Here is a 60948-nt window from a genome sequence, read left to right on the forward strand (position 1 = left end):
AAACTGGGCCAGTGGAGAACAAAACAATCCACCAGTATATTGTATACAGATAAACCGTGATGGTACAAACTAAATGTGAGCCTGTTGATGAAATGAGTTTGGTTTATACATTGCCTGAAGTCATGTGATCTTAGGTCTTTATAAGAACTGTGTTTGTTCTTTTTACATTAGAAAAGCAGAAAACATTTACTGCACAGACCTCTGATTTTATTTCTGTTCTTCTTCATTTTGATTCTTCTTTACGGGACGAGATTGAGCAGTGCATATACAGAACAGATGACAATCCAAAATTCCCTCTGCTGTTAAAAATGTCTTAAAGAAAATCACAGCAGTTCAATGTCAGAAATCCATACAGTCTCTCTGAGCCATTCATCGTTTTTTTTATTTTTTTTATTAAATTCTTCTCAATCTTTTGTTTTTATATACTGATGTTTCATTCTCTTGTATTTATTTATTTACCAGAAATTACCAACAAGGTAACAGCAGTGGCGTGTCTAGAAAATTTTTGTTGGGGGGGCCAGGTAGGGGCACAGATTTGGAGAAGGGTGGCAGATGTAATTGGCAGATGTTTAAAAAAAAATTCTACCAACCGTTAACCATAACTCAATAATCCTATAAACCTAATAACCAAATGCGCTTTTAACTCTTATTAGAATGAGATTTTAACCACTACGGTGCAAAGTTTTTAGATACTGCGTTGATAAAGTACAAGAGATACAATCAGTGTTTTGTCAGTGTTTACTCAGCATTCAAGGACAGCAATATTTGCATAGCATTTTTACTGACATGTAGTGCACATATGTTTTGGGCAAAAACATTTTTGAATATTAAAATACGAACATTTGTAACAAACAATTGACAAATTCCAATGTAAAACTTTATCTGCCTGTTAAAAAAAGAAGATAATCTTCTCACAAACTGGTGTTTGATTTTGAAACAGGAAAAAAGTGGAGAAACAACTGAAAAGACTAACATTTGAATAAAACCTGAAAGCAAGTAAATACTTTCTGTGCTGCCTTATGGTAAACTTTGGTAATATTGATAAAGAACAACACTGGCTGATGATGAAATACAGTCAGCTGGCATGGTGACACTGCCAGTATTAACCTGCAGGGCTGGACTGGGACAGAAAATCGGGCATTTTGACTACAGACCGACCCACCAGGTAGTAAAGCCATAAAGACTTTGAATGAAAACAAACGCTGTGGTGACAGTGATGTACAGTCTTGTTGGTATATGTATGATTTCTATACATTTTACGTCAGATAAAAACTTTGGTTGTAAGATTTAGATAATTATTTAATAAAAGCGAGACATTTTAAATGAGAATAAGAAAGAAAAGTATTTCTTTGTGCCCCCCTCTCCCTGTTAATGCCCTACCTGGCCCCCTGGCAACACTTTGCTAGACCCGCCCCTGCACAGTTACCAGCTGTCAGCTACATAAAAAAGGATCCTGGTGTTATTTGTCTCTCAGGAACAGTTCATAACTTCAACTCATTCATGTCACCTAAAAGGTAAACCTGTTTCTCCATCACCTGTTCAGCTCTGATGGTTCAGTAAGGACATCTCCTGGTTTCATCTTCATGTTTCCCTCTCACCACATAACCAAACCAACATCATGACCAGCAGCTTTACAGCTGTGGCTCCAGCAAACATCAGCTGATACTAGAAATTAATATTAAATAAATTCTAACAACAGCTGATCAAGCTTAAACGTGCTGCTGTTGTTTAGCGCAACATCTGCTGGTTTCCTCTTTCTGGTGCAAAGTGGGCGATAAACAAACAAGAGAGAAAAGCCGATCAGCTGATCACTGATCAGTTTCATGATTGAAGTAGCAACAGGAGAGGGAGGGGGGGAGAGAACGAGAGAAGAAGAGGCAGCTGTGCAACGTAAACACAGAATAACTCCAGCTTTGTGTATTTTTCCATTCTAACTAAAATCCGGGACAAACTGCGTCTCTTCTCAGCTCAATATGAAACGTGTAATTCCATTTTTTTAAGGAGCCGTTGGCAACTCTACTAACTAAACGTATGAATAAAATAAAGTTCACTATCAGTAACATCATAGCACCCACCCAGCTGTATAGAAACTCCATCAAGCTGGCTAGAACGCAGTACGAGTTATTGCAACTGAGGGTAAAAAGTCAGCACAAGGAAAATAAACTCCACCTAAACTTGGTTTATATCTGACCCAGAGAGACTGCAGGTCATAACTTCTTACCTGAAGTTCAGTTCACCTGACACTCGGACTGGCGGCTGCCTCGGGTCTCTCCTACTGCCTCCCCTTCCCTCATCCACCTGCTGGCCTCTGTGGAAGCCCCGCCATAGCCACCACCAAACAACTGAGTTATTTTTACACATCGACCTGCATCTGGCCAATCCACCACCTCTCATTGTCAAAGGAGCTTGCAAAGAAAAGCGTCTGGACTTCTTTAAGTTGCTTGAAGACATTTCACCTCTCATCCGAGAAGCTTCTTCAGTTCTAAGGTCAAATGGTGGAGAGTCCCAGATATAAACCTAGTGGGAGTTTCCCCCCACAGAGGGACAAAAGGACCCCTGATGATCCTCTAATCGCCTGAGCCAAGGTGTGAAACTGGTATTTTCTGGTTCCAGAAAATACCAGATTATCACGCATGCTACGAGCTTGTAGATCGATAACTGTTTCTTTTATTTTTTTATTTTCTCTATTGAGCTGGGTAACATTTTCTGTGAGACATTTCACCGACTCCCTTAGCGTGGCATTTTCAGCAGCGAGCGTTTCCACCTGCTGCTGGCTGAACTCCAGGGATTCTCGCAAGCATTTAAATTCCCAGTGAAGAATCTCCACCAAGGACAGCCTTGCATCGAAACTGGACAATCATTTGTCGATTGACTCCAGTATGTCGACAATATCTTTGCCGGCTGGCCGGGGGAATCTGCCGGGCGTTGTCTTTTCGACGACGGCGTCTCAGATTTGGCCGGGGAAGCTGCACTCTGGGCCTTCTTCATTACGAGATCCTGGCAGCACTGATCAATGTAATCTTGGAGAGCCTCTAAACTCTCCCCGTTGTTCTCCAGAGTGTTGGAGATGATTTAGACAAATGTTGTTGTTATAAGACAATTGATACTGAAGCTTAAATGAATTTGTTCAAATCTAAACTACCATTCGCTTTAATTTTCCGCCAAAATCTCCGGCGTCTGACGTCAGTTACAACATGAGTCACTTACCTTGTCCGTCACTTCCGTCACTTACCTGCCTGAGGAATGTAACTTCGATTGCTCTGTTGAGGGCGGGGCTCGATGGCGAACCTTTGGCTGCTCTGGTGGGGGGTTTATGGGGGACAAAAAGGGATTGGGCCAGGGGGTAGATGTGAGCCCAGCATAGACCAGCTCCATCATCTCATCAGTGAATTTCAATCAGTTTCACCCCTGACTTGTTAAAATTAAATCCATTTTCTTTAAACAGATGCCTGCGTTCCCAGTACACACCGCTGTGCACAGTGCATGCACACGCAAAGTCAGCTGATCTCATGGCACGAGTGGCGTACGATCAGCACCTCAGCTAACGATAACGGCACGCCGATTGCAGATGTCCTGTCACGTGCGGTGGGCGTGTGACCTTGGCCAAAGCCACTGCACTGCCACATTATGAAGTTGCCGAACAAACACACAGGGCCGGTCGCTGACATTTACTACTGTATGTTGTGATTCCTCATGGAGCCCAGCCTGTGCAGGATGGCTCTGCACAGGCTGGGCTCCATGAGGCTCCCTTTAAACAGCTCAGTTTAAACAGTGCTGCCATCTGTGCCTTCCCTGACAACAGCGGCCACAGCCATGACACGCCTCTGCTGTGGCCTGCAACAGATTGGCAGATTTTTTTTCATCAATTTAAAAAAAAAAAATCTTGTATCAAGCGAAAAATCTGCCAATGCAACAAGTGAAAATTCTCCAGATCCAAGATGCACTGTCTAAAAACAAGTTCCTATATCTCACTGAATTGTTACTTTGTAGCTGATTGTGTCTTATTTTAAGTGTAATGAGATATTTTGACTAGAAATTAGACAAATATCCTTGGTAAGATTTTGAGTTTTTGCAGTGTGTAGTTCCTGGAGATCAGCAACATAAAGACATTCAGTTCTGACTTTCTGCTGCTGCTATTTTTGTAGCCACATTTTGCATTTTGTGTAAAACTTGGTGTGTGTGTTGCTGGTGTGCGTCACATTTACAAACCGCTCATTGTTTCGAATAGCATCCAGCAACCCAGAGAAACTCGATTCCTGGAATTTCCAGTAGTGTTTCATGCAAATCAGGCACGAGGAAGCAAAGTTCCCTTACTGTGGCAACACAATCCTGGCACTGTCCACCTGCTGTGTGAAGAACAGCAGCAGGGCTAAGAGCTGTACAGTGACGTTAGGATGGTCTCTGTACTGTCCTACAAAGGCTGAAGAGGCCAAAAGTAAAATGAAAGACCGGCAACATTTAAAATTTTAAAACCTAAAGATAGTATTTTCTTCTCTTATTAAACTATCATATTTTGATGGGCAGCACGGTGGCACGGTGGTTAGCTCTGTTGCCGCCCAGCAAGAAGGTCCTGAGTTCAATTCCACCATCAGGCCGGGGTCTTTCTGTGTGGAGTTTGCATGTTCTCCCCGTGTTTGTGTGGGTTCCCTCCGGGTACTCCGGCTTCCTCCCACCGTCCAAAGACATGCAGCTTGTGGGGATAGGTTAATTGGATAATCCAAATTGCCACTAGGTGTGAATGTGAGTGTGAATGGTTGTCTGTCTCTGTGTGTTAGCCCTGCGACAGACTGGCGACCTGTCCAGGGTGTACCCCGCCTCTCGCCCCATGACAGCTGGTCGCCCCCCGCGACCCTGAAAAGGATAAGCAGAAGCGAATGGATGGATGGATGTTTATTTCAGCTTGATACTCGATTCCCATCCATTCATTTCTTAACTACTTTTCTAATTCAGGATAAAGGGCAGATCTGGTCACAGCTGTCCCCAACTGAGCTGAGCCGCGCACCTATAATCTTTGTCCCACACGCCATCAGACTGTTTAACTCCTCTCTGGAGGGGAGAGGGAGGGGAAACAGGAGGACAAAGGAGGGGGGAACAACTAAGCTGTAGTGCCTCTTCACCTCACTGTGCAATACCTTTTGTGCAATACTTTTGTAAATAGTCAACAGTGCAATAGACTCAATACTTGAAATGTGCAATTCACTTGTATTTTTATTTTTTATTCCTATTTATTCTATTTATACCCTTCGTATATTTTATTTATATTGTCTCTGTATTTATATATATGTGTGTGTGTGTGTGTGTGTGTATATATAATATTCTGTAACTCTGTAACTTCTGTCGGTGCTGTGCTTTTTTGGAAATCGAATTTCCCAGAGGAACCCACCCGAGGGATTAATAAAGTAAATGGTAAATGGCCTGTATTTATATAGCGCTTTTCTAGTCCCTAAGGACCCCAAAGCGCTTTACACAACCTGTCATCCACCCATTCACACACTGGTGATGGCAGCTACATTGTAGCCACAGCCACCCTGGGGCGCACTGACAGAGGCGAGGCTGCCGGACACTGGCGCCACCGGGCCCTCTGACCACCACCAGTAGGCAACGGGTGAAGTGTCTTGCCCAAGGACACAACGACCAAGACTGTCCAAACCAGGGCTCGAACCGGCAACCTTCCGATTACAAGGCGAACTCCCAACTCTTGAGCCACGATCGCCCCAGTTCTATCTATCTATCTATAAAGTAGGTTTGCTTCCTTGTTTGGTCTGTGGAGACATTCCCATTTTTCCATTGGCTACAGTTTTGCATACACAGTTTTATTCTGGACAGCAGCTGTTTGATCCTCCATCAGCTCTTCACTGTAATCCAGATCTCCTAACATGATGCTCTGCTCCGGACTCAGCAGCACACTGTGTGAGTACAACACACTGATCATCCTTTATTTATACATGAAATCAGCTGCACATGTTCAGTCTAATCCTTTTCTAGCTTTCCACTGTGCTGTACTGTGACATGCTTTTCTTTCTGCTTTATTGGATCAGTTCATCTAACATCCTAAATACATGTTTGCATCACCTCAGCAGGACAGTTAGGCTTCACAGAGTCCTGAGAGCAATTCATGGCTGATCATTTACTAAGAACATGTTTACCACAACGTACATAATTATCTTGTAAATGTTAATCTACGACCAAGAATTACAGTAGCATTTTCCATTACAGCTTGTTAATAAAGTGACAAAGTAACAAGGTAGGAACAAAAATGTTATAATGTGGTAACTTTTGAGTTGTAATTATTCAAATAACAAAGTAAGAGCCCCTCCCAGATGGCCAAGCTTCTGACCCTATCTCTAAGGGAGAGGCCCTCCACCCTACGGGAAAGCGAATTTCCGCTGCTTGTATGCGTGATCTTGTTCTTTTGGTCACCATTCAAACTAGAAACGTAGATCAACCAAGGAAATTTAAAGCTTTGCTAAGCAGGGACAGAGGTACCAAATGCAAGGTCACTGAGGAAGAAACACTCAGTGCATCATGGTATGATGCACCAGCAGCCTACATGTATTTCAGGATAACTAAGGGAGGATTCAAGGCCACCATATCCAGCCTTAGCTATATCATCAGTAGTTCTTCTTGTTCTTCTTCAATTCAATTTAATTCAATTTATACAGTGCAAAATCACAACAACAGTCACCTCAGTGCCCTTTATAGTGTAATGTAGACCACCACACAATAATACAACAAGGGAACCTCCAACAATCACATGACCGCAGCATATGAGCAAGCATTTTGGCGACACTGGAAAGGAAGAAGTCACCTATTAACAGGAAGAAACCTACAGCAGAACCAGGCTCAGGTAGGGGCGGTGGCTAAGTGCTTTGTGAAGGATGGTGGTGAGGGCATTCTACCACCTACTTTGAGGAGGAAGAGCAGGTCTTCTGGTAATTGGAACTTCAAGTTGCTCTCTGATGCATCAGTCTGTGAACATTTGTGAATGTTAGATAGAAAGCACTGACATAGGAAAAGCATAGAAAAATGTGCTTGTATGAATGGGTGAATGAGGTAAGTTGTATTAAAGTGCTTTGAGTGGTCAGTTAGAGTAGAATAGTACTACATAAGAACCAGTCCAGTCCACAGAGGATGGTAAATGGCTAATGATTTGCCTTGTAAGCAAATTGGCAGTGTTCAACAGAGGGTGGTAGGTATTCGTCACTGTGCTGACTGCCGATGCGAGGGCTATAGGTCTGTAAATGTTGATTGTGTCCGTAGGTGCTGTATACAATTATACTCAATTGTATATAGCATTTGTATTCTATTTTATTTGATTGTATATAGCATTTTATTCTGTTCTATTGTGTACAGTTGTGTACAGTATCTATTGATGTCTTATTCCAGTGTTTTTCTTTTTTTCTATTTTTCCATGTAATTTTGCACTGTCCACTGCTGTAACAAAACAAATTTCCCACATCTTATCTTATCTTTAGTCTTTGGTAACTATGGCTACCGTCAGCTCACAGGGTAGATCAAAGTCCATTGCCGTTTTCCTTGCTCAAGTCTTTGTTGGAGTCCTGGGTCCTTGTCCTTGGATCTGGTGTTGGTGGGGAAATGGATGGAAGCGAGGGTTAGCGTTGTTGTTTCCAAAGCTTGAAGCGATAGCCAGCTTTGAATCCCTGCTTTTGTTTCCCCTGAGTTACTTGTTGTTCCTGACAATAACAAATGGAGCACATGGTGGTCTGATAATCTCAGGTGATATATTATGGGTCTATTTCAAAGTAAAGTCTGGGTTTAGACTGAGGCCAGTGTTGATCAGTTCTTGATGACAGAAGGTTATCAGTGCATTGCAGGAAGACACAACGAGGCATAAAAATCACAAAAAGATGCACATTGGTAAGGAACATTGTGCGCTGTATATGTCGATTCAGTTGTTGTGCTTTTCTCTGTCTTATTCTGAGATCTTTACTTTATGATATAAAGTGTTATTTGGTACTCAAAGGAGCTTGCAAAGAAAAGCGTCTGGACTTCTTTAAGTTGCTTGAAGACGTTTCACCTCTCATCCGAGAAGCTTCTTCAGTTCTAAGGTCAAATGGTGGAGAGTCCCAGATATAAACCTAGTGGGAGTTTCCCCCCACAGAGGGACAAAAGGACCCCTGATGATCCTCTAATCGCCTGAGCCAAGGTGTGAAACTGGGCGTGGGTCACAATCAGCCAGAGTTTCGGGTGTGTTCATTGTGAAACCTGGTCCCACCTTATCATGCGAATTCCTGAGGTCAGATGGCCCAGGATGTGAGTGGGCGTTAAGGCGTCTGGGAAGGATCTCAAAACTGGATTATAGATGGCAGAGAGTTGGTGTCGTAAACCCCGCCTCTATTCAAAGATGGTCGCTCACAGTGGACATAGATGGCTTCTTTCACTCCTCTTTCAAACCATCTGTCCTCTCTGTCCAAAATGTGAACATTGGCATCCTCGAAAGAGTGACCTTTGACCTTAAGATGCAGATGGACTGCTGAGTCTTGTCCTGTGGAGGTGGCTCTTCTGTGTTGTGCCATGTGCTTGTGAAGTGGCTGTTTGGTCTCTCCAATGTAGAGGTCTGGGCATTCCTCGCTGCACTGTACAGCATACACCACATTGTTAAGTCTGTGTTTAGGAGTTTTGTCTTTCGGGTGAACCAGTTTCTGTCTGAGCGTGTTGCTGGGTCTGAAATACACCGGGATGTCATGCTTGGAGAAAACTCTCCTGAGTTTCTCTGATACACCGGCTACATAGGGGATGACAATGTTGTTGCGTCTGTCCTTCTTATCCTCCCTCGCTGGTGTCTGATCCTCTTTCCTGTGCCTCTTTGCTGACTTTAAGAACGCCCATTTAGGATAACACATGTTTTGAGTGCTTCCTTTACATGTGTGTGTTCCTTCTTATTTGGTACTATTCAAATGAAGCTGAAATTAAGTTGAATAAATCCTCTGTATTCAACACACAGTCCAATACTGATGTTTCTGTCTGTGTCTTTCAGTGCTGGGAGCAGCGTATTTACTCATGACTTCAGGTAAAAGTTGTAGTGTTTGCTCATAATTCACAGATACTTAATGTTATGGTCCTGGGTCGTTTCGACCCAGCGTTTTTAGTTCTCATGTTTTGTCTTGATGCATTGTCAATCATCCAGGTAAGTAAATCTCCAAAAGTTGATTCTGTTCATCTGGACGTAGCGTTTTGTGGGAGAAACGTTTCGTCATCATCCAGGTGACGTCTTCAGTCTCAGCTGACTGCATGTTTCAATCTTATAAACAGGACATTTGCATAATGACTGAAACCAGCCCACTGAAGGAACAATGGGCTGGGAGGTCAGTTCCTTCATCATTAATATGCAAATTCTCATGACCATTGATCAACAACCACTGACCAAAACCCACTGATCAAAGACCACTGATCTTGATCAATGGTCATGAGTCCCATTCACAGAGAGTTAGGGAATGGCTGCAATCACAGCATTGTAAGATGGTGACAGATGTACCCTTAGGGGTAAGAAACTAAGAAACTAAGAAAGAAACTAAACATGCACAGGAGGCAAACACACAGCATAAAGAGGATACGACACTGACACAGAGAAACACAGGGCTTAAATACACTGGGAAGTATTCTGGGAATGGGCAACAGGAGGGAGACACAGCTGGGAGAAATTAGACTAACGAGACAGGGTAGAAGCAAAACAGAAACACTGACATCAGACAGGAACATGAACCTTCAAAGTAAAACAGGAAACAAGACACACGTTACTAGGACAGACTCAACAGAGTGAGACAGACTAGACACTGAACTAAACCTGCAATAATAACAAAATACAACCAGAACATTAATCATAATACAGAAACATACCAGAATTGAAACACAGAGTCATCATAAAAATCAACAAAGCACCAGAGAAACATGAAAGACAATCCAGCTTTCAAAAATAAACCAAAACATAAGAAACTCAAAATGCTGGGTCAAAATGACCCAGAACTGTTACTTTTATCGAGGAACGGGACTGTGGCACAACTCCTACATACTACTTGGGCTGTTTACTCTATAAATCAGCTGATCGCCTTGATGCTGGCTCATCGCTCAGACCCACAGATGTACCAGCTGAAATCTGGAGGAAAACACATCGGAGATGCAGAGGTGGAGGACAGAAAAGGAGAAGGAAAGAAGCTGTGAGAGAGCGGTGGCTCGAATTGAGGAGAAGGTACTAACCGTGTCTGCCATCTATCATAATGGGCGCTACTCGTTCTTTATCAAATAAAAATTAGGAGCTGACAGTGCATGTAAGCAGTTAGAGGGAATACCGGGAGTGCATCATGGATGCACCAGGATATTCATGACTACAACGTATCTGTGGAAGGCTTCTGACTGTTCAGGCGGACACGGATAGCACTGGGAGCAGTATGCGGAAAAGAGGTGGGCTTGCTGTTTATGTTAACAACCGGTGGTGTTACCCTGCCCACTTAATAATCAAAGAAAAGATTTGCTGCCCGGAAATTAAACTGTGTGCTGTTGGACTCAGGCCGTATTGTTTGCCCAGGGAATTTACCCATGTGATCCTGGTGGCTGTCTATGTTTCTCCCTCTGCTAACCCCACCGCTGCATGTGACACTATCCACTCTGCCATAGTCCGGCTACAGACTCAGCACCCAAGTGCCTCCATGGTGATCTCTGGTGACTTCAACCATGTGTCATGTTTCGGCTGTGTGCAGGCTGGATGAGAACCCAATCGCAAACTCACGGAGGCAGGAATGAACTCAAACTTCACAGCTTTATTGCTGGAGAGGAAAACCATACAAACTAAACTGGGAAACTATAACGTAATAGACGGAGAAACACACGGCCATGAATGAGGGAGACGCAGACATAAATACACAGAGGGTTAACAAGGGAAAGGGAGAGCACACGGGGAACACAGGTGACACTGATAATCATAACAAGACAAGGCAGGAGTAAACGCAACACTGACGGGAGACTGTCAAAGTAAAACAGGAAGTACACAGAGGTTCAGACAGGAGGAGAGAGAGTCAAGTTATTTTTCCTTCCAATAGTGTTAACATGCTACACAGGTCACGAACAAGATTTTTTTAAATTTCCATTGTAAGTGGGCTAAAGCAGTTAATTAAAAGTAGTCGCTCAGTGGGAGACTGAGATTATTCTGTACAACTCCTCCATTTAATACCACGTAAACACTGCAATAGTTTTGCAGACACTCTTTCTTACTCTGTAATGTGGCAGTTAATTTGTTGACATTTATTAATAATCATATCTGTCAACCCTGAGTATTTATTACTTGGTGACTTGTATATATTGTGCTGTTCCTCATATCCTAACATATATTGATAGTCTAGTTTGTTTTTGTTAATGCTGCTGTACTGGAAAATATGTATAAAATTATATTTATGCATTCAGTTTTTATTACAGGGTTTACCAGAGCCCAGCTCTCTTTACCTTCCAATGTGATGGCCATATCCACAGGGAGAGTGATCACCTTTAACGTCCCCAGTGTCCTACAGCTGAGCTGTGGTAAGAAGGGTGTAGTTTGTATGTTAAAGCTGGATGTAAAGTCAGGTCCATAAGAATATGCCCAGTGACTTGTTTTTGCTCCCGTACATCACCACAGTGGATCTTAAATTGGACAGTCAGGATGTGACTGAAGTGCAGACTCTCAGCTTCAAATCATGAAGTTTAATAAAAGAATTATATTCAAACTTTCGCGTGATGTTTGGGTCAAATCTGACCAACACTGATAAATATTGTGCTTTGCATTTGATTGCCTCAAGGCCTTATGACATCCTCCACACTGTGCACTTGAACTTATAAAAGTGATGATTATTTGTTTCAATGAAATTTTAATGTTTTGTTACATCTGTGATGTTCCCGCTCAAAGGTGACCATCGCTGGAAATGAATCTTTTACACAGTCACCTATTTTGGTTGATTGATTGATAATACTTTCCAGCACCATCTTACACAAACATCACATGGGGAAGACGGGTCAGAGAGGGAGTTTGAGAGCAGAAAAAAACCTCAGCACATGAATCGCCACATCTGACATTATGGAAGACATGAGCTTCGAAGGTGTTTGGAGGGGGTGGGAGGGTGAGTGTAGGTTTGTTTCAGTGTTCATATGTGTGTGTGTGTGTGTGTGTGTGTGTGTGTGTGTGTGTGTGTGTGTGTGTTCCGTGTTCAGCCAAGAGAAAGTGTCCCTTCACCTGGTTAAGCAAAAGTCAACAATCTTCCACGCGGGTGGCCTTGAATGAGGAGGACAATTTTGTTATTCCCCTCAGTTGATCATCCAGCTGGCGCCAGGGGGGCTGCATGAGATGAAGATGGTAGTTGTTTTGGTCAATGCGAACAAACTGCTTCCAATTTTACAGCTGGTCTAATGGCCATCATTGGTCACCAGGTCTCTTCTCGTTGTTCTTCTTCAAGATGTTATCCATATTGCGTTAAAAAAAACACAGTCTGAGTACTCACAGCCCTGCCCATCGTCCATCATGTCGGCCAGCTTTGTGGGATTTTGAACAGCTGTAGCTGCTTCTTGTTCTTTGATAAGCCGAGCCGGCTCCAATCAGCCACAACTCTGTTACCGTGGTTCCAAATTGGTAGATGTCGTTCAGTGTCCTCCATCAAGAGTGTCACCAGACACACGACGCAACCGACCATCGAGTATCCGACAGCAAACGTCTCTGCAGGACAATCAGGCTCTCCCAAGCCCAGGAGGGTGGGATCAAATCCATAATTCTTCTTTATGTTTCAGAGAACAAGTCTTTGAGACTCTCTTAAGGTTAGAGAATATCCAAGACTATACAAAGGACATGAGAAGCCAAGCAGGAAAGATAAGGGAGAGGGAGAAAGTGTGACCGCCTCCATCAAGAGCCAAGAGCAGAAGCATTTTGGATCTGACTGACACTTCTGAGCCTGTAAAGTGAAGCCAAAGTGTCTTAAACCTGCGTTATTGATATTAACATTTCATTTTTCCTTTTGTCTCATTGTGTGTGTAACAGGCAGTGGAGTGATGATTGTGCAGTCAGTTTTGTACAGATGTGCAGATAAAGAAATCTGCTCTCGGCTTCACGATCTGGACTTCATCAAGAAAAGGTGAACACTGTCGGATAGTTTAACTGCTTTGATTACAATAAAAAGCACCAGCAGCTCAAATGAAAGCAGCAGATATTAGAAACCATGAACTGATCACTTCAACAAACCTAGAAATTTGTTTTTTGTGTCCCTGCAGCTGTGACTTGAAGGAAGTGTGTGAAATAAATACAAACATGGTCTGTACCTGTGATCCCGGCGTCTGCACCTACCTGGACATCACCTTCACCTGCGTCCCTGCAAGTCTGTTACATGTGTGATTATCAGCTAACAATCAGTCACATCTGTACATGAATCATTACAGTTTCTAATGTGATGCGTTTCTTTGTCAGTCCACAGTGTAACATGTCAAGGATCTCAGGCGAACCTTCAATGTGGTCAGATTTATTTTTCTCATTTATTGTAACTTTAGTGGATTCATTTGATAGAACTACAAACATGGTTACAGTTCATGAACTCTTCCTCAGGTGAAGGACAGGTTATAGTCGTCTCCTGGGCGAATTATGGTCGCCGTGACAACACCACATGCTCTCATGGACGTCCTGTCTCTCAGATCCAAAATGTTCACTGTTCGAGTCCCAGTAGTGCAGAATATGTAACTAACAGGTACAGATGCTGACTCTCTTTCCATCTTCTCTCAGATGACACGACGTACTTCAGTCCTCTGCTGACTCACCTTTGACCTGCATTCACAGGTGTAACTGGCAGAACAACTGTACTGTTGGAGCATCAAACACAGTGTTTGGAGACCCCTGTGGCGGCACCTACAAGTACCTGGAGGTGGTTTATGACTGTCAGGGTAAGAACTTTAAACTTCATGACTCTGTGAATTCAATTATACGTACAGATAATTATTAATCATTATTAAAGAATTCATATTTCTGTTATAAAGAAGTCACTGAAATTATCAGACATGAAAACGTTTTCAGTTCTTTTGCAGATCCTGAGTGAACGGATTGAAATCACAGCTTTCAGAAAGTTCTTGAGAATAAATCAGAATCAATTCCGTATTAATCAGATTTAATTGCTCATAAATTACACTTGAACTGCTGCTTGTGTCACACTAAATAATCACTGCTGCTGTAGTCAGTCAGTTAAAGAACCAGCAGCTAGAATGAGAGGACTGGATACTTCTCTTTGACGTGGACTCAGATGCTGATTCATTAGGAGCAAAGATAAAGCACGTCTATAAAACATTTTCCGTTCTCAACTTCATGTGTTTGTGTATTGTATGTACGGTCGGCAAGGTCAGTCTCTCAATTGCCCCTCGGGGATCAATAAAGTTTTCTGAATCTGAATGTTGGATTCTTACGCATTGTTTTTATGTTGAACAACATGTTAACATATAATTTCATGTACCTTTGCTCTACTAACTTTACAATCATGCTGCAGCTCCTTCCTGCCCTGCTGGTTGGACTTGGTTTGGAGGTCGCTGTTTCATCTTTAAAAGCAGCATGAAGACCTGGACTGATGCTGAGGTACATCAGGAAATAACAGCAGCTGTCGCTGCATCACTGATGATATAAAGACTTTCTGTCTTTGACTGATTTTAAATGCATTCTCACACTTTTCATCTTCTGTGCACCTCATCTTCCTCCTCAGAGTTCCTGTCAGACACTCGGTGGAAATCTGGCCTCATTCCACAGCACAGCTGAGTACACCTTCATCAGAGAGCTCACTCGCACAGCAGCAGGGTCGTATCCGACAGCTTGGGTTGGAGGCAACGACAGAGAGACTGTAAGTGTTTCACAGATAAAGAGGATGAGCTGCAGCTGTTTCTGATATTTCATATGTTTCTCTTCATATTCATCAGTTTGATTCAAAGGTCAACATGTGACAGACTGATTAATCAGGACTTTGTTCCTGGAGACAGATGTTGCTGTTGACTTGACTTTTCTTTTCATTTTTTACCTGCACAAACAAAATGAACCTTCGTTGTGTTCGAGTGGTGTAAGAGGTCTCATGTCTGCACTCTCAGCATAGATGCATCAAAGTACATCAGAACAAACTGAACTTTATTCTTCCAGGAAACTGTGTGGAAGTGGAGTGATGGTTCCCAGTTTGACTTCACAAACTGGGCCAGTGGAGAACCTGACAACTCTGGAGGAGGTCAAGATTGTATGGAGATAAACCGTGAAGGTACAAACTGAAAGTGGGCCTGTTGATGAAATGTGTTTGGTTTTTATATTGACTGAAGTCATGTGATCTTAGGTCTTTATAAGAACTGTGTTTGTTCTTTTTACATTAGAGAAGAAGAAAACATTTACAGCACAGACCTCTGATTTTATTTCTTTGTTTTGATTCTTTACAGGAGATTATGTCAACGACTCAGGATGTAACACACAGAGAGGGTTTGTTTGTGTCAGAGGTCCATAACTGCTCCTTCGTGTCCTGACACGTCTGACATGATGATGTCACAGCCTCACTGCTGATGTCACTTCCAGCAGGATGTCAAGCCTCGATGACATCACTGCTGGATTCTGTTGATAAATATGATTTCATATCACAATAAACAGGAAAATAAATTCAATAAAATTTAAAGGAACTGAAATGTTGACCTGAAAGTGAGTCATTCATGCTTCAAATCATCATCTGATCATTTTAATAAACCTCAAAATGCTTTCTGTCTCCCTGCAGCTGTGATGGAAAAACCTGTGTGACATAAATACACCATCAGTACTTCTGATCCTGGGATCTCATCACCTGATGCTGATAACGCAGTTATGTTTAAATCTGAAGAAAAGAATAAGCTTAATCGTATTTGTGTAAAATTATATATTTATCTTTTTTTTGCAACTTTACCAGCTTTACTTATAAAGCACTTTAACACAAAACCAGAGATCACAAAGTGCTGCACATATACAACAACAGATTAAATGAATGGACTGTCATACCTGTAACACTCGGCCTGTTGCCTTCACATTAAATGATTTTTTGAATAATAATTTTAAAAATATTTCTTCACGTCATTATGCAAATAGAGGTGACATGGGCCGCGAGATTGAGACACGTCATTAGAGCCTCTTCATGTGTGTTTGGTTTGGGTTTCCACCAGCTTGGAATTACCAGAAATAGAGAGAGCATAGCCGAACATATGAAACAGGAAAAGACTGCCATGTAATCCATTTATTTCAACAAAGTAGCTGTAATCTGAATACCACCTTTATAAACAGTAACTGCACTTAGTGGACCTTTGTTCCTCACTATCTGTTCTGACACTTTGCTGCGGATCTGAAAATGGTGACTGGCACCTGACGGTTTCACTACCAATCGGGGGCGATCGTGGCTCAAGAGTTGGGAGTTCGCCTTGTAATTGGAAGGTTGCCGGTTCGAGCCCCGGCTCGGACAGTCTCGGTCGTTGTGTCAGAGGGCCCGGTGGCGCCAGTGTCCGGCAGCCTCGCCTCTGTCAGTGTGCCCCAGGGTGGCTGTGGCTACAATGTAGCATCACCAGTGTGTGGATGTGTGATGGCTTTGGGTCATTAAGGACGAGTAAAATACAAACACAGGCCATTTACCATTACTGGGCACCCTATTCTAGTCTCAACAACAGCACTTCAGTAAGTTTCCACTACAAGATGGTTCCCTCTTATCTACTGCTCTACAGGCAAACATGGGCGAGAGTCTATTCAGCGCTGTGTCCATGGAACACTACGCCACATGATTATATGGCAGGTTTGAGTAATATGAGATTAATATAAGGCACAGTAATAAAGCACTTCAGCTAAGCTCATTCTAACAACATGGAAACAGGAGCAGTGCAAAGAGAAGAGAAGTGATCGCATATACAGTATAGTTGGGCTGCTGCCAGCTTCTTCACTCACTGTGTTTATACGCCTCTCTGCACTTAATTATTAGTTGTGATTATTCATCTCTGGCTCCACACGTGTCCTTGTCCTGTGTTCCTCCCCTCGGCATCAACAGGTCGTTATGTCTGCCCCTCCCTGAGCCTGGAGAGTTCTTCCTATTTAAAGGGAGTTCTTCCTTCCCACTGTCACCAAGTGCTTGTTCTTAGGGGGTCGTCTGATTGTTGGGGTTTCTCTGTATTATTGTAGGTTCTTTACTTCACAGTGTAAAGCACCTCGAGGTGCCTGCTTTTGTGTCATGGAGCGCTATAAATAAAACTGAACAGTTACATGGTTGGGGTCAAGACATTTGTCCCAGAAAGGCCGCTCTTTCAGAAATCCATTTACATCTCAGATGTTGAAAAACTGTTTATCAAATCTGTTTTCAGAAGACATATTAGAGTCCTTCATGGTGAGCTTGAACAACACTCAAACACAGGTGTGATGGCTTTTTCAGTTTCAGGTTTCCTGGATGATGATTTGGGTGTTTATGAAGGTCCTGTTCTGTCTGTGCTCCAAACCTTTTGCATGATGCTGTCGCTGCTGCACAATGACATGTTGTGTTTATCAGGAACTAATTCAGCAGTCAGTAGAAAGACTTCTTTCTAAATACTCTGGATGTTTTTGAAGCTCATTTTTAGTTTCTGGTGTTTTCCCATGAATCCACTTCCTCTGTGGTCTCTGAACAGAGAGACGTGTGGAGATGTTTCATGCAAAGCAGAATATTTTCCAGTCAAATGTGTTCTCAGCTGTGCTCCTGCCTGTCTGTTACATTCATATCATGGACCTGTGTGTTTTATAGTAACATCCAGTGAATCATTAAATAGCCGTCATAAATACCTGCTGTACCACCCCATTTAAACCACTGTAAACACTGGTGTGTTGAACACCCACAGCTGTTGCTGCATGTGTGTCTGTGTCGTCCACTTGGTCTCCGTCCTCTTTGTTCCCTCTTTAGGACGCTGTTGACGAACAGGGGAGTGTCACTTTCTCTCTGAGCTGATCAGGCTCTTTGAACTGTTCTGTGCTCTTCATTTAAATCCAGACGTGATCACATTTTCAAACTGTAGCTCCTAAACTTTGGAACAACATGTTTGCAATCATTTACATCATGTTAACACAATCATTTGTATTAAATGTTAAAATAAATGTAATCTACCATTAATCGTGTTTAAAATGATGATCCGAGCCCCTCCCAGCTGTCACTGGGTCAGCTGATCCAGGCTTATATAACTTTTAATGTAAAGTAGTTTTATTTCCTGCTGCAGCTGAGAAGGAACAGGTCCTGCTTTTCCATTGGCTGTGCTTTGCATGTACATCACAGGTGTTACTGAAACAGAGTGAATCCAGCAGCTCTGTGTTTGATCCTCCATCAGCTCTTCACTGTAATCCAGATCTCCTAACATGATGCTCTGCTCTGGACTCAGCAGCACACTGTGTGAGTACAACACACTGATCATCCTTTATTTATACATGAAATCAGCTGCACGTGTTCAGTCTAATCCTTTTCTAGCTTTCCACTGTGCTGTACTGTGACATGCTTTTCTTTCTGCTTTATTGGATCAGTTCATCTAACATCCTAAATACATGTTTGCATCACCTCAGCAGGACAGTTAGGCTTCACAGAGTCCTGAGAGCAATTCATGGCTGATCATTTACTTTGAAGAGTTGAAGTCAAACTGTCAACACAAATAAGTTTATTGACAAAAGTTGGAAAGATGAAGAGAATAAATGTGTCATTGAAATCTGCTGTTTAGAAAGAGTTTCCAAAGAATCCAGGTGTGAATGAAAGCAGCAGCTTTCTCCTGTTTGCTTTTCATTTCTGTTTCATGTTTTGAGGTGAATTCAACTTGATATCAAACACACAGTCTGACACTGAGCTTTCTTTCTGTCTCTTTCAGTGCTGGCAGCAACCTGTTCACTCATCACTTCAGGTAAATGCTGTTTTACTGCTTCTTATATTCTGGTCACAAAGAGCCTTTCTGTGAACTTTCTCATTATTAGAGCTCACCTCTTCTTCTTCTGTCTGTAACTACTAAATATTGTATTTGTGTGATCTAAAATCTAAACTCTATCCTTCACACACACCTTTTTAAAATCTTATTTCTGTTCCCAGTGAAAATGAAATGAACCCTGTCTGGTGGCTGCTGGGCGGGTGGGGGGTGGGGGGGTTCTGGATGTTGTGGGGCTCCTTGTTGACATGTGTGAGGAAATCAGGGATAGAGGCTTTGGATTGCAACCTGGGGGGGGGGGCTCCACTTCTTTAAGGAGCAGGTCTGGAGGGGGGGTTCCAACCTCAGAAGGAAACGCACCCCTCGTCCTCGTCCACACCCAGAAATACTTTGCTGTGACTTGGTAGAGATACTATGATTTACATGAAATACTTTGACTTAGCAGAAATACTATAATCTAGCAAAAATAGTCAAACGTAGCAGAAATTCTATCATTGAGCAGAATTACTATGATTTAGCAGAAATGTGTGAATGCCTGTGAGCGTTCTCACAAATATGAAATAAACACATGTAAGCTGAGACTCTCTAAAGAAACAGCATTGTTGTTGTTCGGCTTTTCATTTCGCCATTTGTTGATTCACTCGAAGAACAAGTAACGTAATATAGTACAGTTTTATTTATATAGCACATTTAAAAACCAAAGCAAAGTGCTTCACAGTAATATGGAGAGTCAGCATAAGTCAATAACAGGGTACAAATCAGACACTAACAGACCAGAAGAGCTAGATAAATACAAAATCCACTAAGAAGACAAAAACAGCAGGAACATTAATAATAAAAGCATAAATTTAATAAAATTTAATAAAAGATTTAAAAGTTAAAAATTTAAAAGATTTAAAAGGGTATTAACTGGTCAGGAAAGCCAAATCAAATAGATATGCTTTCAATCTGGATTTAAAGGATTGGATAGAGTCAAAATGGGTCAAGTGATCAGTTTGATATCAATCTTTTGTGATACACCGTCATATTTACATTATTTGTACAGTACCAATGATTTGCTTTGGTAGCTGCTCAAATTTCACTGCTTATATGTTTAAACTTAATTGATTAAAGTGGTTGTTTTCTTTTGGATCTTTTATTAGAATAGGCGCTTATAATGATTTTCTTGTGAAAGGTGACTTTAGATCAGAGTGGAGGAACTTGCAGCAGCGACAGTTTTGTGTACAGGATGTTGATGATCAGATAAGACGACAGGAAACGTATGCAGGGACGTGAAAGCAGCGCTTTAAGAGTTTTAAAATGATGAGTAACGTTGAAGAATTTATATAAATACAAGTCAATGAGTCAAGGACATAATTAGGATCATGTTTTTGATTAAAGAGTCCCAAACATGATGAGTTAGGGAGGTGCAGGAAAAGGTGTTTTGTTTCCTTTGCAGAAGATCTCGGCGACCACAGGGGGGTGAGGATGATGGAGGCCTGAGGCCTGATGGACCACAAGAGAGGGACCCAGAAAAACCTAATCTTACGCATGGAGTGTTCTCGAGTGGGAGCTGGCATTTTATTATTGGACCACTTAGATGACATGAGGTTGTTGTCTGATTTGCTGAGCCAGAGGATGGGTGTCAAAGAAATGGAACAAGTAAAGTGTAGTGACCCTCTTTTTAACAAAAGAGGGTCAAAAGGGGAAGTGTGGAGATCAGGGAAATTATTTTACTGCTATTGTTAATAATCATCATCATTACCATTGCACTAATAATATAATCTACAGTATTGATATTGCATTCAGAGGTTTAAACAGTGTGTGTCTTTCAGAAAGACTAAGTGGCAGGCTGACAGGAAGTTGCAGGTTTGCAGAGTGTGCCTTTTGCAGAACTGAAACCGAAGTGCAGGTTGACAGGAAACAGCTGCCATGAAGATAGAGACAATGTTCCTTTTTAAACTGTGTTAAAAGTCATTGTGGTTTTGAATTGACGTATGCATATATTGTATCTGATGACGCATGAGATACAAGCCCTGATGGTATGAAATATCTGTTTATGCTTTGATTAAGTCGGAGATCAGCCCTGTCTGCGAACGGAGCTGGTCTTCCCACGCGTGTATTTCATTAAAATCAATTGTCTGACCAAGCTCTTGTTGGACCATGGTTGTTTGTACTCTCCTTCCTCAATATTTGAACCTTAACAAGGGCAACCTGCACGTGGCGAATAAAGCCTTGATTGATTGATTGATTGATTGATTGATTGATTGATTGATTGATTGATTGATTGATTGATTGATTGATTGATTGATTGATTGATACCAAAATTAGGGGGAATTTACGACTGTGCGCTATGTGCTTCGAATATTGTGTGTGGTTTTTGTTTTATACAGTTGTCAGTCAGGCCTCTAACTATGAAACAAATTACACTCCAAAAGACCCCGGGCTTCTGAAAAGATGACCCGGGCTTAAACCTAGCATTTATTTTACATTATACATTTACATTATTACATTATTATACATTTATTTTTATTTCAGGCTTTATCAGAGCTCAAGTTTCCGTTCCTCCTCCTGTGACCCCCATATCCACAGGGAGAGTGGTCACCTCTAACGGCCTCAGTGTTCATCGCCTGAGCTGTGGTAAGATGGAAAATAGTGTCCAAGAATTCACTGCAGATCAAATTCAGACTCTCAGGCTAAATTCAACAAACTTAACAAGTATTGGATGAACTGTTTATAGTTTACAGCCTTTTTATGCACAGCTGCTTATTTTCAGTTTAAATTGTATTTTCCTGATCAACAAACCAACAGTGCATTTATTCTTTAAAAAAGCTCTGAGGATGTTGGACTGTGTATAAAAGTTCAGAAACATTTGATGTAGATTAGAAACAAAAACACTGACTTAAAGTTTCCTCCTTGATCAGAGTTAATGTAATATCCACTGTGGTGGTGTACAGAGGTACAATCCTCATTATTTATGGATCTGCAGCATCTGAGTCTGAAACTGAAGCCTGAAACCTGGATTATTGCATGTTGTGTTGAGTTGTTCCTTTTCTCTCATACTGTGTCTGTATAACAGTGGGTGGAATGATCATTGTGAGGTCAGCTGAGTACAGATGTGGAGGTGAAGTAATCTGCTCTCACGGTGACGCTGTGAACAACGTGAGGAACAGGTGAGCACTGTGGGATGGTAGAAGTGAGCCTTTGATTCAAAAGAAGAAACAAACTAAAACCTGTTGAACAGCTTTACTCAAACTAACAGGAAGTAAATGATTACCTGAAAGTAACTTGTTTCATATCTTTGAGCTGAAAACCAGCTGTTTCTGTCTCCCTGCAGCTGTGATGGAAAAACCGAGTGTGACATAAAGTCAAACATTACTTATGATCCTGGAGTCTGCAAATACCTGGAGACCACCTACGACTGCTTCCCACGTAACGACTCTGTTAAACCTGTGATTAGAAATGACTGATGAACCCAATCTGTACATGAATGATTACAGTTTCTATGGGATCTGTGTCTGTTTCAGGCCAAAGTGTAATATGTGAAAAATCTCATGCAAACCTTCAGTGTGGTGAGAACACAGCTTCTATGTCTTTCTACATTTAATGCAGTTAAAAATATCACCATGGTTACAGTTTGGTGCTGTTACAACAACAAAAAAAAAAGAAAAAAACCCCCATCGGCCCATAAAAACGAAAAATCACCATCGGGCATACCGGATGGCCAGCCCAGCTCTGATTGTAGGGTAGCAAACATCGTCGGAAAACACGTTTTCAACACTGCAGGTTACCTGGTGTAATGCTTTACTGAAACATGGTCTGACTCCTATCTAACTATATAAAGAGTAACTGAAGGTTAAGCCAGGCGCTCACACCTCCGCTCTGCTGCGTCTCAGCCACCATCTCTCTGGCAGAAAGGGCGCTAGAGCAGAGCAGGGGAGAGGCGAGCTGGAACAAACCATTTTTTTGGGGGGGGATTTATACGTTTGTCTTTAGAATATTACGTCTCAACCAAGTACTGTATGGTTTTTCTATTTTTAGTAGTGTGTCACACAAACAGCAAATATTGTCAAAAAAAGTAAGACATCTTTGGGGTGCTTTGATTCCTTTGGGCTATATATGAGCTAAAAACGCCCGTGTTTAAAACTAAGTATGTTCCCTAAAACGGTGACAGAGCTACAGACCCATGACAGCCTTACCCAGTCAGCCAGTAGCTATGACCAGCACTACTTGTGCAGTTAATAAGAGGACAGGTAATGTTTGTCGCATTGTTACGCACAGCACGCTCATTTGTTTCAATTCGTCAGTTGCCACAAGACAACTGACCAACGTGTACATAATAAGCTAATACTCCTGGGTGCTATAGAGTACAGTGTACGCTGTTCACCATACTTCATGGCTTTGCTGCATCAGTCTGCCTCTCTGAGTTAATTTGTGTTTCTCCTACAGCTCTGGACCGCCCAGGTCTGATGCAAGCCAGATCCTTTTATTTAGTAAAAATGGGATTAATAGTTAAACATTATTGTTGAGGGGCACAGACAGGACTCCGCACGCACACAAACATTACAAACAAAAGGGCACTTTGGGCACCCATCAGGAAAGGGGGGGTGCTCAAGCCCCTCCCGCCCCCCCCCTCTGCACGTGCCTGGTGAAAGGGGACAATCTGGGGATCCGTGGGTCCAAGGGGAAACTCACACGTCCATATAGTGGGGAAGTCACACAACTGTCACACAGGAGAGGAAAATTACTCACAGTCTGAAAAACAAGCACAAATTCACGGAGCTGAGAGAATCACTAACGTGTCTCGCACAACCGTCCAGCGACCAGAAGCACAGCGTCCCGGCCTTAAATGGTGGGAAGATAATGGCAGCTTAATTGCGAACAGGTGTGTGGGCCAAGGATGGGAGCCCACAGTGAGCTCCGCCCAGGCAGAGCGGTGAGGAGAGAGTGAGAGAGAAACAATACACATGTAGCCTTGCGGGGCCGGCTGGGTAGACACGGGGACGTGACATGTTCACTCCGTCAGCTGTTGAACACCTGCTGCTGATTTAAGAAACACGCCCATGTTAACTGGTGACAGTCACAGTTTAACGTTTTCAGCTGTGTGCGCCCTGTAAAGTAACACCATCAGGATGTTCTACATTTAATGACGCACATCGATGGATTGGTGCAGGCGTATCTCAATAAGTTCTGCTCAAATAACTGGATTATGGATTCCTCATAACCAGGTGTGTTATGAGGAATGTTGTCACAGTTTATTTATAATGTGTTGTTATAAGCTGATTAAAAAACAGAGCCATCCAGTTACTATGTTACAGCGCCACTGTCAGGGTTCCTGGGCCGCTGACCCAGCGTTTTCAGTTTGGTCTTCTGTCAGTGTTTAGTTTTCATGTTGGTTTCCTGTTTTATTGTGTTAGCCTTTTGTCTGTGTGTACTTTGTTCATTTCTACTTCCCAGTTTCTCATTAGTTAGTTCAGCTGTGTTCTTACCGGTTTCTAATCATCCTCATCATCCAGTCGGTTTCCCTGAGTTCCTGGTATTGTTCTCACCTATTCTGCGTGTGGGCTTCCGTGCTGGCTCTTTAACTGGCCAGCATGTCGTGGAGTGGGTGGGAGGTGTCGTCCAACATCGTCCTTCTCTTGGACAACATCCACGTCTCAGACACCACCTTAAGGGAGTCCGGCTCCATCCCCACAACATTACTGGCCTTGCAGATCAGTTTATTTAGTCTGTTAGCATCTGTGAACCTCAACCTGTTGTCCCAGCATGCAAGAGCATAGAGGACAGGACTGGCCACAACAGACTGATAGAAAATCCTGAGCACTGTCCAAAACACGCTAAAAGACGCAGAAAATACAGATATCTCTGGCCTTACTGTAGAGTACCCAGTCTAGTTTATTTAATGTGTACTCTGAGGTATTTATAGTCCTTCACCGTGTCCACGTTGACCCCCTGGTTTGAAACACAGGTCGCAGCTTTCCTGGTCCTCCTAAAGTCCACAATCAGGGCTTTTGTCACACTGAGCTGCAGATGATTCTGCTCGCACCATGTGACAGAGGAGTCGACCACAGCCTGGTACTCCATCTCATCACTCTCACTGATGCATCCAACCGCTGCAGAGTCATCAGCAACCTTCTGAAGATGGAGGTCTCTGTGCAGTGGCTGAAGTCTGTGGCGTAGAAAGTGAAGAGGGGAGAGCATGGTCCCTTGTGTTGCCTCTGTGTTCCTGATCACATTGTCAGACACAAAGTGTTGAAGACGCACATATTGTGGTCTTCCTGTCAGGTAATCAACAATCCAGGACACCGCAGAGGCATCTACCTGCATCACTATCAGTTTATCACCCAGGAGGGTCGGCCTGATGGTGTTGAATGCACTGGATAGTCAAAAAACACGACCCTCCCAGTGCTCACCGGTTGGTCCAGGTGGGCGTAGACACGACTGAGCGTGTTTGGTACAGGAAAGAGGGATGACGTCTTCCACAGCACTGGTGCACAGGCCTCGAGGACACCGGGACTCGCCCTGTCTGGTCTTTCAGGCTTTTTTAGTGGAGTCGTTCATTTGTCTCTGAACCTGGTCCTAGGTAAAAGTTACAGGTGGAGCAGGAGTGTCAGGACTTTCACAGTATGCTCAGGTGCAATGAGGAGAAAGAGGGAGAGAGAGTGGTGTGGCTTTGGACTGTAGGCTGACTACAGTTAAGTCAGTCGGGGGGTGAGCGTTAGCTGCAGTGTCAAATCTGTAGAAGAACAAATTCAACCTGTTGGCCCTCAGCTCTGCTTTTGAATGGCGTGAGTCCAGTGACGCTTTTCAGGACTTTTCAAGCTCCTTAGACTACCGTGACCTGGGTGACTGAGAACCTACAAAGACATATCTTCATGCCACTCCAGAGCTTTCTCATGTTGTTCTGCTGGAGTTCCCACTCCAGCTTTCTCCTGCAACTGTCCATAGCCTCTCTGATCGTGCCCTTCAATAAAAACGAAACCCTTTCCACCTCCTCTCTGTGGCCCTCTTTTTATCGTTGAGGAGAGCTGTGATGTTCTTTCACCCACGGCTTGTTATCCGAATAACAATGTATAGTCCGAGCTGAGATAATGGAGTCTGAGCAGATGGTTATGTAATCACTGATACACTCAGTGTCCTGTGGGGCTCACAACGTATCTGCCTGTTGCCTCATAACAAGTTCTCTCTCAGCTGGTAAAACAGACGACATACTGTGTGAAAGTTGGAAGTATAGCATTCAAAGTGATGTAGTGGAAGTCATCCAAGGTGGCTATGAAGGCATAGAGTGCTGAGTCTGTAACCAGGTATCGCAGAAGGAATAATGTCAAATGAACCTCATCAGCTTAAATTCAAATAGACTCAGTAGTGGAACACGGCTAGGTATTTTCTTTGTCTTTTGAGGAATTATTAATCTGATTATCGACCTTCTACCTTTACAATTATTTTGAAGATGCTTCCTGCCCTGCTGGTTGGACTTGGTTTGGAGGTCGCTGTTTCATCTTTGATAGCAGTCAGAAGACCTGGACTGATGCTGAGGTACATCAGAAATAACAGCAGCTGTATGTGTACATGTTATATGTGGGACATATAAAAAGCTTCCTGCTGTGAGAATCATTCAGTGAAAGAAGACTTGCTTTATATTCATATTCACACACAGTTGGAAGTGCATGAGTAAATACACAGGACTTCTGTTCTTAGCTGATTATTGCTGCGGCGTCACAGCCCTGCACTAACAGCTTCATGCTGATACATGCAGTGCAGTAATGTTCATGCAGTGATGTTCAGAATTCAGAGCAAACATTCCCTCCTCGTGTCTCTTCTATTCATCAGCTCTCTCTTTGCTGCCTTCATCAAACTCACTTTATCTTTGATTTTAAATGCATTCTCACACTTTTCATCTTCTGTGCACCTCATCTTCCTCCTCAGAGTTCCTGTCAGACACTCGGTGGAAATCTGGCCTCATTCCACAGCACAGATGAGTACACCTTCATCAGAGAGCTCATTTACACAGCAGCAGGGTCGTATCCACGAGCTTGGGTTGGAGGCAACGACAGAGAGACTGTAAGTGTTTCACAGATAAAGAGGATGAGCTGCAGCTGTTTCTGATATTTCATATGTTTCTCTTCATATTCATCAGTTTGATTCAAAGGTCAACATGTGACAGACTGATTAATCAGGACTTTGTTCCTGGAGACAGATGTTGCTGTTGACTTGACTTTTCTTTTCATTTTTTACCTGCACAAACAAAATGAACCTTCGTTGTGTTCGAGTGGTGTAAGAGGTCTCATGTCTACACTCTCAGCATAGATGCATCAAAGTACATCAGAACAAACTGAACTTTATTCTTCCAGGAAACTGTGTGGAAGTGGAGTGATGGTTCCCAGTTTGACTTCAAAAACTGGGGTAATGGAGAACCTGACAACTCTGGAGGAAATCAAGATTGTATGGAGATAAACCGTGGAGGTACAAACTGAAAGTGGGCCTGTTGATGAAATGTGTTTGGTTTTTATATTGACTGAAGTCATGTGATCTTAGGTCTTTATAAGAACTGTGTTTGTTCTTTTTACATTAGAGAAGAAGAAAACATTTACAGCACAGACCTCTGATTTTATTTCTTTGTTTTGATTCTTTACAGGACGAGATTATGTCAACGACCAAAGATGTAACTCACAGAGAGGGTTTGTTTGTGTCAGAGGTCCATAACTGCTCCTTCGTGTCCTGACACGTCTGACATGATGATGTCACAGCCTCACTGCTGATGTCACTTCCAGCAGGATGTCAAGCCTCGATGACATCACTGCTGGAGGGTATTGATCAATATGATTTCCTATCACAATAAACATGAATAAATAGATATCCTGAGCAGCAATCAGTCTCACCTGTTTTCCTAATTTCATTCTCACTTTGTGTAATATACTGAAAATAATTTAGTAAAGCCACACACACAGGTTTGTGTAAGTGACACAATATAGAATATAATTTAGAAAATTCAAACAGTCTAGCTGGTTTCACTTCCTAGCTGTAAAAGCACGCTTCTGCAAAAGCATGCAGTTTCCTGTCAGCACTTTTTTGGCACAGAGTGTACTCAGAGTTAGGCCTTTCTCATATGAAGCAATATAATCAGCATATAAACATTTAAGATAATAAATTTAAACCTCAACACCTCCCAGCCCATTGTTTATTCAGTGGGCTGGTTTCACTCATTATGCAAATGTATGTTTATAAGAATGGGGAAACCTGCAGTCAGCTGAGACTGAAGAAGTCACTTGGATGCAGTGGCGGTCCTAGCCTGTTTGGTGCCCTGGGCGAACACCCCCTCTGGTGCCTCCCCACCCCGTCCCCTGTACTCTCTACCCCACCCCACACCCACACATAAAATATATTAAGGATTGTACATTAACATATTTTACTGTAAAAACTGTTATTTTAACAAATAAACAACTGACAATGGCTAATTAACCTCTGGGGTCGACGGACGCGCCGGTGCATCAAAATCACATGACCAATTTAAGACAACACAGCTACAAGATGCAGCGACTCAGAGTCTCCATTTCAACTTGGGTCGAAACTGCGGTCTTCAAACTATACGCCAGTTTTTGAATTGTGTCGATGGGCCACGTAAAACCAGAGTTATGCTAAAAAATACACACAATGTTTTTTTCTGAACAAAACAGTGGTGTTTACAGCGGGAACAACAGTAAAAATGACGTTTTCTACGGACAGCGCTAGCAAACACTCTCCGCTTGCGAGTGAAAATGTCACGACTGGGGCTGCAGCCGTGTGAAGTTCGGAGAAGGAGGACTTTGCAGCACTTACTTGAGAAGCAGGGAGGTTTATTAGAGAAGACAGAACACAAAGTGGGGATGGCAAAACAGAACTGAGGATAACCTAAACTGGGAAAACTAAACTATAGAATGGCAAACCTGAAACACGAGAGGAGAACTGCAGGGAGAGCACATAGTGGAGACACAGAGAGGTTCACGGAGCAACGCAGAAACACAGGGTGACACAGAGGATGAACACAGACGACGCGACGAGGAACAGAGGCAGACACACACTATAAATACACAGAGACACACTGGGAAATCACACACAGGTGGGAGACACAGCTGGGCCTGATTAACCTGACGAGACAGGGGAACACTAACACCAGGGACCAACAGGGGGAGCACAAACCCAGGAACCCAGCATCCAAAACCCCAAAACACAAAACAGCCCATAAATAATAATAATAATAATAACATCAATAAATACACTAAACACAAAATCACTGAGTAAGGACTCAGGACCATGACAGAAAAAAGAAAAAGAAATAACACCCCTTCCCTATTTGTGCTAGATTTTAACATGTCAGCCAATCAAAAAAATGATATGGCAACATGTGTCACTTGTTGTTTAGGCAGAAGGGGAAGTTTTTAGGAGTGACACCCGCAACGGAAAGCGGGCGAGCGAAAAAAAGAGAGAGAGCAAGTTTTCATATGTGAGACATTAGTGACGTTTAGCGTGTTTGAAGGCTGTAGTTAGTGTGTTGTGTAGTTATTGTTTTGTATTGTGTGTCAGTGAGACTGCTGAAATTCATATTTGCCCCAAAAAAGCCATAAAAGGCAGATTCCAGTGTAAACGCTGTTCCCACATGGAAAACTGGACTGATGCACCTCCTGCTGTCAGACCTGCAGGGTTTAGGCCTGTGCTGTTATCTTCTGTCTTATACTGAACACAAACTATTTTTTTGGACTGGCACAAATAATTTGTGTGCCTTCTTATTTGATGCAGCACAGCTGATTGTTCTGTAAATAGATTTAAATGGTTATATAAAAAAACGCCTGAGGACATGGCTGCATTTTTAAATGGTAAATGGCCTGTATTTATATAGCGCTTTACTAGTCCCTAAGGACCCCAAAGCGCTCTACATATCCAGTCATCCACCCATTCACACATTTTTAGGTAAATAGTACCATATAACTTTGTTGTTTGCAAAATTTGTGCATATCTTTAGAAGTGTACAATTTCTATTTGCATTTCAAGTTATGAAAATGATTTGTTAAACATGTTTGTGGGTTTTACAGTAAAAAATACAACCTTTTTCTACTCGGATTTTGAATTTTTTTGTCTGAATTTAGATCAATTGTGTATATATAATAATATAATATAATATAATATAATATAATATAATATAATATAATATAATATAATATAATATAGTATGCCAAAATGAAAAAATAACTCAAATTTCAGATATTTGAGGTTGTGCTGAAAATAATGATACCAAACAAGGCAAGAAAAACATATTTTAAAGGTGAAATATAGAGGTAAAATCAAAAGTAGTCAAAAACAGCCAATTATACCCTGGACTCCAGAGGGTGAATATTGTGCTGAACACAGTCCAAAAGATTCAGTAAGCTACATCAGTTTCTACGGTTTACTATCATAGCCAAGTGGCTAACAAACAAAGTTTAGTCTGTTACTGTTACTATTTTTAGAATTTCTTCTTGGACCAACTGTAACCCACATAATTTCCTTAGGGATTAATAAAGTATTCTGATTCTGATTGTTCCAGGATAACCTGCCATTATCCAATCACACATCTGCTTACCTGTATCTTTTGCTCGTTTCCCCTCCTCTTTTTTTCTTGTTTTTCTAAACTGAAGACCTGATGGCTTTAAACTTGTCTTGTCCACCTTCCATTGGTTTTAATTTTGCACCCATCCCCCAACCCGAGGATCACCACAACATAACCTAACCCAGGATTCAAATCAGGAATACATAATGGGCTTGGATTTAAAACATTATGAATGAAATGTGCTCTATTTGGAAGCAGCTGACCCCTCCCCTTTTGACAGGTTGTGTGTGAGACTTTAAATCATCAAAATGTAAATTTTAAATTGTTATTGATCCCTTTACCCCGAGTCCTAAAGTGTATATTTATTTTCTTACTCTTCTTATATTTATTGTTTGTTTACTTGCACTACTGTAACTGGTCGTCTCATCTCTCTATAAACTGGACTGAATGTAGCGGAGATGACAATAGTGTTTACTTTGACTTCACCACAGCAGCGAGCAGGCGCACCGAGGGCTCTCGCGCTCACTTTATAGAATTAAAAAAAAACATTGGTGCAAATCATAACTCTGTATCATAACATCTGGTGGTTTTGTGATTGTTGGTTTGTTTTTATTTTGTTTTATTTTGCGAGTTGGTTATTAGCTGCTGCTCCAGCCAGAGAATCCCCCGTCGCCCCACCCTCTCCTCCCTGTGCCGCAAGCAGCAGGCGCACCTCGCAAACGGAGGGCGCCCTTACACCCAGCAAATGGGCGGCAGAAAACCGACCGGTGCCTATGCCAACTTCAAAATGCGCTGGCTGATGTTGGGGCAGCATGAGTACGAGCAACTTCTTTTTGGAGATGCCCGTGATACCACCCTCACCGCGATGCCGCCCTGGGCAACCGCCCATGTCGCCACTATCAAAAACCGCTACTGCTTGGATGAGTGACAAAGCGACCCACTGAAAACGCTACGTCCAGATGAACAGAATCAACATTTGGGGATCAAGGACGTCATTCCTGTTGGTCTGGACAGACATCAGTTTGCACACATGTGGAACCGTTCAACAGAGGATGTGGTCGCATTAGCCCTGCATTAAGCCCTGACCCACCCTGAACACAACTCTCATTTTAGGATGCTATTTGTTGACTTAAGCTTGGCTTTCATCATGGTGAGCCCAGTTCAGCTGGCTGTAAAGCTTCGTAACCTGGGTTTGTCGACACAGTTGTGCCACTGGATCAGAGACTTTCTCTTCAACAGGCTTTAGGTGGTGAGAATGGGGAGCTGGACATCTTCCACACGGATCCTGAACATGGCCACGCCACAGGGCTGTGTGCTCAACTTGGCTCTTATGCTCTTATGTGATCAGTGAGATGCTGGGGTATAAGTTGAACAGCCACAAGGAGCAATACCCTCAATGGAGAAGGAGAAAGGTGCAACAAAGAAGGTACCTAAGAAGTATAGCAAGCTGTCCATACCTGAGGCCTTGGAAACTGCCAAGCAAAGACTCACAGCCTTGGCTAGATGCTTGAGGAGGTACACCAGAGAGATGGAATGCAGGAGAATAAACGAGCGGTTCTCCACAGAACCAGCCAAGGTGTACTCTCAGTGGCAGGTGAACAATATGAGAACAGCACCACTGAGGCTGGAGACAGAGCAATACTGGAAGAGCATATGGGAGAAGGATGCAACCCATAACGGCAATGCTCACTGGCTAGAGGATCTGAGGGCTGACTACAGCGACCTCCCTGAACAGGGTCCAGTAACCATCACAGTGGCAGATATCCAAGAAAGGGTCTCCAGTATGAAGAGTTGGACAGCACCAGGGCCCGACATGGTTCCCGCCTACTGGCTGAAGAAGCTGACTGCACTCCACGAGTGCCTGGCAGCACAAATGAACCAGCTGCTAGTTAACGAGAGACACCCGGAATGGCTAATCGAAGGTCGGACGGTCCTGATCCCCAAGGACCCCAAGAAGGGACCGGTCCCCTTCAACTACCGACCAATAACCTGCCTCAGTACTACATGGAAGCTCCTGTCAGGCATCATATCGGCTAAGATGAACAGGCACATGGGTCAATACATGAGCGGGACACAGAAAGGAATTGGCAAGAATACCAGAGGCGCAAAACACCAGCTACTGGTAGACAGAACAATCAGCCGAGACTGCAAGACCAGACTGACCAACCTGTGCACTGCCTGGATTGATTACAAGAAGGCCTATGACTCAATGCCCCACAGCTGGATACTGGAATGCCTAGAATTGTACAAGATCAAGGGGACCCTAAGAGCCTTCATCAGGAACTCAATGGGGATGTGGCGTACAACACTAGAGGCCAACTCCAAGCCCATAGCACAAGTCACCATCAAGTGCGGGATCTACCAAGGAGATGCTCTGTCCCCACTGCTGTTCTGCATAGGCCTGAACCCCCTCAGTGAGATCATTAACAAGACTGGCTACGGATACCGACTACAGAACGGAGCAGTTGTCAGCCACCTCCTGTACATGGATGACATCAAGCTGTATGCCAAGAGTGAACGAGACATCAATTCACTGATCCACACTACCAGGCTATACAGCAATGACATTGGAATGTCGTTCGGACTGGAGAAGTGTAGTCGGATGGTATCAAAGAGAGGGAAGGTAGTCAGAACTGAGGGGATTGAACTACCAGAAGGCAACATTGCAGACATAGAGGACAGTTACAAGTACTTGGGGATCCCGCAGGCAAATGGGAACCATGAAGAGGCCGCTAGAAAAGCTGCAACCACCAAGTACCTGCAGAGGGTCAGGCAAATCCTGAGGAGTCAGCTGAATGGTAAGAACAAGATCCGGGCCATCAACACGTACGCCCTGCCCGTGATCAGGTACCCTGCTGGGGTAATAGGCTGGCCAAAGGAGGAGATAGAAGCCACTGACATAAAGACAAGAAAGCTCCTTACCATGCATGGAGGGTTTCACCCCAAGTCCAGCACCCTGAGGCTGTACGCTAAGCGGAAGGAAGGGGGCCGGGGACTGGTGAGTGTCAGCACCACAGTCCAGGATGAGACAAGGAACATCCAAGAATACATTGGGAAGATGGCCCCAACTGACCGAGTGCTCAGTGAATACCTCAGGCAGCAGAAACCCAAGAAAGAGGAGGGAGACGAGGAACCATCATGGAAGGACAGGCCCCTGCACGGTATGTACCACCGGCAGATAGAGGAGGTGGCTGATATCCAGAAATCCTACCAGTGGCTGGACAAAGCTGGACTGAAAGACAGCACAGAGGCACTAATCATGGCAGCACAAGAACAAGCTCTGAGCACAAGATCCATAGAGGCTGGGGTCTATCACACCAGGCAAGACCCCAGGTGCAGGCTGTGTAAAGATGCCCCAGAGACAATCCAGCACATAACAGCAGGGTGCAAGATGCTAGCAGGCAAGGCATACATGGAACGCCATAACCAAGTGGCCGGCATAGTGTACAGGAACATCTGTGCCGAGTATAACCTGGAAGTCCCGAGGTCAAAATGGGAGATGCCCCCAAGGGTGGTGGAGAATGACCGAGCTAAGATCCTGTGGGACTTTCAGATACAGACGGACAAAATGGTGGTGGCTAACCAACCGGACATAGTGGTGGTAGACAAACAGAAGAAGACGGCCGTAGTGATCGATGTAGCGGTTCCGAATGACAGCAATATCAGGAAGAAGGAACACGAGAAGCTGGAGAAATACCAAGGGCTCAGAGAAGAGCTCGAGAGGATGTGGAGGGTGAAGGTAACGGTGGTCCCCGTGGTAATCGGAGCACTAGGTGCGGTGACTCCCAAGCTAGGCGAGTGGCTCCAGCAGATCCCGGGAACAACATCGGAGATCTCTGTCCAGAAGAGCGCAGTCCTGGGAACAGCTAAGATACTGCGCAGGACCCTCAAGCTCCCAGGCCTCTGGTAGAGGACCCGAGCTTGAAGGATCAACCGCCCGCAGGGGCGTGCTGGGTGTATATATATATATATATATATATATAATGTTCTTCCTCTACACCCCCCCCCCCCCCCCCATTTTTGCACATGTCGAGGAGCGTGTCAGGCTACATTTCACTGTGTGTTATACTGTATAACTATGCATGTGTCAAATAAAGAACCTTGAACCCTTGAACCTTGAACCTTTAGATGAACTGCTGGACTTCTTCACTGTGTCATCTAGGGTGAACCATCTAGGGTGAGGGGGAGACTACCCTCTTCCTGACCAAGGATGTACCTTTTGTGCTTTCATGTTATATGACCCTTTGATCAGCAGGAACACACACACACACACACACACACACACACACACACACACACACACACACACACACACACACACGCACCCACTGAAGTATAAATAAAGACCGGGCAGTTTCTCAGTGCGAGTCTCAGTCTGGAGGCCGCCCTTGCTAGCAAGAAGTTCTGTGTGTTTCTCTTCTCTGAGTCTTTACTGAAGAAGTGTTTAGAGTATATTTCTTAACATAACCCATAAAAATACATTTCACAATCGTATAAAACAAAATAACAGGATAACAGAAGTATCACCGGCTAAACATTTCCCTCTAGTGGACAAATTAATGGTAGCGCATTACATTTTCACTTGCTTGTGCTTTACAGACAAATTGTCATGGTCCGGAGTCTGCGACTCCGTGTTTATGTTTAGTTTATTAGTATTCTGTGGTTTTGGTTGCCTTGGGTGTTTGTACTCTTCTGTTTCATGGTTCATGTTCCTATGTTCTGTGTCCCCCAGTCTGTGTTAAGTTGGTGGGTTATGTCATTGCGTGTATGTGTTTCCTGTTTTATTGTGAAGGTCTGCGTCTTATGTGAGTGTTTTCAGTTTGCCTCCCTAGTCTCGTCAAAAAAACAAACAAAAAAAACAAAACACCTGGGTCACCTGTATGAAGAAAAAAAACAGAAGAGAAAGCAAACAACAAAGAGCAACATAATAAAAAAAAACCAGCACCATCACAATAAACTAGCTAGCAGTAGATATCAGTAGATACTAAATAATAAACGATATTGTGCAGCACGCAAGATCGACAGCGCACAATGTGCTTTGAGGCAGCAGCCAAGAAAGCTGTAGTCCGCATCTGTGAATACCCGTGTGTACACCTGTGTGCACACCTGTGTGGATCAGCATGCTTGCATTCCAAAGGTTTCTCCATGTAACGATCTGCTAGGGAGTGTGGGGGGGCCACAGCCCCGTCCTCCAGGGTATGAAGCAGGTATGGAGGAGATCAAAACTCCAGACATCCAGAGGCCCCCAGAACACAAGAGACCAAGGAAGACCAACAGAGGGGCAGCCGCGCCACTGTCCCAGAAAGAGCTGAGGAGAGTCCCAGATGAGGGCTCACTCAGCAGCCGCGGAGCAGAAGCCAGGGGGAGTTGCAGTGACGCGCCCGTGAGCTCCGCCGGCAGCCAGCTGTGCCTGAGTGACCGAGCCCCAGGCCGAGAGTGAGCCGGTGTGTACCTGGACGCAAAGAGAGTGGTCACCTCTAACGGCCTCAGTGTTCATCGCCTGTGTCGCTGTGGTCAGATGGAAAATAGAGTCCAAGAATTCACTGTGTTGAGTTCAAACTATGTGTCAGGGTTCCTGGGTCTTTGAACCAGTCTTTTTAGTTTATTCATGTTCTCTCTTTAGTTTCCACATGTTCACATTTCCAGTTGTACTATTTTAGTCCTTTGCTGGTGCATTATGTTCTAGTTCTACTTCCAGTGTGTCATCAGTTAGATTAAGCTCAGCTGTGTACTCACACAAAAAAAGCTGGAGTTGAAATTGTATTTTCCTAATAAAAAATAAAATAAAATAAAGAAATCTGAAAAAAACGCTCCAAAAATGTGGGTCTGTGTAAAAAAACTTCAAAACAGTTAATGCATTTCAGAAGAAAACCTTATATTAAAGCTGAAATTTGCACTTTAAAAACATTTTTATTTGATGTCAAAACCACTGTGGTGGTGTACAGAGGTACAATCCTCATTATTTATGAGGATTGTATATTTATCTGCAGCATCTGAGTCTGAAACTGAAGCCTGAAACCTGGATTATTGCATGTTGTGTTGAGTTGTTCCTTTTCTCTCATACTGTGTCTGTATAACAGTGGGTGGAATGATCATTGTGAGGTCAGCTGAGTACAGATGTGGAGGTGAAGTAACCTGCTCTCACGGTGACGCTGTGAACAACGTGAGGAACAGGTGAGCACTGTGGGATGGTAGAAGTGAGCCTTTGATTCAAAAGAAGAAACAAACTAAAACCTGTTGAACAGCTTTACTCAAACTAACAGGAAGTAAATGATTACCTGAAAGTAACTTGTTTCATATCTTTGAGCTGAAAACCAGCTGTTTCTGTCTCCCTGCAGCTGTGATGGAAAAACCGAGTGTGACATAAAGTCAAACATTACTTATGATCCTGGAGTCTGCAAATACCTGGAGACCACCTACGACTGCTTCCCACGTAACGACTCTGTTAAACCTGTGATTAGAAATGACTGATGAACCCAATCTGTACATGAATGATTATGACCTTCCTTACAAGACGAACTGCCAACTCTTTGAGCCACGACAATACAATATATGCATACGTCAAATCAAAACCACAATGACTTTTAACACAGTTTGAAAACAACATTGTCTCCGACTCCACGGCAGGTGCTTCCTGTCAATCTTCTGACCCTCGCTTCTCGTCTGGAACATCAGGCCCACATTGTGCAAGAAACTGTTCTTTTTTGCAGAGACAATTTTTGCAGTTGCAAGAAAACATGATTAACCTCTCACCTATAAATGAGTCTATCTACCGTGTGTGTGTGTGTGTGTGTGTGTGTGTGTGTGTGTGTGTGTGTGTGTGTGTGTGTGTGTGTGTGTCGGCATGAAATGCACTCAGTTTCACCTCTCACCTCACCCACTAACGCTCACAGTCAAACAGAGGCCACCCTCAAATGTGTTAGCAGTTTACTAAAACTATATATATATAATAGATGGAATAAATGCTGTAAATGAATGCCACTACTTCAAAGCTTAATGAAAAGACATAAATGAATGAAAGATAACAATGAATCATCTGGAATAAAAGGTTAATATGATAACCGTAAACATTTTAAGGCCATCTTAAAGCTTTCTGTTACATTGTTAAAGCAATGATTATACCGCAGATTATATAATGACAAAAGGCATTTTATTCCCTTTTACCCTTTACACTTGTCAGGGTAAGTAGCTAGTAGTAGTAGTAGTATCTTTTTGGGTCTGTACATTCAGATATTTTTGAAGTGAATAAAAATGATAATCTTTCATAATTTTTAAAAGATTACATTTTCTGTGTGAAAAGATTGATCATCATCATTTTGTTTCCAGATCCTAAAAGATTGAAATCACATTTATGAAAAAGATCTTGAAAATATATCAGCATCATTTTTTACATCAGGTTATCATGTCAGATAATAAAAATGAAAATTGTACATAAAAATTAATAAATAAAGTTATTAAAGCTTAGAGTTCAACCTCTTTTTCCTGCACGGAGCATCACTGTTGATTGTTTTCACTTATGTCTGTGTTTTATTCACTGATGTTTCCTGAACATCGACAGAATGTGGAGAATTCACAGCTGTGAGTTTATGTCCAGAACATCTTTACGTTGTGTTTACCAACTGAAGATTAGATAAGTCCAAGCTACCGCTTTATACCACAAGATGGTGCAGTAAATCAGTGTAACAGTTCTTGAACAACCATCTGAAGTTAAGAGATGAACACATGTGAATAGACCTTTTAAAATGCCGACCCCTGGTGGTTATCATTACTGTCTGCAATAAAAGTACATTTAAAGTTTACAAAGTCCTTTGAAAAAGCACTTAGAAGTAAAATTCAAACGGAAAGTCAAAAGAACAGATAAAATTATAATGTGGAGACAAAGCTAAAACAAAAAACTTAGATGCAATACAGAAATTGACAAAACAAAGACTAACAAAATAAAACAGAAGGGAAAAGGTCACAAATTGATATTCTTACATTTCAGTGGAAGTTTGGTATAGTCAAGATTGAAGGGAAGATCGAATTGGATCCTACTCTGAAATAGAATCAGAAGACTTTATTAACCCCAGAAGAAACGACGTGGTCACAGTTGGTCCAAGACAGTAAGCACAGTAGCAAACAAGTTAAATTACCAAATTAAATCATATTGTGGCTAGCTGAGGAATTATATAGATTGGGCCTCACAATTATATGGCTCTTTAGATTATCCTCTTACCCCACTGAGGCACAAGGGGAACCTCATTTCTTCACATTTTAGAAGACACCCTAACACTATGTTTCCAAAAGGATATAAAACCCTCCACATAACTTTGCTCATGATGTAACACTAAGACTAGACTAAAAGAGTTACACAACAATAACAGATACAGCTAAACACAATTTTCTTAAACTTAACATAAAGCACAGTTTACCAGAAGCCTGATGGGAGATTACATTTAGCCACTCCCAACACACCACACAACCCTCACTTAGTTGGGTTTTGAGTCTGGGGTTGGAACTGGGGCCCTGACCCACCATCACATGGCATCAAGGGCTGGAAAGGTCCAAGACAATCATGACAACCCACTGGCTCATCAGTTTAGGAAAAAGGCCTTTCTTCCTCTCTGGGCTTTAAACCTACATTTGCTGCCCAGGTGCAAGACCTCCGCCCTGCAGCAAATATTATAAACTTGTTTCTCCCATGATCCTACCTCAAGGGGGCCATGTCTGGTCAGCTCTTGTACCTCACGTGACCGTTCATGGAGATTGTGAAGGTAGTCCAATCTGGGTTCACTGCACAACTCCCACTCAAGGAGAGGCCCAGTTGCCAAGTCCACTGGAGTACGAAGCTCATGTCCAAACATTAGGGCTGCAGGAGTACGCTTAGTAGACTCTTGGACTGACATGCAGTAGGCCATTATTACAAGGGGGAGGTGCCTGTCCCACTTTTGCTGCTGGCGGGAGGTCAAGGTTACAGTTTGACTCTATGAACTCTTCCTCAGGTAAAGGACAGGTTTTAGCCAAATCCTGGCCTAATTATGGTCGCCGTGACAACACAACGTGCCCTGATGGAAATCCTAATTCTCAGCTCGAAAATGTTAACTGCTTCTGGTCAGGAAGCATGGCAAGCTGGGTGGCCAGTGTGTGGGTAAAGTGCTCCACCAGCCCATCACTCACTGCATCCTCAAAATTTCAATCTTAATTGCTGTGTAGTTCCTTGGGTATAACAAAGTGGCAGAACATCTCATTGACCAGACGCTCAGCTGTGGTAGCAACACTCTGGTCGGGTACAAACCTCATTAAGATGGAGCCAACCAGACTTGCAGCATCTCCAGTGACCCAGCCAGCTGACCCTCTGGTTTCTTAAAATTCAAGAGCGAGGTGAGAGAGGCGTGGTCAGTGGGCAGAAGTAATTTCTTCCCATAGAAATATGGTCAGAAGTGGCGGAGACCTAGCAACTCTCGACGGGTGATGCAGTAGTTACTGTCTGCTCTGCTGAGAGAATGGCTGTAGTAGGAGATGGCCTGCTCATCATTCTCACTGCCTCCCAGACCCGTGTTGTTGGAATCCATGTCCACAATAAATGGGCACTGCAGGTCTGGATAGGCCAGCACAGGGACCTAAATCAGTGCAGATTGAAGCCTTTTAAAGGGTGTGGCACAGTCCTCGGTGAGATGGAATGCACAGCCTTTCTGTGTGAGCTGGTGCAGGGAGCTTGCAATGGTAGCAGAGTCCTTGATGAGCCGCCTGTAATACAATGCCTGGCCAAGGAAGCTCCGCAGCTCTGCAACGTTGCGAGGAATGGGCCAGTTCCTCAATGCGACCACCTTTGAGGGGTCAGTGGAAACCCCTCCTGTGCTTACAACATGGTTATACTTCAGGCTCTCCAATACTGGCTTTAGAGGTGGGAACAAGCTGCCACACTTCTTCCGTGGTGTGAAGTTCCACAGCCTTAGTGCCCAAATATAGAGTAGCTCTGGGTACATCCACTGTGGCCTCCTATTTGGTCAGCATGTTTGGACCAATGATGCAGGGGTCTTGTATGTTGGCTAAACAGAACTTGTGGTCAACAGTGCAGGTAGAAACAGTTATCTGGAGAGATCTTTTTCCTACCACTCTGGCCCGTTCACCAGTGACTGCTGTGATACGGAGATCTGTGGGCTTCAAATCCTGTGGACTTGGGCCATCAATACCGGGAAGGGTACTAGTGCAAACCAGGGACAGTCTGGATCCGGCTTCTAGACGCCAACCCAACCAACCTGCAATTGTGGCTTAGTGAGGTTGGGAGGGTTTGTTGTGGGTGGCAGTTCCTACTTTATGCCACCCAACCTTACTTTGACTGTGGTGCTGGGGTTTATGCACTCGGTGCTGGACAGTAGCATGCGATGTGGCCCAGCTAACCACACTGGTAGCATTCACCTCTAGCTTGCCAGGGAGCTCTTCAAGTCCCCCATTGTAGCCATCGAGGGGGCATACTGGAGATTTGGTGGGTCATTTCTTTGTTGTTGCTCCCCTCACAGTCTGCCTGGTGCACTCAATGACTTGTGCTGAAGGTATATTCCTCTGAGCCAAGCACATGTTCAGCTCGTACTGCTTCAATTAGGGCTGTTGTTAAATTTTTTGGTACATATAGGTGAATGTGTTCCTGCAGTCTTTTTGGTTGGAGCCCTCAAACAAAGGCCTGGACAGCAAGGCCTTTGTGCTGCAGTCTCAAAGGTGGGATACCCCTGGAATTTTTTATAGTCGGAGGTCAGCAGTACGAGACTTCCATTGCCTGTCAAAAATTCTGTCCCTACTGGGGAGGTAGAGTGGCAAATGGTTCCTGCCGCCAATGACTCCTTGATACCTTTCTCCATCGCCTCCCTCCCTCCACTCATACAAAGCTTGTATGAGTGGAGAGCATGGCGCCAGGAAGGAGACCAATGGTACAGTCATAGGGGGAATGTGGTGGTAAAGATAGGGCTATATTGTTGCTAGGTATTTCTTGGCCTGGAGAAAAAGGTCAGTAGAGCAGGGGGTGACACTTCCGGGGACCTGAAGGAAAAGTAAACTTGAGACAGTGGGCATGGCAGAATAAACTCCAGTTCACTGCCTTATTGTTGCTACTGTCCCAGTATCTGGGGACGTAGGTGTGGAGAAAGTATTAGTTTCCCAGTGGTCGGTTGTCAATCAATCAATCAATCAATCAATCAATCAATCAATCAATCAATCAATCAATCAATCAATCAATCAAACCTTTATTTGTCACATGCAATGTTACATATACATGTTACCTGCAGTGAAAATTTGACCCCCTTCTGACCATACTTACATTGCACAAACCTCACATTGGGAAGACAGGTCGGAAACAGGTAGGAAGGTAAGAAAACACTGAAAGTAATACACAAGGGGAGAGGATCCCACACTGTGCTCCTACAGGAGAGCAGTTTGAGAACAGAAAAAAACACCTCAGCACAGAAAAGCACATGGATCTTCATGTCTTACACCATAGAAAACAACATGTGACTTGCAACAGGGGTGGTATCGGGTATGGAGTTAGCTGAGGTACACAACAGCCCCATACGATCCTGCAGCCATCTTTCCGGCGCTGAACACAGCCATCTCCTGGCTGGCCCCGGGCAGCCGCATGAAGATAATGGTTGCTTGGGTTTGGTTTAGTGCGAACAAAGCTCATCCAATTTTCCAGCTGATCTAATGTCCATCACTGGTCCCCAGATCTATCGATTCCCTGTTGCAGAGTCGTGAGCTTCTCCAAGATCTTATCCATGTTATGTTCAATAAGCAAAGTCTGAGTACTCATGGCCTTGCCCATTGCAGTGCCGGCCAGCCCTTGTGGGATTTTGAGCAGCTTCTTTATTCTTCGATAAGCCAGGTTTGAGCCAATTCTGATCAGGCAAAACCTGATGGAACCTATCATGGTTCCGAATAGTTGGATGTCTTTCAAATGTCCTCTGTTGAGAACGTTGCCAGGCACACGACACTCCACTTTGCCAGCTGTTGCATGTCCAGCAGCAAACGTCTCTGCAGGATGATTGGGCTTCCTCGAGCCCAGGCTTCTCATCGATAAGAAGGTGTCAATTTCAATAAGAGACCAGTTGATCAAATCCATAATTCCTTAGTTTTTACAGAAAAAGACTGAGAGAGTATCAGACGAGACTAGACAAAGACAAAGAGCCAAACAGGAAAGATAAGAGAGGGAAAAAGATGCAACCACCTCTGTTAAGAGCCAAAAGAGCGAAAATTAGAGGGGATTAACCGTACAGGTTCAGTGTTGTGGATGATCATTGCAAAAACCTTGTTGTTCAGAGTGGTGGTGGGTATGGGAAGCTAAAGAGGTGTCAGAGAAATGTCCACAAAAGCACGTAGGAGATGTGAGGTTTGTTGGTGATAGAATCTTACAGAGAGCAAAAATCAGGGCTTAGGAAAAGATGAACCACCCACCAGTATTTCCGAGATTCCCAGCAGGCGGGATCTTAAGGCTGCTACGAAATTGCCCAGCACAGCCGCAATAGAGATATTCCCAAGCGTGGAAACGCCTCTCCCTCTCCTCTGGGGCGAGCCTTGAACACCTGATCTACAGGGACCCCAGGACCACTGCCGCCTCTTGTACATGCTCCACCCACGTGTCACTGTAGATGATAACATCATCCAGGTAGGCAGCAGTATATGCAGCGTGCGGCTGCAGCACCCAGTCCATGACACGCTGAAAAGTGACCGGGGCTCTGAACACGCCGAACAGAAGTGTGTTAAATTGGTGCACATCTGCAAAACGTTGTTGCAATGCAGCAACATCCGCTTTCTGGGCCTGTGTGAGATGGTTATCAAAATGGAGGGAGGTGGGAATTGTGGAATTTGGCACCTCCGGACCCAACTCATCTCTTTCTTTCACCATGCTCACCAGAGAAGTGGTTTCAGCCTTTCTCCATGCTTTGTTTGTGTGGTTCCTCCCTTGTCCTAGTCAACATCTCCCACTTGCCGTGTGACCACAAAGAGTCCTTGCCCCCTTGGCGAGTAACTCCGAGTATCACCGGCCACTCGGCCTTGGCACAGAAGCTCATTAACCTATTTTAGTTGCTGGTACTGGAATATTTTGGATGGTTTCTACACTTGGAGCTGAGGAGTTTGTCTGCAGAAAGGTCACTTTTTCTGAACCTACTTACAGTGGTATGAAAAAGTCACCCCAACACTTTCATTTAGAAACTGCATTTTCTGTTTACTTGTATCTTTGTCTGATATTTAAATTTCTTTGATGATCTGAAACATTTAAGTATGACAAACATACAAGAAATCAGCAAAGGGACAAACACTTTATCACACCATTAGACTTGGATTGTAACCATTCTCAGTCACATGTTTAACTTTTGCATGTTGCTGTAGCTGGTATGTTCAATGGTATGTTGTGTTTTTCATGGACTAGTTCAACATTTCTTCACACAGTCACAGTTGATGCAAACCGCTTTCTCAATAATACTAAAGATTTTTGAAGCAATAATGATGCTTTCCCCAGTAACCAACTCAATTACACATTTTAACTCATTCTCCAAAATACTGTCTCCTTTTCGTGCTCTCTCTCACATGGACATTTTCCATGCAAATCCAAACAAATGTGTTCCTTGCTGGCCTCCTGCCGCACCCTGTCGATTACCATACATTCGACCTAGTTTTTTTTTAAAAAAATTGTTTTGTTTTTGTGATTCTTGCTGGGGTTGTGGCGCAGGAGATCTAGTAATTGGAGCATTTGGTTGTCCAATCCCTGGCCGCTCCAGCCTGCATGCCAAAGTAACCTTGGACAAGATACTGAACCCTGAATTGTTTCAAGTGCATTCATTGTTCGTTCTAGTTTTATTTTCTTGATTGTCTTATGATTCTGTATTCTGTGGTGTTTGCATTTAGCTTCCTGTTTTTCTTAGTGTCCATAGGTCTTGTTATCTCCTTACTGATACAATTTCCTTGTTTTTTATTACATTCCTTTACTTCTGAGTTTCTGAGATCCTTTTGTTTGTATTCTGTTCACTCAGTCTTCTTTATTTTAAACTCAGTCGAATATGCATGCAGTGTATTTGTCATCTGTTACTTCCTGTTTTAATTTGGTGGTCTGGAGTCTCTTGTGCTTGTATTTAGATCTACTTCCTAGAGGCTTGACCTTTGAATTTGACCTTTCAATAAAAAAATGTGTAAAATCTGAGTGCCTGATAATGAGATTGGGGCCCTTCCACTCCCTGGCTGGATCAGCTCTGTCTCATCAGCAGCAGTATACAGTGAGGTCAATAAGTATTTGATCACCCTGTGATTTTGCGCGTTCTCTTACTTAGAAATCATGGAGGGGTCTCCAGTTTTCAGCATAGGTTAGATTTCCACTGTGAGAGACAGAATCTAAAAAGAAAAATCCAGAAATCACATTGTATGATTTTTGAACAATTTATTTGTGAATTACTGTGTCAAATAAGTATTTGATCACTTGAGTCAAAAAATAATAATATTTAGTACAGAAGCCTTTGTTAACAATTACCGAGGTCAAACGGTTCCTGTAGTTCTTCACCAGGTTTGCACACACTGCAGGAGGGATTTTGGCCCACTCATCCATAAAGATCTTCTCTAGATCTGTCAGATTTCGGGGCTGTCGCTGAGCAACATGGAGTTTCAGCTCCCTCCAAAGATTTTCTATTTGATTTAGGTCTGGAGACTGGCTAGGCTACTCCTGAACCTTGATATGCTTCTTACGGAGCCACTCCTTGGTTTTGCTGGCTGTGTGCTTTGGGTCATTGTCATGTTGGAAGACCCAGCCACGACCCATCTTTAATGCTCTGACTGAGGGAAGGAGGTTTTTACCCAATATGTCACAATACATGGCCCCATTCATCCTCTCCTTAATACAGTGCAGTCGTCCTGTCCCCTGTGCAGAAAAACACCCCCAGAGCTTGATGCTTCCAGCCCCATGCTTCACTGTAGGTATGGTATTATTGGGATGATACTCATCATGCTTCTTCCTCCAAACATGGCGAATGGAGTTAAGACCAAAATGTTCTACTTTTGTCTCATCTAACCACAGGACCTTCTCCCATGACTCCTCTGGACCATCCAGATGGTCCCTGGCAAACTTCACATGGGCCTGGACATGGGCTGACTTAAGCAGGGGAACCTTCCATGCGATGCAAGATTTTAAACCATGACGTCTTAGTGTATTACTGATAGTAGCCTTGGAAACGATGGTCCCAGCTCTCTTCATGGCATTGACCAGCTCCTCCCGTGTAGTTCTGGGCTGATTCTTCACCATTCTTGGCATCATTGAAACCCCACGCCTGGCCCCAGTCCGAGGGACATTGACAGTCATCATTAGCCTCTTCCATTTCCTGAAAATTGCTCCAACAGTTGTTCTTTTTTCACCAAGCTGGGTGGCAATCGCCCCATAGCCCTTTCCACTCACTGTATATGGACCATCCAGTCTCTGCCAGATGATCTATCTCTCAAAGCAGAAACCAGGCCTAGTTTGTGTTCCTTAGATTTATAGTTTATGAGTGCTAGTAAGAGCATTTCTCCTTGTGTTTCCGAGTGTGCTTCCATCCTCTAGTCTCAAGAAGTGGTTTCCTATCCACTGGGATACTCACCTCAACAATTCACCTGCCTGCTCATCCTTTGATGGCTCCCTCCTCTATGGATTCACAGAGCTGTGGACCTTCTCGCCCCCTGCTTCCCCACTTAAAGGTCACAACCTCACCTCATCTGAAACCTGAGCCATTTCCAGCCACTCCCTTGCTCCTCTCATCGCCTCATAAGCCCTCTGAGTGAATATTTTAAGAACTTCAAGGTACATCACAGTAAATGTCTTTCTGAAAGTGCTATGAATAATTTTAAGGATATAATTCCTCCACTGTTATCTTCCTCAATGTCTTGTGCCAACACCAAGTTTACTGCTCCATCGAGTGTTTTGCGTTTGGGTCCAACATCCTGCGTGCTGCACAGCCGTACCTCGACAGTCTAAACTGGGAGGCAACTACAGAGAGTACCGCAAAGGAACACAAAAACAGGGAACCTGAGAGGACACATGGAACAATAACGTATTATAAAAATGCAAAGAGGAGGGCTGTGTATCAAACTCTAACAGCAGTGCACAGTCACATACCTGCATTCATGACAAAGACCAACAAAGTAGAATGGTTAATTTTGGTGAACAACCAGTGTGAGCCCTGTGTGAAAAGACGGCATAGTTCGCTAGTCTCTTTCCTGGTAACGAAGTCTCACATGGAACGAACATCTAACCCAACATAAGGATGACAGAAGTAACCCACAGCAAATGATATTTAACCAAAAATAACCAAGTCAATTTCTATTAATGTTATGGACTAGCAACATGATTTCTTTCCACAACATTTACATTCGTTACCTCTGTGGGAATCCTTCATCACTCTGAAGATTACTCACAATTCTTTGCCCTTCATAGTCAATGCAGGGTGACATTTGCAATAGTAGGTGATGCCATTGTCCCATTTAGCAGGATTTAACTTCAAACCTTTTTAACTACACTGCTTCGCCAACTGGATGTAACTAATCAATTAGGTATGAGCCTCCTATTGGACAAATACTGAATGGTGATTATCTTTCAGTTGGCAACAAGTTGCCCAAATGATGCAATGAGTTGCTTCTCATTTCTTAAACAACCTTGTTGAAAGACACATCTCGTGGTCGTGGAAAAGATGATAGTGTGTGTAAAAAGGGTCAAACCATTGTCATGCATCAAGCAGAGAAAACAGCTAGTGGACAGTGGGGACAGAGCATCTTAGAGGTAGGAATGTGGCCAGAAAAAAATGTAATTTGCGAGGGAGCATAAAGATTGGATTCTGGAGCACTGGAAGAAGGTCATGTGGTCTGAGTCCAGATTTACTCTCTTCCAGAATGATGGCACATCAGGGTAAGAAGAGAGGCAGGTGAAGTGATGCACCCACCATGCTTGGTGCCTACTGTACAAGCCTGTGGGGGCAGTGCTCTAGGACTGCTGCAGTTGGTCAGGTCGAGGTTCAGCAATAGTATGTGCTCCAAGAATGAGGTCAGCTGACTACCTGACTATACTGAATGACCAGGTTATCCCATCAATGGATTTTTTCTTCCCTGATGGCATGAGCATATTCCAAGACGATAATGCTAGGATTCATCGAGCTCAAATTGTGAAAGAGTTGTTCTTCCAGCATGAGACATCATTGTCACACATGGATTAGCCACCACTGAGTCCAAACCTAAACCCCATTGAGAATCTTTGGCTGTGCTGGAGAAGGCTTTGTGCAGCAGACTCAGGTTGTTGGTAAAAAGTTAATGCAACACTGGATGGAGATAAATCTTGTGACACTGCAGAAGCTTCTCGAAACAATGCCACAGCGAATGAGCGAGTAATCAAAGATAAAGGCGGTCCAATGAAATATCAGAGTGTGTGACCTTTTTTTTGGGTGGAGACTTTTTGTTTAGCCAGGCAGTGCATGTTACAAAAGCAAAGACTATCAATAATTCAGAACACAAACACTGCATCACCGACCCAGGACCCTGACAGAGGCCATGTTTCCATATTGCACATGTACTGTAGTGATGGAAGTGAAATGAATGAAGAAATACATAAAGGCAACACGTGAACAAGAGGAGCTTCATAGAGCTCATCTTAAAAAAGCAAATGTGTTTGCCACAAGATCACATTCAGGTCACAATTGTGATGGGAAAAGCTGTCAGACAGGACAGGCTTTAAAAAAGAAGACGCCTCTTGGATGAAAGTGGAAACTCCAGAAACCTTTTGCATGAAGGTGTAGCTGTGTACAGTGACATGTTATGTTTTTCAGTATTTTTCCTATTTTGTTTTGGCGCTCTCTTGTCCTGTGTCAGTGTGCACAGTTTGGCTTCCCTCGTCCCGTTAGCCTCAATTAGTCCCAGCTGTGTTCCCTCTTGTTTCACATCCTCGCCTTAGCCTAGGTGTATTTAAGTCCTCTGTCGTCCTCTGCTTGTTGTTCTGTTGGCCTCTGTGTTTCCCTGTATTCCATATTTTTGAGTCTCCAGTTCTCTCCTGAGTTTTTGTGTCTTTGAGTGTTTTTGCCACAGCAATAAAGCTGCCTCTTTCAGTTCATCCTTTTGTATCTGCGCCCTGTAATTTGGATCCTCACTCTACCTGCTGCACAGCTGGACCTGAAAAGTTCTTCACGCAGTCAGAGTTGAAGTAACACTTCTGTCTAAATACTGTGAGTGTTTTTGAAACTCTGTTTTCCTCGTGAACTGGCTTCAGAACACATTTTCACCCACTTTCTCAAATCTTTCTCCTTTGCGTGCTTTGACCAGAGAGACGTGCGGAGATAATCCATGCAAATGTGAAAATTTTCTATACAAATGTGTTCCTGCTGCACTCATGCTGCACCCTGTTTTTCTTTTTTAATAATCGTTTTATCACTACAAACATCAAGCAGCTAAAACATCCACCTGCTGCCACCCCATTTAAACCACTGTAAACACTGGTGTGTTGAACACCCACAGCTGTTGCTGCATGTGTGTCTGTGTCGTCCACTTGGTCTCCGTCCTCTTTGTTCCCTCTTTAGGACGCTGTTAATGAACAGGGGAGTGTCACTTTCTCTCTGAGCTGATCAGGCTCTTTGAACTGTTCTGTGCTCTTCATTTAAATCCAGACGTGATCACATTTTCAAACTGTAGCTCCTAAACTTTGGAACAGCTCTTCACGACATCTGAATCATTACAAAAAAAAGTTGCAATAATTTGTATCGTGTTTTAAGAAAAAAGAAAATTCTTACCAGTTGCTAAACTGATTTAACCAATCAACAAATATGAGATGTGAGCCTCTCCCAGCTGTCACTGGGTCAGCTGATCCAGGCTTACATAACTTTTAATGTAAAGTAGTTTTATTTCCTTATTCATTTACATCTGAGATAGAAGATAATCCACATTTTGGGTTTTTTGCACTTTGCATATACATTACAAGTTTTATTCAAACAGAGTAAATCCAGCAGCTCTGTGTTTGATCCTCCATCAGCTCTTCACTGTAATCCAGATCTCCTAACATGATGCTCTGCTCCGGACTCAGCAGCACACTGTGTGAGTACAACACACTGATCATCCTTTATTTATACATGAAATCAGCTGCACATGTTCAGTCTAATCCTTTTCTAGCTTTCCACTGTGCTGTACTGTGACATGCTTTTCTTTCTGCTTTATTGGATCAGTTCATCTAACATCCTAAATACATGTTTGCATCACCTCAGCAGGACAGTTAGGCTTCACAGAGTCCTGAGAGCAATTCATGGCTGATCATTTACTTTGAAGAGTTGAAGTCAAACTGTCAACACAAATAAGTTTATTGACAAAAGTTGGAAAGATGAAGAGAATAAATGTGTCATTGAAATCTGCTGTTTAGAAAGAGTTTCCAAAGAATCCAGGTGTGAATGAAAGCAGCAGCTTTCTCCTGTTTGCTTTTCATTTCTGTTTCATGTTTTGAGGTGAATTCAACTTGATATCAAACACACAGTCTGACACTGAGCTTTCTTTCTGTCTCTTTCAGTGCTGGCAGCAACCTGTTCACTCATCACTTCAGGTAAATGCTGTTTTACTGCTTCTTATATTCTGGTCACAAAGAGCCTTTCTGTGAACTTTCTCATTATTAGAGCTCACCTCTTCTTCTTCTGTCTGTAACTACTAAATATTGTATTTGTGTGATCTAAAATCTAAACTCTATCCTTCACACACACCTTTTTAAAATCTTATTTCTGTTCCCAGTGAAAATGAAATGAACCCTGTCTGGTGGCTGCTGGGCGGGTTGGGGGGGGGTGGGGGGGGTGGGGGGGTTCTGGATGTTGTGGGGCTCCTTGTTGACATGTGTGAGGAAATCAGGGATAGAGGCTTTGGATTGCAATCCTTTAAATCAATTTTGATTTAAAGCAGACCTTCTCAAAGTGTGGGGTCCGCCCCCTAGGGGGGCGCAGAGCCATTGCAGGGGGGGCGCGGTATGAGGGGGGGGACAAAACCACTGCTAGCACGGGGCGGCCACAGAAACGCAAAGCAGGAGATGAAGCGTCGCTGAATATGTTTCCAAACCAACTTCATTCTGAGCCAAAGACGAGAAAATATGGTGAAGCAAATCTGCCCTTTGGCTTCACCTGCACAGGTGCTGAGGTCGGTCTCCCTGCAGAACTGGTTTCCCTGCGTCGGGAGCAGCGCTGGGCTGTTCAAATCACAGACAAACAGGATCCCACATTCTTGATCTTTAGTTCACAAACACTTGTTGTAATGACTAACTGCTCCTGACATGTTGGAGATGTTTGCTCTTTATACAGTAAAGTTACAGCAGGATACAAATAACATCAGGCTGATCCTGCCACGATTTGTTCCCCGGTTCAAATCACTGACTAACAGGATCCCACAGCTGTTTATGTTTTTGAACCCATTTTGCTCAGAGAGACATTTTTTGACAAATGTATTGATGCAATGTTGAATATAGATATATAATAACATGATAGATATTATGTCTCTGCACTCTTTACAAACTGTGATCTTTGTTGTCCACCCTGGAGCTAAATCAGCCAGCAGCTTCAGCAGACAGAGGTTACTGTAAGCTTCGCTGACACTAACCGTGTTTCACATCCATCAGGGAAAACTAAAGTAAGATGAGGGACCAGCTGTAGCTTCACCTTCAGCAAGAAAATGATCAACACATTCCCCATTAATTTATCAGAAATGTACAATTTATTTTTTATTTCAGGCTTTATCAGAGCTCAAGTTTCTCCTCCTGTGACCCCCATATCCACAGGGAGAGTGGTCACCTCTAACGGCCTCAGTGTTCATCGCCTGAGCTGTGGTAAGATGGAAAATAGTGTCCAAGAATTCACTGCAGATCAAATTCAGACTCTCAGGCTAAATTCAACAAACTTAACAAGTATTGGATGAACTGTTTATAGTTTACAGCCTTTTTATGCACAGCTGCTTATTTTCAGTTTAAATTGTATTTTCCTGATCAACAAACCAACAGTGCATTTATTCTTTAAAAAAGCTCTGAGGATGTTGGACTGTGTATAAAAGTTCAGAAACATTTGATGTAGATTAGAAACAAAAACACTGACTTAAAGTTTCCTCCTTGATCAGATGTAATATCCACTGTGGTGGTGTACAGAGGTACAATCCTCATTATTTATGGATCTGCAGCATCTGAGTCTGAAACTGAAGCCTGAAACCTGGATTATTGCATGTTGTGTTGAGTTGTTCCTTTTCTCTCATACTGTGTCTGTATAACAGTGGGTGGAATGATCATTGTGAGGTCAGCTGAGTACAGATGTGGAGGTGAAGTAATCTGCTCTCACGGTGACGCTGTGAACAACGTGAGGAACAGGTGAGCACTGTGGGATGGTAGAAGTGAGCCTTTGATTCAAAAGAAGAAACAAACTAAAACCTGTTGAACAGCTTTACTCAAACTAACAGGAAGTAAATGATTACCTGAAAGTAACTTGTTTCATATCTTTGAGCTGAAAACTAGCTGTTTCTGTCTCCCTGCAGCTGTGATGGAAAAACCGAGTGTGACATAAAGTCAAACATTACTTATGATCCTGGAGTCTGCAAATACCTGGAGACCACCTACGACTGCTTCCCACGTAACGACTCTGTTAAACCTGTGATTAGAAATGACTGATGAACCCAATCTGTACATGAATGATTACAGTTTCTATGGGATCTGTGTCTGTTTCAGGCCAAAGTGTAATATGTGAAGGATCTCAGGCAAACCTTCAGTGTGGTGAGAACACAGCTTCTCTTTCTTTGTACGTTTCCTGCAGTAAAAATATGTTTAGCTTTAGAAATTTGGCGCAGTTGATGGAAGCGACTTTTTAACACAGTGGACACCTGTTGATCCAGTTTGAAGGAAGTATCCATGAAAACTCCAAGATTCCTAACAGCATCAGTGAGGCGGTTAGCAACAGGCCCCAGTGTGCCAGTCAGTTGTCCCAGAAGCATATTTCTATCAAAAACAATAATTCCGTCTTCTTTTCATTTAAGGTAAGAGAGTCACATAGTAACCAGTCTTTGACATCCCCACAGAGGATGTAGTGAAGATGAAACATCCCCAGTCAAGTGGAGGTAGATTTGAATATCATCAGCACAGCAATGAAAAGAGACATTATGTTTTTCAAAAATGGAGCCCAGGGGCAGCATGTACAGAGAGAACAACACAGGACCCAGCACCGAGCCCTGGGGCACACCACAGCGAACAGGGGCAGAAGAAGAGGAATGTTTACCCACTGTGACAGAGAAGGACTTCTCTGAAAGATATGATTTAAACCATGAAAGAACATTTCCTGTAAGGCCAACTACATGTTCTAACCTTGCCAAAAGAATATCATGATCGACCATGTCAAAGGTGACGTCAGATCTAATAGAAGTAAGACCGCAGAGCGCCCAGAGTCAGCGATTAGAAGGAGGTCGTTGCAAACTCCTAGTAGGGCAGTTTGGGTGCTGTGACGCGGTTTAAATCCAGACTGGAATTCATCACTGATACTGTTTATCTCTAAATGTGTCTGTAGTTGCTGAAGCACTATTCAAATCAAATCAAATTTTATTTATACAGCACATATTCAAACAACAATAGTGTTTCACAGTCAGTAAAAGCAGGAGACAATTAAAAGACACAATAAAACAGGACAACAAACAATAGGTAACAACACAACAAGCTAGAACAGCCAACTGGTTAGAACCAAAAGCCAATGTAAAAAGATAAGTTTTAAGACGTGATAGACTCGGCAGTACGAACATGAACAGGGAGGTTATTCCAGAGTCTGGGTGCCACGGTTGCAAGTGCCCGGTCTCCTCTCGACTTCATTCGAGACCCAGGTTGTGCTAGGAGCCTGTTTTCTCTAAAATGTGCTTTAAGTAATTTAAAGGAGGTTTGTGATTGTTGGAGCCTGTTCTCCTCAGGCAGGTCATTCCACAGTCAAAGGCCCTGATGGTAAAAGCACACTCACTGTTAGACTTAAACCTCGACCTTAAACAGGACCCACCGGAGGATCATGGGGGTCAACATTCACGCTCTGCAGCTTTAAAGACCCAGATGTGATCAGTAGAAGTTAAAAGTGAAACATGCAAAATCACACAAACATGTGAATCTCTCTGTCCCGCTGTGGAGGCATCTGCTGTAAAATTAGAACATTAACTAAAGTAAAATATTATTAAACATTAATTACACTCAGTGTCACACTAAAGATTCACTGCTGCAGTGAGTCAGTTACAAAATTAACACATAAATAAATGTGTGTTTCTTATTAAATCTTTTCTAAGCTGAAGTTCATGGTGAAGTTTCAGAAGTTATTTTTTCTTTTGAGGAATTTTTAATTTGATTATTGACCTTTTAACTTTGCGTTCATGCTGCAGCTCCTTCCTGCCCTGCTGATTGGACTTGGTTTGGAGGTCGCTGTTTCATCTTTAAAAGCAGCATGAAGACCTGGACTGATGCTGAGGTACATCAGGAAATAACAGCAGCTGTCGCTGCATCACTGATGATATAAAGACTTTCTGTCTTTGACTGATTTTAAATGCATTCTCACACTTTTCATCTTCTGTGCACCTCATCTTCCTCCTCAGTGTTCCTGTCAGACACTCGGTGGAAATCTGGCCTCATACCACAGCACAGCTGAGTACACCTTCATCAGAGAGCTCATTTACACAGCAGCAGGGTCGTATCCGACAGCTTGGGTTGGAGGCAACGACAGAGAGAATGTAAGTGTTTCACAGATAAAGAGGATGAGCTGCAGCTGTTTCTGATATTTCATATGTTTCTCTTCATATTCATCAGTTTGATTCAAAGGTCAACATGTGACAGACTGATTAATCAGGACTTTGTTCCTGGAGACAGATGTTGCTGTTGACTTGACTTTTCTTTTCATTTTTTACCTGCACAAACAAAATGAACCTTCGTTGTGTTCGAGTGGTGTAAGAGGTCTCATGTCTGCACTCTCAGCATAGATGCATCAAAGTACATCAGAACAAACTGAACTTTATTCTTCCAGGAAACTGTGTGGAAGTGGAGTGATGGTTCCCAGTTTGACTTCACAAACTGGGGCAAAGAACAACCAAACAACTATGGAGGAGGTCAAGATTGTATGGAGATAAACTGTGAAGGTACAAACTGAAAGTGGGCCTGTTGATGAAATGTGTTTGGTTTTTATATTGACTGAAGTCATGTGATCTTAGGTCTTTATAAGAACTGTGTTTGTTCTTTTTACATTAGAGAAGAAGAAAACATTTACAGCACAGACCTCTGATTTTATTTCTTTGTTTTGATTCTTTACAGGACGAGATTATGTCAACGACTCAGGATGTAACTCACAGAGAGGGTTTGTTTGTGTCAGAGGTCCATAACTGCTCCTTCGTGTCCTGACACGTCTGACATGATGATGTCACAGCCTCACTGCTGATGTCACTTCCAGCAGGATGTCAAGCCTCGATGACATCACTGCTGGATTCTGTTGATAAATATGATTTCATATCACAATAAACAGGAAAATAAATTCAATAAAATTTAAAGGAACTGAAATGTTGACCTGAAAGTGAGTCATTCATGCTTCAAATCATCATCTGATCATTTTAATAAACCTCAAAATGCTTTCTGTCTCCCTGCAGCTGTGATGGAAAAACCTGTGTGACATAAATACACCATCAGTACTTCTGATGCTGACAACTTAACTTTAAATCTAAAGAAAAGCAAATATCGCAGTGAATTGATGCAACGTTTGCAGTGAGCCAGTTTTTTGTGTGTCTGAATTATTAATAGCCTTTGATATCATTGTTATTCATAGTTCCTGTCTCTGTGCCTCCTCTGTGCTGTGTCATGCTATGTTCTCGTGTCTGTTCGTCCCCAGTTCAAAAAGCGCAGCAGGTTCCACTTCAGCACTTTAACTGCTGTTTGCACTTGTGGGAACTGTGAGAACATAACTCCCCTCAGACGTGTCAAAGCAAAAGTAACGAGTCTGTTTTGAACATGTAAGCAGTAGAAAGTGCAGAAATGTGTGTACAAATGTGGGGAGTAAAAGTACACTGACAAAGTATTTGTATTTCATTACTTCCTTCTGGATCAGAGATGTCAAAGTCATCTTACATGGTGGGCCACATACAGCTTTGATCGACCAGTGAAAGTCGTCTTTGTGTCAGTTAAACAAGTTTAACTCTACATTTAATCCTGAGATATCTTAACATAAGAAAAAGACGTTTCAGCAGCGTCTCAGTTTTTCTACATGATGAAGAAATGCTGCTGCAGTAAAGACGTCTGTCAGCACGACTGTAAGAAATAAATGTGTGATTACAGAGGAAGTTCTGGGAGCTGTCTGTCCAGACTGTCCTGTAATTATTAAACAAAGTTTCTGTTCACAGAAAATGTTGTTTGAGCCGCTGTAAGAAACAGACATTTCTATAGTTTACAGAGGAAAAACTCTCAGTAATTGTGATTTTATTACTCTGGTGCAGCATGAAGGGCCGCGGGGGAAACTTATAAACTTATGGAAACACAAAAGTGCAAAATGTATCCCATCCATCACATTTCCCAAAGCCATCCAGTGGGTGGAGTAGTCGCCCGTCTAATTTTGGCCCCCAGACCTTATGTTTGACGCCCCTGATGTAGATCGTCCTCCTCAGCACTTCTTCCACCGTTACACAGCAGCTCGGCTCTTTCCTCGTTTTATTGACTTCCTTTGAGAAACTTATGAATCTCTTTCAGTTCTGCGCTTTTTAACAGAGCTGCTGACACATTATTCCAGCTGTCTGATGAATTCATTTTGTTTTTATGTAATGAAATTGCAAACGTGTCACTCTGTAACACTGTTTCCGGCTCCTTGTCTCTGCAGAGAGCCGAGGAGCCTGATGATGATTCAGAGGTTTGCTGCTAGCTTTCACACAAACACACAGATACGTGTTTTCACAGCAGGATGTGATATCCGTCTGTCACAGTGTTCATGCAGCTGTTTCACAGATAACCTCAGCTGCTGTTCTCCATCCAAACGCTGCCGGAGCCTTTATTTAAGCGCTTGTTGCTGATTGGACGTGGGCCTTTCACCTGCTCCACACTCTTATTTTAAATCCAGAGGCGACCACGGTTGGACTTTTAGCTCCTGGACTGTGGAATGGCCTCACTCGGCCCGTCGGGGTGATTCTGTGAAAACCACCTTGTTTTAGTTTATGCTTGATTATCGTGTCCTTCACTTCTGCACGTGAACGTGTGAACGTGCGCTCGTGTTTGTGTCAGTATGTTAAGACTGTGAAACACTGCGGCTGAACCGAGTGTTTCAGAGACGATGACCAAAGCTCCGCGTGAAGGACGAGCTGCCAGCGGTCACGACGTCTCTTTTCTGTCACATCGTGATAATTCTGAATAAACGCTGATGGTTAATGAAACTGTACAACAGTCATGGTTAAAGTGATGATCACAGCTTGTTGACCGAAGGCCTTTTAACCACCTGTGATGATCTGAATGCTGGGGGGTGTCCCACAGTCCGAGGTGCATTTATGCAGCTTTTAAAAGGATTTCCTTCTTTAACCGATTCAACATCTCAGTCTGAGAAAGAAAAGGCTGTTTTGTGTTGTGGCTCCATCTTCTCGAGCCACGATCCAGTTCAGGGTCGTGGGGGGGCCTTGAGCCAATCCTGGCTGACACTGGGCGAGCTGCGATTGGCTTCTATAATCGTTTCTTATTGATAGCAGTTTAGTTTTCTCCTTGGCTCTGCTGCACCTGATAAGCATCGGATTCTCATTTTTCCATTGGCTGCTTGTTTTGCACGTCGGTAAAAGTTCTCAGCTAAACGGCGTAAATACACCAAGGTCTCCGTCCGACCCGCCATCGGCTCAGCTCGCCACCGACAACCAGACCTCCGAACACGATGCTCTGCTCCGGACTCAGCAACACGCTGTGTGAGTAGCACACACTGATAATCCTTCATGCAGAAATGCACGTGTGCTCGCTTTGCTGCAGATTCTACTTTCATAGAGCAAATAATCAAACAGCTCTGTAGATACACGTGTTTATTGATCAGACGATCAGGGTTCATGTGCTGCCTGAAAATAATCAGAGGGTAAGAAATGGTTTATGCAGGATGGCTTTTAAGCTGACAGGATGGAAATACAATTCTGCTGTTAAATAATTCAAAGTCATTGAATAGAAATAACTTTATTAAAAAGCTTCAAATGTTTCCAACATTCTTACAAGAGACAAACATCTTTAATCTAAATGTTTATTGGAAGGAGCTCTGACATCATCTCATGTTGTTGATAAAATCATTTGTGCAGATGCTGAGCTGCACTGACAGCGAATAGAAATATGATCGGGGTCGCTGACCTTTTACTGCAGTTTTCTCCTTTTTTCATTCGATATCATTTCATGTGTGAGTTTGGAGACGAACCAAACTCAGTCTAACACTCAGGTTTCCTTCTTGTTTTTCAGTGCTGGCAGCAACATGTTTACTCGCGAGTTCAGGTAAAAGTCTGTTTTTGTGCTTCTCTGTTACCTGGTTTATTCTCATTAATGGACATTTTTAAAAATGATCCTCACCTTTACTTCTCTGCCCCTGAGCTGCAGGCCTGGCTCATCGTGGGATTTGGAAAGTAGTGGGGATATAAATCTGGCAGATTTGAATAAACTGTGAGATTAATGTGTTTTTCAGTCCACATGAGCAGGTGCACGCTCTTAGACAGCATCAAAGGTCAAAGGTCAGACACTTACAGAAACTCTTAGAAGATTTAAGCTCCTATTTGAATTTTAACACAGATCCAATCAACATTAAATTATCTGTGGAAAAGTTTCATTTACCACAAACACGGCGGGAACACCTGCCCACTACCCCCCACTCTAAATCACACTCGTGTCTGCCTCGATTCAACGCCGTCACTCTCACCTCGTCACGTGACTGTTGCAGCTTTCAGAGACAGAAAAGCCGTCAGACCGTTGGTTTGTGCTGTGACTCTGCGTCAGTCAGCTGACTCCATGGCGGCGCTAACTGTTCAGCAGGAGGAGACGAAGAGCACAAAATAAAGATAAATGAATCAGTGAAGGAGAGAGAGCCTCAGATAAGGTCAGACGTTTAGTCTCTGCTCCCAGCAAACAGCCAGGCTGTCCTTGAGTCTCATCGTAGAGTCAAAACAGCAGACAGAAGCCGTCGGCTGACCCCCCCCACACACACCATCAGCTGTGAGCTCATACCCACTCTGCTTTTTTAACTCTTTCTTTTTCCCTCCAGGTGTAACCCGAGCCAAACGTTTTGTCCCGTCCACTGCGACTGCCATATCCAGCACCAGAGTGATCACCTGCGACGGCCACCTGGTCCAGCACCTGTGCTGTGGTAAGGCAGACACAGACTGTATGTAAAGGATGGCTATAGATTTAAAAGCCAACACTAAAGAACCCTAAGACTAAATTCTTTTCATGTCCAGCTGGGGGCGACACCTGCGATTGTAAAATCCATCCATCTCTGCTCTGAACCTCTCTAATCTCTGCTTTTGTGTCATACTGCGTGAAACAGAGAGCGGCGTGATCGTTGTGGAGTCAGTCGAGCACACATGTGGAGATGAAGAACACTGCTCTCAGCACCACAAACTGAAGGCCATCAAGAAGAGGTGACCACTGTCGGTAACAAACATTTGCAACAATAACACGATCACGTCAGTGAGCTCCATCTCTCCCCACAGCTGTGACGGAAAGAAAACGTGTGACATAGACATCCAGATCTTTGGTACTCCTGTTCCCGGCGCCTGCAAATACCTGGACACCACCTTCGCCTGCTTCCCAGCAGGTCTGTATCTGGATACTTCCAAACTCTGCCCGTGAGTTGTTACAGTTTGTGACGCGGTGTTTCTCTTTCAGTCCACAGCACAGCGTGTGAAGGATCCAACGCAAACCTTCGGTGTGGTGAGTGGGGCAGTTCCTCTGCGATTCAGGTGGATTTGTTTCATTGATGTACAAACATGGTGCTGATTTAACACGGTGAACTCTTCCTCAGATGAAGGAGAGGCTATAGTCGTCTACTGGGCTGACTACGGGCGCCGCGATACGACCACATGCTCTCAGCATCGTCCAACCCACGAGATCCAAAACGCCCATTGCCCCAATCCCACCACTAAAGTCGCTGACAGGTACCGAGGCTCGTTCTTCCCTCAGCCCGACGCAGATGTGACTGAACACTTCACAGTTCATCCTGCTGCTTCTATCAGCAGTCACCTCGTCCCACTGCACCACACAGATGATGTGCTAAATGTTTCTCTTCCCAGGTTACAGGTTAACCCTGGTTTCCCAAACTGTGCACACTGGTTTAGATGTTTCCTGACAAAGTATGTAAAGCCTCTGTTGACTCACTCACCTGCTTTCACAGCTGTAACGGGAAAAGCAGCTGCATTATTGAAGCGAGCAACTCAGTTTTTGGAGACCCGTGTCCAGGCACCTACAAGTACCTGGAGGTGGCCTACGACTGTGAGCGTAAGTACCTCAGAGTCGTAACAGAGCTCCAACATGCCCTCGGGACACTTTGCTGCAGAGCTTTGGTCCCTACGAACATGTTTTGAGTGGATTTTTGAATCACAGTGATGAAATCTGTAGATGAATTTTTAGTTTCTAATTTGCTTCCTCATCAGTGCACACCGTAGCATGTGAAGGGTTCTCCCATGATCCTACCTCAAGGGGGCCATGTCTGGTCAGCTCTTGTACCTCACGTGACCGTTCATGGAGATTGTGAAGGTAGTCCAATCTGGGTTCACTGCACAACTCCCACTCAAGGAGAGGCCCAGTTGCCAAGTCCACTGGAGTACGAAGCTCATGTCCAAACATTAGGGCTGCAGGAGTACGCTTAGTAGACTCTTGGACTGACATGCAGTAGGCCATTATTACAAGGGGGAGGTGCCTGTCCCACTTTTGCTGCTGGCGGGAGGTCAAGGTTACAGTTTGACTCTATGAACTCTTCCTCAGGTAAAGGACAGGTTTTAGCCAAATCCTGGCCTAATTATGGTCGCCGTGACAACACAACGTGCCCTGATGGAAATCCTAATTCTCAGCTCGAAAATGTTAACTGCTTCTGGTCAGGAAGCATGGCAAGCTGGGTGGCCAGTGTGTGGGTAAAGTGCTCCACCAGCCCATCACTCACTGCATCCTCAAAATTTCAATCTTAATTGCTGTGTAGTTCCTTGGGTATAACAAAGTGGCAGAACATCTCATTGACCAGACGCTCAGCTGTGGTAGCAACACTCTGGTCGGGTACAAACCTCATTAAGATGGAGCCAACCAGACTTGCAGCATCTCCAGTGACCCAGCCAGCTGACCCTCTGGTTTCTTAAAATTCAAGAGCGAGGTGAGAGAGGCGTGGTCAGTGGGCAGAAGTAATTTCTTCCCATAGAAATATGGTCAGAAGTGGCGGAGACCTAGCAACTCTCGACGGGTGATGCAGTAGTTACTGTCTGCTCTGCTGAGAGAATGGCTGTAGTAGGAGATGGCCTGCTCATCATTCTCACTGCCTCCCAGACCCGTGTTGTTGGAATCCATGTCCACAATAAATGGG

The 60948-nt window shown here is 43.4% G+C and overlaps 2 protein-coding genes across 2 annotated transcripts; both read left to right on the forward strand.

The window, feature by feature from the left end:
- Positions 1 to 10848: 10848 nt before the first annotated feature.
- LOC147305472 (L-rhamnose-binding lectin SML-like) lies at positions 10849 to 15660 on the forward strand. The gene is made up of 11 exons (XM_086278096.1): positions 10849 to 10921; positions 11428 to 11529; positions 13013 to 13106; positions 13243 to 13350; positions 13443 to 13480; positions 13571 to 13709; positions 13799 to 13902; positions 14496 to 14581; positions 14706 to 14840; positions 15131 to 15242; positions 15415 to 15660. Exons 1-11 carry the CDS (start codon positions 10849 to 10851, stop codon positions 15477 to 15479), a joined length of 1056 nt encoding a protein of 351 aa, XP_086134222.1. The 3' UTR covers positions 15480 to 15660.
- Positions 15661 to 18349: 2689 nt separating this feature from the next.
- Positions 18350 to 60663, forward strand: LOC147305473 (uncharacterized). The gene is made up of 17 exons (XM_086278097.1): positions 18350 to 18383; positions 18847 to 18879; positions 21415 to 21516; positions 36517 to 36610; positions 36775 to 36869; positions 53798 to 53883; positions 54008 to 54142; positions 54433 to 54544; positions 57852 to 57884; positions 58645 to 58746; positions 58927 to 59020; positions 59093 to 59196; positions 59268 to 59312; positions 59404 to 59536; positions 59773 to 59876; positions 60032 to 60090; positions 60574 to 60663. Exons 1-17 carry the CDS (start codon positions 18350 to 18352, stop codon positions 60661 to 60663), a joined length of 1455 nt encoding a protein of 484 aa, XP_086134223.1.
- Positions 60664 to 60948: the final 285 nt, after the last annotated feature.

This window comes from Aulonocara sp. 'chitande type north' Nkhata Bay, linkage group LG20, assembly GCF_057382095.1.
Source record: "Aulonocara sp. 'chitande type north' Nkhata Bay isolate Kocher_YH1m ecotype deep benthic linkage group LG20, A_spYH_male_GT1.1, whole genome shotgun sequence".
Classification (NCBI taxonomy): Eukaryota; Metazoa; Chordata; class Actinopteri; order Cichliformes; family Cichlidae; genus Aulonocara; species Aulonocara sp. 'chitande type north' Nkhata Bay.

Coding starts and splice junctions, on each gene's coding strand:
- LOC147305472 (XM_086278096.1), top strand. CDS start 10,849: ATGAATGAGGGAGACGCAGACATAAATACACAGAGGGTTAACAAGGGA. Junction 13,107..13,242: donor CTGGACTTCATCAAGAAAAG/GTGAACACTGTC, acceptor GTGTCCCTGCAG/CTGTGACTTGAAGGAAGTGT. Junction 13,351..13,442: donor ACCTGCGTCCCTGCAAGTCT/GTTACATGTGTG, acceptor GTCAGTCCACAG/TGTAACATGTCAAGGATCTC.
- LOC147305473 (XM_086278097.1), top strand. CDS start 18,350: ATGATGCTCTGCTCTGGACTCAGCAGCACACTGT. Junction 18,384..18,846: donor TGGACTCAGCAGCACACTGT/GTGAGTACAACA, acceptor TGTCTCTTTCAG/TGCTGGCAGCAACCTGTTCA. Junction 54,545..57,851: donor TATGGAGATAAACTGTGAAG/GTACAAACTGAA, acceptor CTTGTTTTTCAG/TGCTGGCAGCAACATGTTTA.